The sequence below is a fragment of the Euleptes europaea genome, chromosome 6, assembly GCF_029931775.1.
Source record: "Euleptes europaea isolate rEulEur1 chromosome 6, rEulEur1.hap1, whole genome shotgun sequence".
In the NCBI taxonomy this organism is placed as follows: Eukaryota; Metazoa; Chordata; class Lepidosauria; order Squamata; family Sphaerodactylidae; genus Euleptes; species Euleptes europaea.
In genome coordinates, this window is record NC_079317.1 from 45,348,002 (window position 1) to 45,420,090 (window position 72,089).

A 72,089-nucleotide genomic window follows, 5' to 3' on the forward strand; every position below is an offset into this window, starting at 1 on the left:
AGTCTCTTTAAAGGGTCAGAAGGAAAGCGGACAAGCGATTAAACCACTTTTCCAGTCCCTTGACTTTCAGTCAGCTGCTGCAGCCAGCTGTAACTTAGACAGGCTGCTCAACAATCAAAAGTCTAGCCAAATGTGCAGAGTTCAGTTAAAAGCCTGTCCTTTCCCCACCCCGTCCCAATCCTTTAAATGACAACAGCAATCTGAGTCTTGTTGATTCAGAGTGCTGCAAAACTGCCATAAAGCAGCTACTAGCAAATGCAGTCACACACAAGCATCCTAGCCACTAAGAATCAAGTATGTTTCTCACAGCATAGCATCAATCCCTCCTTTTGTTTCTTGGACAGAATGTGACAGAACCTTTGGGACCCTGAGGCATATATATTTTCTTATAGTCTTCGTCTACCATATCAACATGGCAGCTCCAGTTAGGATATTTGTTCCTGTTATGTTAACAGGCCTTTCCACAAAGTAAAATTTCCCCTACCACTTGGGCAGTATTTGAAATAGTAAAAAGCAGCACCAGGGTATTCCACTCCTCTTCCTTTACAATAATTAATACAACACTCTGTGTCCCCAGATGATCATCCTAAAAATAGTTAGTGTAACAGACAGATGTCAAATTTAAGCGGCAGGATGCTGAAGCGCCTCACGATACATAACAGGACTACTCTAACACTTCGACCAAGCAATGCTGGAATTCAGTTGATAAACGTGCAGACTCTGCCACGTTTATCTCCTGTAAGCACTGAAGTGCCAAGACTTTTATTAGACGCCAGGATACTATACAGTTCCCCACAATCTAGTATTATGGCAACTGACAGAGCAAATCTAGTTATTCCAATCTAAGTCTGTTGAAGTAAATGGAGTTTAGAAAGGTCTGTTTCCTTAGCACTACACAGTGGAGGACTACAAATTTTCCCAATGTTCAGATTCATTTTTGGGTGCTGTCTATAGCACAAGATAAGCAATGTCTCAGGAGTTTCCAAGAGTAGCTGTCTCATATTCCCCACAATTTGTGCTGACTCTGCAACTTTGATGAATAGCAATAGCCAGGTATCCTTGGCTGCTCATGGCTACAACTCTCTCCCATCCTTCATTCTCAGGCAGGCTGCAAAACATACCCAACGAGAGGATGAGCCCTAACTAGACAAGTACTCCCAAGACCGTTTTGTAGCTTTCACCAGTTGCTTCTTGCATTCATTTTAGCAATGCATTCTTGTTACTGAGGCTCTTATTCTGGCTCCAAGTTAAAGTGTATGAGCAAAAATATCTCAAGCTACCAGCAGCTGTTCTTGCCAATGTTTGGCTTTATTGGAAAAAAAAGAAATAAGTTGTTAGATACCAGATTATTTTTAGAAAATAGGTTAGAAAGCAGACGATCCTTAGCCGAGCTGGTCACATGTTGCCTGAGGGCCTTGTACTATTCATCCCTGATTAAGCATATGCATGTTAGTTTATGAAGCTATATTACCCACTCTCTAATCTCTGCACCATTAGGCCTCTTTCAGTGACAGCTTAAATAGCTATTATTTATTTTCGTGCCTGCTGGAACTTAAAAAGCCCCACATTTCCAAAGCAATTTCTTTGTGCTTTGCCAAGATAATTCAAGAATGTAAACTCATAAATGATTTCCTTACCAAGTGCAGATACCATAAAACTGACAGTACAAGAATGACTGAGAACAATTATTTTTCCTCATTAACAAAGGAAGTCTGCATCTGATGTTATGGTGAATTATTTTGCTTCCCTCCACATCAAATAGCAAATGAAGTGCACTGGCAGAAGCAATACTAGCAAACTGTAACTAATAGTTTTAAGATTTAAGGATCTTCCAGTGGGCTATATTTGGTCAAGAAATCCTGGCAATGTTACAAGCAAATACCCATCCTCGATAGCAAAATAAAAAAAAGGGAAGCATAGTTGATGTCTAACTTTGGAACCTACTTCTTTATCCAGTGGATTTATAGCTGTTAATGTATCTGCTAGGTTGTCTTCTGTCAATCAAATCTAGAACTTTATAGAGGGATGTAAATTTAAAAGTTACTTTAGAACACCTGTCTGATTGTTAATCACTGTTCTAGTCAATAATATTTTCCAGGCTTTTACAATGATAGCTTGTGACTCATCTGCAAGATTAGAATGAGAGGCAATTTTTACCTTTATGTCACTTTTGTCCCTAAAAGCAACAGTGCAAAGTTTTGCAGAACCCTGAACTACTACACAGGCACGGGAGACGCTCTACTGAGGCAATGTTTTTTTCTTCAAATGAATATCTGATTGTGTGCATGTGTGTTTTGTTTTTAAAGAAAAGATTAATTGCATATGGCTTAACTATCACTTTCTCCCCTGGAAGGCCAGTAAAAACAGTGGTCATACATGAATTTGCAATTCTGACACAAAATATTGAAGCATCATCTCTTTCCTGCAACTCTAATTACTCCGATAATATGTGTGAAGAGATTAACTAACAAGAGATGATGTGTTAAAACTGTTTTTGGACTGTGCTACTTTGAATTGCAGGTGTTAGATAAATACTGCTTTCGCAAATTAAAAAACAAACAAACAATCTTTACCCATAGAAACAAGATGTGAGGAACAACTCACATCTAATTACCCCTGTATTTCCAGGTATGCTAGTTTTCAACGTGCAAGGAAAGTTTGTTTTGTTGTAATATGAAATAGATTTTAAACATGCAGCCCCCCCTCACTAGCAATCTTAAGTGATACAGTCCAGAAACAAGTTTACTACATAAGTTTAACATTGTTCCTTATTAATGAAGACTAGGGCTTGAACATGTATTTCAGTATCTGCTAAAACTGGGACCAAAAATATTAGTGAAAATTAAAGAGGATGAAGATTTTTTATTTGACTTTTCTCATACCATACGCAACCAAAGCAAACAGCCAACGGCACCTTCCTTTTGTGCAACAGAAGAGAAAAACTGGGGGAAAAAGATAATTCTTTTCAGTTGTGACAGCTATCAACATATTGAATCTGGACTAAAAAAACTCTGAGTGTTTATAGTGCAAAATAAGGAGTCACATTGTAAAAAAATGCTTTACTGAAACGCACAATACAAATTAAAATGTACACTGCAATTGTGTGTGTGATCCTTCAGTACAACTGCGTTAATGGTTCATTTGTTACTGTGTGGTAGAGAATGATACTGCAAGAATTCAGTTTCATTTACTTCTATTTAACATTGGTCTGGCCCACTAAAGTAGTTAGTGGATAAATGTAGCACTGGTCATTGTTTTATAGTCACCTAACTGATTTGTTTTTCAGCCTTTGCTTGACACAGTAAAGTTGACTTCTCAGTGTCCTCCTCTGGTTCACTGTCTTCACTATCACTATCTCTTCCAGGATGTTCAGGCATCTTCCGAGGCTCGTCCTCTTCCTCTGCTACCTTTTCTTTCTCATCCAACACTTTCTCTACCGCAGTCTCCACAGGTGTGGTTTTGGTTTCAGCTTCAGTTTCCATTTCATCTTCCTGACTTGGAACTATTATACTTTCCTGTGACTGGAGTATTTCACTTTCTTCAACAAGTGCTGGAGGTGGCAGTAAATGCGGCTACAGAGGGGAGGGGGAAACATTAAATAGATAAGCATTTGTTCTTCATCCTTAAACACAAGTTTTGAATTTTGGAAAAGTTAGGCAAACTACATCAGGACTTAATACAATTTAGGTGTGTTCGAATTCTACATATTTTCCAGCTACCAAATATACTTGCCTGCTAAATTAGATTTTGCTTCCTAGGAATTCTTTTAATTTCATTTCTGGCTAGATTGCTTAAACCTGACAGTTATTGGCTTGTAACCAACCATCCATGCATGGCAGGCGCATTTGATCTTGGGCTGTATCAACAGAAGTATAGTGTCCAGATCATGCGAAGTGATGGTATCACTTTATTCTGCACTGGTTAGATCTCACCTAGAGTACTGTGTTCAGTTTTGGGCACCACAATTTAAGAAGGATATAGACAAGCTGGAACGTGTCCAGAGGAGGGCAACAAAGATGGCGAGGGGTCTGGAGACCAAGTCCTATGAGGAAAGGTTGAAGGAGCTGGGGTATGTTTAGAACGAAGAGGAGAAAACTGAGAGGGGATATGATAACCATTTTCAAGTACTTGAAGGGCTGTCATATAGAGGATGGTGCTGAGTTGTTTTCTGTTGCTCCAGAAGGTCGGACCAAAGCCAGTGGGTTGAACTCAAATCAAAAGAATTTCTGTCTAGACATTAGGAAGAATTTTCTAACAGTTAGAGTGGTTCCTCAGTGGAACAGGCTTCCTTGGGAGGTGGTCAGCGCTCCTCCCCGGAGGTTTTTAAGCAGAGGCTAGATGGCCATCTGTCAGCAATGAGGAATCTATGACCTTAGGAAGATCATAAGAGGGAGGGCATCTTGGCCATCTTCTGGCCATGGAGTAGGGATCACTGTGTGTGTGTGTGTGTGTGTGTGTGTGTGTGTGTGTGTGTGTGTGTGTGTGGGGAGGTAGTTGTGAATTTCCTGCATTGTGCAGTGGGTTGGACTAGATGACCATGGTGGTCCCTTCCAACTCTATGATTGTAAGAGTCTATGATTTCCCCCCACGTTCCCCTTCATTCCTGCCGCCCCTTCTGATCCCTGGAAAGATCATTAATGAGATTGTAGGACCTGCATGGAAGAAAAGCACTGCAGGGTGGGAGGCTGGAGTGAGGAGAGACAAGGGGATTGTCCCTTCCCTTCAGCATAGCATGCAGAAGAGGGAGGAGGAACATTTTCACCTCCTTGGCCCTCTTCACTTCAATCACCAACCCACATTGGTTTTCCTACGTGACTTCTGAAATAATCTTTCCAGGTGTCAGAAGAGTCTTCAGGAATGATCAGAAATGCAGGAAAACTCTCCACTCCATGCATGGATGGTTGGGTATAGGCCATTACTGTATGTTTATATGGTAGCTTTAACACAGAATTCTTCAATGTGTAACTTATGCCCACATGAATGGTAGCAATCAAATAGGCTGGCTATGGACGAGCAGACACACAGTACTCCTGAAAAGGAAACGGATTTAATCAAGCAAGTATACTGGGTGGGATGAAATAGTATATGAACTGTGAAGAAAAAAATAATGGCAATTTTGAGAACAGAGTTTATGACCTTCCCTGATAAAATACAACTGTTTATGGCTTCTTTCCACACTCCTGGAGTCCCTCTTATGCTGGTGGTAAGTCATGAAGTCTCAGTACTGCAGATAAATCTTTACACTATTTCATTTGTTGCTTTAAGGGTGCTGTCTTTCATGGTAGAATCTTGGCACATAATATACTGAATTTGATTTACTATTAACTCATGTTTCTGAGAGCCATGGAGAAATCTGATGGTACACTAGCCAGCAGGGAGAATGACAAACTCTGAAATTACTACATTTGGATCTGCTAATATGTGGCCAAAACAGTCTTTTTGGAAGATTAATTATAGACATTCAGAAAAGCTGAATCTCTCAAATTAGGGATTTCTTTGTCCTTGGAAAAGAAGATATATTTCATGCTGCCGGATACAAACTGGGGCTCCTTCTGTGATGCAGCTGGTACAATTTTTATACATGCATGATTACTGTCATTCAACCTTTTTTGTAAGAATGGGCTAATAGGATGTTAAAAATAACATCTGAACAGTGCTCTGGAGAACACAGAGTGTTTTTTGGGGAATAAAGTAAGGATTATGTATGTACAAGGTTACCAGTAATTCATGTTAGCTAATGCTGACTACAGTACTACTCAGCCTGATTTTCAGAGTATTTCACTACAGCAGTCTCCATTCATATCAACAACCCTCTTCTAGTAAGTACTCCAAAGGATCAATTTTTAAAGCTAGTTCCAATAAAAAATTTGTTCTGTCAGATGATGATCTCAGGCATCGATATATTTTATTCTTTACGCAGGAAACTTCAGGGCTTGAAGCAGCTTCCAGTCGTTTAAAATATTACCCCCAGTCAAATTAATCCCTTGTATGGGTGGCTAATGAACTCTGATGATCAGGACATTTTCTCTATTGTCAACATCAGCATTATTAGTTCACAAATTTGTATCCCAACTCTCAGTCAAGGATTCCATGACAGTAAAATTAATTATAAAATACAACAATAAAAAACCCATAACCTTAAAATCACTAAAGCATATCGGTCGCAGAAGTTAACAGCAGACGCCTATGGAAACAGCAGGTTTTAACATAGGAGTCTCTCAACTTTCAGTATTACCTGTCTGTACTGGCGTGTACTTTGTATCATATGCATGTACATGTTGTACACAAAGTTGGCCATCTGAGGCATATTCTTTATCAGATGAACTTGGTGAGATGGATGTTCTCCATTCTGGAGGGAAGAAACAGTAATTATTAGGAGAGGTCTAAAGCCAAAATAAGAGTCCTTTTGCATTGAGACAGAAAGAATCAAAATGAAAGTTATACCCTTAAAGGCAAAAAAAAAGGGGGGGGAAGTTCATTTTCAGTTATTACATTACAGTCAGCACTATATATTTGGAACCCAAGAGAACTATCCGTACCTGCCGCATTGTTGGAAAATACTCTGTAGGAATTATATGCAGTTGAAGAGGTCGAGCAGTGAGCTGGCTGAAAGCTGGAGTCAGCTCAAAGCAGTTCTGGAATAGTGATACTCTTGCAAATATATAGAGTCCAAGTCTGGCTCTTGACATGGCAACCACCAAACGCCGAACGTCCCTTCAAGAAGTAAACGGGCAGTTAAAACCAAGCACAATGTCTTCTTTACCTGTACAACATCTTCAAACAGAAAGGCAATCTTCCAGTCAGACACATGCACACCAGAAAACGTCTTTAAGATAATCAAAGCTGCCACGCTTCTTGCCTTTAAACGCAAGTTACTGCGCTGCACAGTGAATATTTTTAAACGAAGATGAAAAACGGAGGGAGTGCCCAACTCACTGGGATAGATATTGGCACACCATTAAGAAGCCCTAAAATTAGAGATTGCTCTTATTTAGGTACACCTTTGAAGCACTTTGCTTTCAATTGCTAAAAATGTCTAAAACTCCACCCCCGTCTATTATACAATGAAAGCTGGGAGTAGATGATCCCGGCCTTGAAACTCTACTGAGTACCATGTTTTTTACAGTATTTGTAAAAACAGTGAGAAGGAAAAAAAGAATGTAATCTTGCACATGACCTCTACTTTTAGACAATTCCAATCACTCACCAAGTTCCCACATGCAAACACGAGGGGACTGATAAATCTTAGTTCTATGTATCCAGGTTATCTATTATTCATGTACTCAAAATGCTGGATGAACAGACATCTCTGCAAGAGTTAATACCAGATGCATGCAGCACCAGTGATAATTGTTCATAATATATAAGTCACTATTTATAGTTAAGTGGCAAGTATTTTAGAAATACTTGCCAAAGGGACTACAATGAGTGTAACTACTTTAGCGCCTCTCATCTATACACTTCCAAAAATAATCACTGATGATATATTGCCGTTGTAACTACTCACTCTGATCCAAAAACTTATGCTAATAGATACTGACTGCCTTTCCCAACAGATAATCAGAGAGGGGGAAAAATGTATGCTTGGTCATTATGTGAAGCAGACCTATGCATTTAAAGAGCAGTTGCACAGAAGCATTACATCTCATGTGCAGGAGGAAAAGCCCTTTTAGGTACAAACCTCTCTCACACAAATACTTCAATCCTTCCACAATTTCAACTTGGTATTCTATCCCACATGTTTCAGAATGATCAAATTAAATCTCTCTCACTACTAAACCTTAGCTGGAAATACAGGGGTAATTAATCAGAAACAAAGTGGCTTTTAGGTTATCTTAAATATCCATGGGTGGAATCAAGTTTCGATTTTTTTTAAAAGACATGCATTGGCCAGGAAGGGCAGAGTAATAATAATAATAATAATATAATAATAATAATAATTATTATTATTATTATTTTACCACAGCCAAGGGTGGGAACAGGATATACCTTGCCCACTGTCCTTGGTTGAGCAGAATGGAAGTGTACAACCTTATGCTATTTCACTATGATACCGAATTTACATAGTTAAGCCAAAAGCTTGAGTATTTATATGCTCATGAAAAAAGAAACCCTGCATAATTAAACTAAAGGTTGAGTATCCCTTATCCAGATATCCAATGTCTGGACTGATCCAAAAACTGGACCTTTTGAGCCAGCATGCAGGCATTACTCACAGGCCCTCAGCAGTGCCACTGATGGTTCAATGTACACACAATTATTAAAAATATTGTTTAAAATTACATTTAGACTATGTGGATAAAGTATATATAAAACATACATGAATTTTGTGTTTAGACTTGGGACCCATCCCCAAGATATATTGTGTGTGTGTGTTAAGTGCCGTCAAGTCGCTTCCGACTCATGGCGACCCTATGAATGAAAGTCCTCCAAAATGTCCTATCTTTGACAGCCTTGCTCAGATCTTGCACATTGAAGGCTGTGGCTTCTTTTATTGAGTCAATCCACCTCTTGTTGGGTCTTCCTCTTTTCCTGCTGCCCTCAACTTTTCCTAGAATGACTGTCTTTTCCAGTGACTCTTGTCGTCTCATAACGTGACCAAAATACGATAGCCTCAGTTTAATCATTTTAGCTTCTAGGGTCAGTTCAGGCTTGATTTGATCTATAACCCACTGATTTGTTTTTTTGGCAGTCCAAGATATATTATGTATATGCAAAAATTCCAAAATATTCCAAAATACACACCACTTCTGGTCCCAAGCTGTTCTGATAAGGGATATTCAACCTGTATACACTTTTAAAATCTGGAAACGGATCCACTGCAGATGCAGTGCAAGGGGAGGATTACTGCACACTTCAGCAGAGTCCCGTTTGCCCAGCACAGGGTAGATGTGGGGAGTTGAATACAAATATGGAAAGATGGCATCAAGTGGGTGAGGGGAAAACAGGGATCTACCAAACTCTAGGTAAATTCACCCCTATGAGTCCTATACCTGTAGTAGGACTGAATCATGCCTGGGGATATTTAACTGCATACCTCAAGTGTCCAACTGCTTTAGTTCGTACAAGCGAAAGGATGATGTAATCATTTTGCTGACCTTGAAACCTATCGACGGTTGTCACCTACCAGGAAGATGGAAGGCATTAATGTAATATTTTTATTTAGCTTTTACAACTAGCTATACTCTGACTCCCTCCCCAAAAAGGGAGCCCAGGGTAGCTCTCAATAAAATCAGAACTAACACAGATAATAACAAATCAGATTTAAATGTAAAGCCAAACGACTTGTAACATTCGTATATAAAACACCAGCCACCAATTAATAAGACTCAATCTCCCACCCACACCCAAAGGGCCTAATGGGCTTTCCTAACTGCGTTCAAAATGCCTGACCTCTACTGAAATGTGGGACCACTACTGAAAAGGCCTAGAGTGGATGGAGTCCATTCTGACAACTGAGTGGCAGCACAAGTAATTACTGATCAGAAGAATAATGCAAAGTTTATACAGTGAGAGAATGCATGCGTCTTCCAGGTTTTGAAGGGTATCTGAAGAAGTGAGCTGTGACTCACGAAAGATCATACCCTACCAGAAATTGTGTTAGTCTTTAAGGTGCTACTGGACTCTTGCTCTTTTCTACTGCTACAGACAAACATGGCTACCCACTGTGATCTACCTCAAGGGCTTTACGGGTAAGACTTGGGTTTGGTCAAAGTAAACTCGCCTTTCAGAGCTAAAGATTTACTCCCTTAGAAACAGGATTAGGCGATGATGAAAATGTCACTCGATGAAAATGAGAATCCTTAACCCATGAGAACCATAAACCATCAAGTGAGAAATCCTGGATGCTTGCTAGCAGCAGCTGGACACCCTCAGAGCTGAGTTAGTGTTTCCTCTTCTTGTAGGTACTCAGTCTGAATGTGGCCACAGGAGTGAGCCAAAAGGCAAGGGCCAAAGGAGTCTTGGCCTTTGGCCTGTATTAGCCAGCTCAGCAGACCAGGATATGTTTGTGTTTTCTTTATGTGTTTTGTTGATTTAAATTGTATTGTTTAAACTGGTGGTTTTAATTGTATTTTGGAATTTTCTGTATTTCTCTTTGGGGAAAAAAGTGCTACAGGAATGCCTAAATAAAAGCAAACACATTATATGCAATCCGAAGCACTCCATGTGAGTAAGGGAGTTTGTGTGTGTGCATCCCCAAATACCTCACTTGTACCTCACTTCACTGGGTGCTCTGGTGTAGCACAAAGGAGTTTCTTTCGGAAGAATAAGATTGCATGTCCCAGTGCACTCCTGGTAGCCTTTGAGGCTTGTACAAAAAGCAGGCTGGGTCATCGCCATCAGGCACAATTCAACTGCCATGTATGGAAAATTTAAGGACTTAAAGCCTCCATATATTCTCTTAATGGTGCTTTATGCACGTGTACTTTTATAACTTCCCTAAACTAAACTTGTATGCACCAGTTACCCACGTACAGTTAGGGCAGTAATATGATAGTTTGTAACAATATCAATGCCAAGGTTTTGAGCGTCTCACTCACTAACATTAGAATCCATATAAGCAAAGCCACAATCCACTCTTTGAAGACATCTCTGTATATTCTGACTGAGCATTAGACAGATGTGTCAAAAGCCCCCAAATAAATGCATGCCTATATATTATTAAAATGGTTAAACGTGCACTTAATATTGATTGTCTCAACATTCTGAAAGCTGTGTAGCTGATGTATCAATATTCTATTTCCTTTCTGCAAATATAACTTCACCCAAAAAAATCTGCACACAATTGAGGAAGTGCTGTATATCATTTTGCAGTTCTTGCTCACACAGTTAATTTGATTCCTGAAATGCAGCTATTAATGTTACTGTTTTCCAAGAGTTAATTCATACTGCTTGTAAAATATCCACTAGGGACCAAGGCATAGGAGAAGAAACCAACCGGAAAGCTTAAGCAACGCAATTAGCTGTTATTACTTCAGGGCTTTTTTCTTTTGAAAATGGCTTGGACAATTCTAGTATTCCCCTTCAAAATGTGACTATGTGTGATTTGAGAATTAGCCCCTCAATAGGTACTTGTATAGAAATCTGGTGTCTAAATATTATTAAAGGTAAAGGTCCCCTGTGCAAGCACCGGGTCATACCTGACCCATGGGGTGACATCACATCCCGACGTTTACTAGGCAGACTTTGTTTATGGGGTGGTTTGCCAGAGCCTTCCCCAGTCATCTTCCCTTTACCCCCAGCAAGCTGGGTACTCATTTTACCGACCTCAGAAGGATGGAAGGCTGAGTCAACCTTGAGCCGGCTACCTGAAACCGACTTCCGTCGGGATCGAACTCAGGTCATGAGCAGAGCTTGGACTGCAGTTCTGCAGCTTACTACTCTGCGCCACAGGGCTCCTAAATATAATTATATAAATCAAATTTCTAATTCTAATTAAGGATTCACTATTTAGAAACTTTTACTGATTTAGCCTCACCATGTGAAAAACAAAATAAGTGAACTTAACTATTCACAATGTTGCAGTTACATTCAATCCACAGGCCAAAGCTAATTCAAACTATATGCAAAGACATCAACTTTCCCCTAAATGCTGATCAGCACATGTATTTTATTCCTTTATCTACTTTATTCCAGCTTTTCTTCCCAATGGATACCTAAAGCAGTTTACAGCATTGTTCTCCCCTCCTCCATGTTATCCTTCCAACAACCATCTTGTGAGGTTGCTTAGCCTGACAGAGTGTTACTGGCCCAAGGTTACCAAGCAAACTGCCATGGCAGAGTGGAGATTCAAACTTGAGGCTCTCAAATCCTAGTATGACACTCTAATTACTACACCACGCTGGTGCAGTCCACTTTCCTCACTGGGATAAATTAAAAAAAAAACACCCCAAAATAAAAAGACCTCAATAAAACTGCCTAAAATAGTCAGATACATTAAAAAATACATGCATCTTATTATTGTCTGAGGTATTACCTTGTTTGGTCTTCCAATCATGGGGTTATTCCCACAACGTTGATTAATAATATCTCGAATCAGGTGTTTTTGTCCATTATATGTGGTCAAGATACTGATCTTCTCTGCTGGGTAACCCAACAGGCACATGTACATGAAGAGAGCAACAACATATTCGGCCTCGCCAAGATTCTGCAAAGTTTCAGAAACATGTCAATTTGATGATGATCAAGATATAGTCATATACTATCATTAGACCACAACACCATGGGAGAGCTTCCTGTGCGTGCATCTTCGAATTGGGTTTTCTGCTCCTGAAGAGCAAAATAACAATGACACCTGTGCAGACTTCAACAAAACCCACCTGTGTAAGTTGTCTGGAACTCTTGCCTTGATTCATTTGTTTAACATACACGCGCACCTCAGTAAGTCATTTGAACATTTCCTAAAGTGCAGGTTAAGAAACTGTCATTGGCTGGCTCACTGTACCAAAAATATTTCCTAAAGTGCAGGTTAAGAAACTGTCATTGGCTGTGCTGTCTCGATCCAGACAGTTATAAAAGCAATGATCTCCTTCTCTCAAGGGCAGAGAAAGCTGTTAGGTGTTTTAATGCCAAAAGAGGTCAGCAGAATTACAGCTGCCTGCTGGAGAATATTCTCAGAACACTCTCATTCCCACTCAAACAGCACTGAACTGGAACTAAGTCACCACCTCCAAAATTTTCTGTACACTGTAAATACGAACGTTTTATACCCAAATGAAGTTTGGCATTCTGTCCTTAAAAGTTAAGACTCTGAAACATGTACGCAGTAATTTGATTTAAAATATATATATTGTTTTTCTTACCTGATAGAAATAAGGGTTAGGCTCAGATTCTCCTACACCATGGAAATCTTCGACATTTATAAGCTGGAAATCATACAGGAAACCAGCATTTGCTGTTCTGAATTCCGGCAAGAGTTGTACATGTGGCAAATTACCCAAGTTCTTGTAACGCCAGTTGTAGAGATTGCACAAGCTTGATGGGAAATGCAATGGAAAATAAGTATCAATGAAAGGTTCTGAAGTAAGTTTGTTCCATTACTAGTTCTTTATATCTTCATTTAATTAAACTGATTTTGGTTTTTGATTTTCACCAATCTAGTATCTCAAACTGGCGAATAAAAAGCAAGCTCACATATTAACATTATAAAATATAACCCTACTGGTATCACAACAGCCGGGGGTGAGGAAATGAACCTTCCTCTTATCACTGGTCACTGTGAGTTCAAACAGAAGGGCACATCTGGTAGAAAAACTCAGTGGCGTACAAGAACTGTGATAGGAAATACGAGCAAGATTCAAGTCTAGTAACACTTTAAAGACCAACAAGATATCTGAGGAAGGAAGCTTTGACTTGTGAAAGCTCATACCCTGGAAATCTTGCTCTTCTACTGCATACCAACACAGCTACCCATCTGAAACTATCTTCATGGTAGGAGATATGATAATTTTCAAATATGTAGGGACCAACCTGTTTAAGACTTCACAAGTAATAACCAGGCCCTTGACTTCTACCAGTCACTGGTGTAAGCTTGTTAACAAGCCATCCCTCTTAAAAGACTAGTCCCACATTCTGTTCTTGCTGAATCGCCGAATAAATTTAATAGCTGCACACAGAAGTCTATTCTTGAGGGGACTGCAGCAACAAATGACAGCCGATTCAGAGATGGCCAAGCCAAGATTGGTAGGCATTTTGGGGGGGAATGTGACAGGAGGTTAACACAGCAGCCTCAAGCCCACACTGTGCTAGGTCACCTTGACAGTCACTTCAATTGACTCTTCCATGTAACAATTCAAAACCCACTTTCCACAACCACCAACTCCTAGGAATTTTTATATCATTGTCTTTTTACATACTTTGGGGCTCAGACTCCCAAAACAGAAATGGAGCAGGAAGATTAATAATTATCCCAGAAACAAGAGTTAGAAATGTGCAGAGCAAATCAGGATGGGTATGTAGAAAAGTTTGCAAGCAGAGGAAATGCGGAGGTACAAGCACTACACGATGTCAATCAAGAAAATGCTGCAAAAGCGGTATAAATCCCACGTCCAAGCCTTAGCTGGGCAAGGACATTTCCTTTTTTCTGTGATTCCTACATGCCATATTTGGCAGGAACAGTACTCGTTTGGTTTCAAAGAATGCACAGTTTTTCTGACCCTGATCCAAGAAAGAAATGGTTAAAGCTTAGCAAAAACAGAAAACCCCACATCATTAAAAAAAATTAGACTTGCCAGTTGCCACTAAAGTCAGTAAAGGATTCAGGTCACCCTTACGGTTTTCACCAGTAAGAACAGCAGGAGTCCCAACTCCTAAATTGTTGCCCGTACTTCCCAGGCCTTTCTCTAGACGAATTCACTTATGGATTTGCTTGGTCTTCAAACAAACATCTAAAGGTCACTCCAAAATCTTTTGCAGTAGAATTTAAGCAAAATACTTGAAGAATCCAAGCATACATCACAGCTATTTATAATACTGGCTTGGATCCCACAGAACATTTCTGCTTGCAGAAAGGAATTCTGTCAGCAGAGTGGACTTTCCTTGCCTTCTCTCCCAACTGCAGCCTAAAATTATCCCCAAATTGCTGCTCAAGGGGGTCAAGGGAGACCCCCCAGTAATCAACTGAGCAGGCCATTGCAGGGTGCTTGTGGGGGGGGGGCAAGTAAAAAACAGCCCTCTTCCATTCATGGAAATCCTCCATGGGATCTAATCCTATGGTTTCTCCCTACAACTACTTAATATGTACTTCATTTATATTCTTCCTTTCTCCCTAATGCAGCTTACATCATTTTCCTCTCCTCCATTTTATTCTAACAACAACCCTCAGGTAGGTTATGCTGACAGTGTGTGACTGGCCCAAAGTCATCCAGCAAGCTTCCATGGCAGAATGGGATTCGCACCTGAGTCTCTCAGACTAGATCCTAGTCTGACCACTACACCAACTTGCTCTCATAGATAGCCTTGATCTTATCTGATTACTGCTTTCTGGTTTATTGCAAGGAAACCTGGTCATTTTACTGTGCATGCTTTAATCATAATTGATGGCACTGGCCATGTATGTTGCTATTTGTACTCAGCTATTTTTCTGCCCAGGCAAAAAGTAAGTGTAAAGAAACTGCAATTTGACTTAGCCACTGAGTTTTCAGCTGCAGGGCCACACAGTGCTCTATTAAAAACATGTTTCTTTCCTGGGTTCAAGCTGTTCCAATTCTTCCCTTTCTCTACCTGAAAAGAGATTTCTACCATTAAGATATGGGTTGTCTGAGCATCTTGGCTTTTGTAAAAGGTCCTGGTTCTAGCCACATATTTAAATGCAACATATTGCATTGGAGAAATTTGTCACTGATTGTTGAAATTTGTCAAAGTTGAAATTTGTCAAAGTTGATTGTTGAAAAGGGGAAAATATAATTAGATTTGTAATTGTGACCCATCTCTTCCCTTGAGCAAGAAAATAGGGAAAAAAGTAGTTGGAAGCAAGGAAATAAGAGCACAGAAGAAGAATGCCCCTCATTCTCTATAACTAATACCTTTAACCTAATTTTGGAACCACTCCTTAAAATACCTTTCAGTGAAGGAATAAAGGTCAAGCAACAGGGCTTTTTAACATCTGGCAATAAGATGACCAGGTAGTCGCTTTTTTTACATTCTGTTTTGAGCAGCTGGCACCTTATTGGCCCAGATTCTTGCCCAAGGTGTCCTAAATGGCCACTGCCCCTCACAGCTGTATTTCAAACATGCCTCGATATACTGTAGTAATAATGCTCTAATGAGAAGGACGACCACAACATGCTCAAGGAATTTAAACTGAAGAGTCAAACAAGGTTAATGTTTTGGAGATACTCCCATCATCTATTTACATAGCTGGATATAAAAAAGCGATGAGACTGTGCAATTTGTATCTTTGATATTTTATATCTAGCCCACACCAACCAACTCTATGACTGTGAAATGGGGTACAAATACTGAAAGGCATTACAAACAACACAGAGCAGTAGCTAGGCAGAGTATCAACTGAGGAAGGTACCGGCTGCCTGCTTCACTAAGAGGATGCAGATTCTGGACACATCGATCCCTTGGATGCCCTCGAATACATAACAGAAGAAACACGTTAAGAAAAACAGAGGAGAAGTCAGCAGGGCAATGATGTGAATGTGCAATGTAGAATGTTGGAGGAACTGGGAGGCCACACGAGTCCCGCAAAGAGAAGGAAGCCGAGAGAAAACATTTTGAATGCAACAGCAGGGCACAGCAAGGACAGGAAAGCAGCCAAGATGGGGTTTACTGGCGAATTTCTTGAAACATAGCGGAGAATGTTAAGTGTGAACAATCTGGGGACCGAGTGGGCCATTACAGCATTCCTTTCCATTTTCTGAACGGCTTTAAAGACATGGATTCAAAAATATGGTATACACGGCACTGTCATAAAGTTCACTTTTGGGATTAGGTTCACATGCACTAATATGCTCAAGCTGCCCTTGCTGATTCCACAGAGTATCTCTTGTCAGTAAACGAATCCACAGCATGCCTCTCCTTCACCATGACAAGCTGATATAAGTAACACAGAACCTGAAAAAGTGTATTTTACCTCCTGAATTAGTTCCTCAACATTACAAGCATTCTTTGCAAAGCGCTATCACAATATTATTGGAATATGTAACAGTATGAGAAGGGTTTCATTATGAACAAAGTAATTCCTGACATAAGCATAAAAAAACATGTAAAACTATCAAGAACTTGACAACATACAGATCAAGTCCACTTCTGGTCTAGAAAAAAAATCGGTTCAAGGAATAGTTAATTCTCATAGAAAGAGAAGAGTTAGTTTTTATATGCCAACTTTCTCTATCACTTAAGGAAGAATCAAACCGGCTTACAATCACCTTCCCTTCTCCTCCCTACAACAAACACCCTGTGAGTTAGGTGGGACTGAGAGAATGTGACTAGCCCAACGTCACCCAGCTGGCTTTATGTGGAAGAGTGGGGAAACAAATCCAGTTCACCAGATTAGCCTCTGCTGCTTATGTGGAGGAATGGGGAATCAAACCTGGTTCTCCAGATCAGGGTCCACTGCTCCAAATCACGGCTCTTAACCACTACACCAAACTGGCTCACTTGATCAACCCACTATATGTAAATCTTTAAAACAGGATAAATCATTAGAAGGGAATTTTCCCCCTTCATTCAAGCATCACATCTAGAAATTCTGATTTTTCTTGACACGTTTCCTTTTGCCTTACCTTGCTCTTGCTCTTCCTTGAGCATCCAGGTCAACAGTCGGCACTCCCACACGGACAAACCGTGTAAAAAGAGACTGCTCCATGTTGGAATATTTTTGGAATGCCATGTTCTTAATGACTGGTGGCAACTGATGATGGTCCCCAATCATAATCCATCGTTTCAGTCGGCTGAACCCATCCTGTGGATTCTATTGAAAAAGATCATAGGATTAAATTACTGTAATGAGAAGCATCCACATTAACATGCCACTGCTGTAAGCATCACTGACCTATTTTATTACCTTGAGTTCACAACCTTGCATGGACACTGAGAAAGCATTCCTTTCACAGCTTAAAAAATGACTGCAGATTTATTCTATGTTTTTAATCTGAGCAAGGTTTAAAACCACATAATATTCTAAAGAGACTGCGCCTTACTACCCCATTCTAACAACCATCTTTTCCCCCCTTCCGCAACAACTGTGTATTAAGAAGCAAGGAATGTTCTCTCCTTCCTTGACCTATGACTCATGGACAGAGCAAGAGAGAAAGACTCTTACCACGAACTATAAATTAAACCCAGATGTGACAAATAAACGATTGCAAGATCCTTGCTGTAAGCAGAACTCTGCTCATAATCCTTAGGACCCACTTTAGTGCTTTACTATTCTGTCAATTTTTATTCACAAAACCAATGTGCAATAAATACAAGCAAATAAATCGAAAGAGTCACAAACTAAAGGTACTTTCACCTGTAAGAGGAGTGGGATAAAAGTTTCAATTTCCAGTATTTGAGCAGCCTCTTCCATTAAGATGTTATCATACTGGGAAATTAAAAACAAACAAGCAGATTAGATAATCAAACAGCAGAAGTTTTGTTTTTTAAAGGACTTATTAGTATTCAAATAACAACTGATTATTTATTAAATAAAACAAAACTGCTGTTTGTATAATTTGTTTTTGTTCTAATAATATGCAAAATTTGGCTCTTATTCTTAACCTTGACTTGTGTGAAAATAGACAGCAGTGATGTTGCTGTATCTGTGGTATTTCTCTTTGATGGTTGACATTTTGAGCCCATTCCTGAAGGGGAGGGCTGAAACTACTTAGAAGCTGGCGTGACCCTGCACCGGCGTAGGTGCCACCTTATCACGGGAGCAAACACACCTGTGTCTGGGCACTGCCAGCCCCCCCGCCAGCTCAGCCACGCTGGCAAGGCTTTCCCGGAAGGGAAAGACTGCACCAGCGTGGGTGTTCCCAGGGGTGCCGCTGCCTTTAGGCAACTGCCACAGCCCTTTTGCCCCAGGAACGCCCCCTTGAGCAGCGGCAGGGCTGCACCACCTTTTTTGGTGGCACAACCTCGCTGCTCGCTTTGGGGCATTTCCTCCCTTTTAAAATGTTAAACATTTCTAAAAGGTTTTTTCCCCCTCTGTGGCAGCCAGGAAGCCTTGGAGGAGGTGGCGCAGCTGTGCCACTCCCGGCTGCCGCAGATCTACCCCCCCCCTTCAGGAATGGGCTGCCCGTTGCCCAAGATGCTCTCAGACTACATGCCTGCGATTATACCTCACAATATGCACAGAGCTGAAACAGACACTGGAATGTATTTCATCTTAGTTTAAAAGAGAAATGTATTCCTTCAAATACTTAAAGGAAAACCTCTCCTTCTACAGACCAGCCCATCCATTTTGGGAGAACCAAGAGCAACTTTTTTGGGGGCGTATCTTCCTTTCAGGAGGGACACTGATTTTGAAAACCTTCAGCCTTTTCTGTGGCCGCACCCACCCTGGGGAATAGCCTTCCAGGGGAGTTATAAGGCACACCTTCGCTGGTAGGTTTTATAAAATGCTCAAGTCGAGTTTATTTCAAGAAACCTTTGGCTCAGTTGTGAGTGAGACTCCATGAGCTTTTGATTAAGCTCATGAACTTCTGCTCATTGCAGGTAATGATGCTGGCTTTATGTGGGCTGTAGTGCTCAGATACCCTCATTTTATTTTTATGATTGTTTTATGCCAATTGTCTATAAGCCACTTTAAGCAAAGATAAAAGTGGAAAACAAGTGTCAAATAAATAGCTTTCACGATCTGTTATTTTCAGAACCCTCAAATAAGAACCATTTTGCTACAATCACCACTGAAGGGCAAACATAAGCACAGAACCACTTTGGAAAAAATATCTGGCATCATTAAGCTCCGGTCAGCAGATGACGGACAGTTAAAGCAGGAAAATCTTTCAGATTAGCATTTTGCCCACTGTGGCATTACCTTGAAACCCAGCTCAACAAGGTCACGCCGTTTCAAAGCAGCATGTGTGCAAGTCATTGCAATGATCTTTGCTTCTTTCACCAGCAAGTATTTGGATCTATCCAGTCCACTACGAAGAAGTTCAAATGCTCTGAATTCCTACAGAAAACACAAAGGGGATATCTACAGATCTGAGAAACAGGGCAGGATTTACTTACAATGAAACTTTATAAATGTAGTATCAACTTACGACCAAAAACTCTAGCTGAGATCCAGGGGTGTGCATATAAAAATCTCACATGCAGTTCTGTTAAAAAATAGTACTGGAGTATGATACAAAGTAGACAATGGATATTATTCCACTGATGTGTCTCCTGGGGCTACAATGATGCCCAGATGCCTAAAAATATGTGGTATTTAGTCTCACATATACTTGTAGCTGCAAGAATGTTAACTGCAAAGAATTGGAAGTTATGAATGCTACTGAACTGTAGATATGGAGGCTCCTGAACTATAGATATGCAGAATCAGCAAAAAAGGAGACACTGGACTTGGTTTAATAACTATATATGTAAAATGGTAGTGTTAATTTGATATTTGATAGTATCATTGAGGCTTAATTTATAATAGAGGATGCAAATGAACTTTGTAACCATTGTGTAGAATTTCTGAATTTTTGCAGTTTTGTAGATTTATAATAAAGAAATTTTAAATCTCATGTGTTTTCTACTCCATTCATTTCTACATGAATTGCCAACTCTTTGAAAACCAACAGTAGCGTTCCAAGGATTTGCTGTACCTTGTTAGCTTTCTATAGGTTTTGGCTTTCAATGTCCTGCTCCTGATCAGAGAAACATGCTACAATTAATTTTGGAATTGGCACATACATGGTTTGCTATTGCTGCTGTTTTTTTTTTCCATTTCTTCCATTTGCTCTCACAATTCCCCTGTTAACTGTCAGAATGTGTACCCCCACAACACTCAACTGGGCTCATTTATGGTGAGTTTCTTTAAAATTTGTACATGAAGATGCACCTGAAGCTTTTCTACACCTATTTTTCTTCATATAAGTTTCCCATCTTGCTTTAAATATGTTCTCTGAATACTTTTTATTAGTAGCTTGACAAGATCCAATTGAAGAACCCCAAGCAAATTTGGTATGTATAGTTTGGTAGTACCTATTGCAGATGGCCTGGATGGGAAGCCCCACCTTCTAGAGACAGTTGCCACGGATGTGTTCAGCAGCATGCTTCCTGGAGCGTCTGCTTTCTTATGGGCTCAGTATAGCTCCCTTAAGGGCAGTGCAACAGCAGCAGGAATACCAAACAGCCGGGGAAAGGCTTCAACACCACATGCTTCCAGCATTTCTCTCAGACACTCCACCCTCAGCAACCATGTTCCATCTGGAATCACCTTTCTTGCATCGTTTTAATCTACTGAAGAGTGCCTGGAGATCAACTGATCAAATGGTAGGCATACAGCTTTAAAATAAATAAAACTGCTTCTCACATTTTAAAATCAAGTTACAAAATAAACATCAAGACAATTTCCAACGGCCTGGAGACCTTACCTCAAGCTGGGTGAATATTTTCTTGATATGTCTATAACACCCTTCAGCAATTTCCATGTCTTCATTGTAAGATCTGCCTTTAAAAATCGGCTGAGGGGCATTTGCAAAATACTGGTGAAAAGGAAAAAAGCTGGAGATATCACCAACATCAGGAGGCTTGCTACCTTTAACTTTCACTTTGCTTATATATTCTTCCCAACGGGACATTACCTGAAAAAAAGAACCACAACATCAGTATGTCATCGTCTTTTGGTCATTACTATGGGCATGATTCAGTGGACTATGAACGGAATATCACATGTGCATCTGAGATTTTCCACCTCTTCATCTGTATCTCCTCCAGCCCCCAATTCCTGAAGGTCAGGGGAATCTCTGGAATGGAATCCAGCTTGTTGTAACGGGATAAAGTGGGAAAGGGGTATTTTCCACTGTGCCTACATAGAAGCTCTATCCAATTGCACTTTGGGTTCTTTCAGTGCATTCCTGAAGGGGGAGGGCGAATTGTCTTAGGAGGCGGCGTGACCCCTACATCGGTGTCCACGCAACTTGCGCCATGCAAACTGACATGGACGCCGGCGTAAGGGCACGTATGCTGGCCCTCCTGGAATGTTCTCCCACATTGTTCTCCCAACGCAAGACCCCGTGTCGGCATCCTGGGAGGTGTTCTGGGGCGGAGCTGCCATTAGGCAGCTTCCTAACCCCTTTTAGCCTGGGAACACCCCCTTTTTTGGTGGCGCAGCATCGCTGTTTGCTACTGGGCCTTTCCCCCCATTTTTTAAAAAAAACATAAATAAGCCTTTTTGTCCTGCGCAGCGGCTGCAAAACCTCATTGGAGGCGCCATGGCAGTGCTGTGGCCACACCGTCCCCGGCTACTGCGGCTTTCAGGAATGGGCTGTTAGGATCTCAAACTATGGACAGAGATTTCTATTTCTTTTATAATTAATGCATTTCATAAAAGCATTTATGGAACAAATATTTTGCATAAGAGGTATAAAATATTACCCAGGAATCTCTGCCAACAGTTAAGTAGAATATTTTATTTCCTTTTAAAAGTATGTCTCAGAAATTAGGGTGGGTTACTGCTCTGAAATATATAATCAAGGCAGAGAACTCGAAAAGATAATCTAGTTCAGACCGCTTGCCAATAATCACACAAAAGCAAGAACACTGGTCTGTCTAATTATGACTCATCACACACAGAGTTAAAACAATAGCACCCCAAACAAACAACATAATTATAGCTTCAAGTTCCACGGCATTTTTAAACAAGCACATAACTGGGTCTTCAGCCCAAATTTTGAAAACTTTGTGCCGACTCCCAGAATGTTTCTGAAATATACTGTGGCCACATCTGTTCTTTTCAAAGTATTTGTTTTCTTACTTGATACAAGAAGAAGTGGCCAGCTGTTTCACAAGTATAGGAAACATCTCCTGGCACCCCCAAACTCTCTTGCAGTCGCCCAACTTCTCGCAGAAGTTCCAGCCTCCGGGCGAGAACATAGTTTACTCTTCCATACCTGCAGGAGAGGTTAATACAGTGAGAACAGAATCATCTTATTTTGTGGGAGAGGTGGAATGCAGCAGGTTTTAGATGTGGCCGTATTTCACATTAACAGCGCTTTTTAGATGTAGGTTAGCGTTTGTATGGGCTGGTTTTTAACTCTAGTTTTAATTTAACATGTTTTAAACTTATAATCTATTTTATGTGAGTTGCCCTGAGCCTGGTCTTGGCTGGGGAGGGTGGATTATAAATGTGATCAAACAAACAAACAGGGTGTATGGTTAAAGCCAGTTTTGCTGATGACTACTATTATTTAGTGCTACAAAAATGGCTATATGAAGAAAGGCAGCTGCCAGACTCCAAGAATCAGGATAAACCCATACCCATGAACCTAAGGAGAATTAGGACTTCTACTTGACCAAATATCTTCCATATGGAATGGCAAACCAACTCTGAAGCTCAAAGAGTTTCAGTAATGTCTGATATAGTTGGGGAGATGTCCTATAATGCAAAGAATTTAAATAAAATCTTCGCTGTCCAAATCCAAGCTCTAAAACAACTCTTTTATAGATACACTTGCACAAAAAGAGGTGTTTTTTTAAAAACACACCGAGACAAAAGTCTGTAACTTTCCAAAGCTCTAAACCTAAGCAAATCAAATGCTTAGAAAAATGTCCCCAGCAACACCAAAGAAAGTATTTAGTGCAGCTAAGAGGTGAGTTCAACTTTCCAAAGTCCCTGCTGCCCAAGATCTTTTTTTTTCTTTCTAGGTCATGTAAAAGTCACCCTCTTATTCCATTCTTATGATTCAAGACAGGCATTCTATTGGGCATCACTTTGATTCCATTACTAGTACAGCTCTGGAAAGGCTGCAGTGATCAATAATGAAGTGGCCTTCACTGCAGACAGAAACCAAACTTCCGTCTAATAGAAAACCACCACTACGGAAATTAAGATTAGAAATCTGCTCAACCTGCCTCTTTTCTGTAATTCATGCAGGACAGCTTCAAAATACTGGCTTGGATCCAAAGGTGTGCTTGTGTAAAGTGAAAGCCATCCTGCTTGTGTAAAGTGAGGGTGGAAAGAGAGAACCTTGAGTTTTCACTTATTCTTTCGGGCTGGAGCTCTCCTATGTCACATCCCACACCATTTCGGGGGCGGGGAGGGGGGGGCTCATATTCAGGAACTTGTATTCAAACATGTTTTAACATTTGTCCAGTGTATGCTTTACAATGGCTTAACTGTTCACCTGCTGAAGTCTTTCTCTGTCTCCAGTTCTTCCTCTCCATGACCAAGACGCAGGAGGTGGCGTTCATCAATGTCTAGAGCCATGATTTTCTCAAACAGCTGGTTCAAGGCCTAAAGATTGACAAGAGCAACAGAAAGGGGAGATTTTAGAATTTCTGATGCTATTACTGGGAAATCCAGCATGCTACAAATTTCATTCCTATTTTGGGAGGGAGGGCAAATACGGAGTGCTCAACTGCCATAAAGAAAGCACGCCTGCCAAAGCAGTCGCGATGCAGATTCCCTAGGCTTTGAGGTACCAAAGTGCCAATTTTTCTCCCTGAAGAATGTAATTTCTATCTAATTTGGACAAAAACTATGTCAAGCAACAAATTCAAACGAGGTGAGAATGACCCTGCTAAATGTAGCGTAGCATCCTGTTTCAAACAGTGGCCGACCAGGCACTTCCAGAAAGCAGGCCATCAAAGCAATAGCTTTCCCTTGTACTGGGCCTCCAGAAAGTGGTCTTCAGAAGCATCCTGCCTCTTACCCTGGAGTGTCAACTTTTCTGTTCTGGCTCTTATCAGGGGCTTCTCAACCCACCTGCCCAAATCAGAAAACAGGAACTGTGGTTCTATGATAGGGATGTGGAAACCTCAAGATTGGAAGTCCCAAGAGCTCCTCTTGGCAACCATGGTGTCAAATTAGTTTGAAGAGTGACCATGCCATAATAGGAAAGCAACTATTCAAGAGGGATGGACGAGCAAAAGTAATTATGCCTACTCGCTTGCATGATTATTATTTTTATTGAACAACGTAGGTGGTGACTGCCATAAACTCTGGCTTAATTCTAGAACGTTATTCCATAGTAACCCAAATGCTGGAGCACTTTTTTTTTTGGAATGAGTATGCATTTTTTTCCTTAAACCCCCCCCCCCCGAACATTGCTTGCATTAAAATCAGCTGGGGGAAGAGGCCCAAGCAAATGGTCCCACCCGACACCCTTGTGCAATTGCCATGTTCAAAAAAGCAGCATTCCTGATCATGGGGAGAAGACCTGTGAACCCAAGACTCTGTGCTAATGAGCCAACTATGGGACTCAAGGGATGGACAGCTCACTCACGCCTGTTCCTCCTCGACTTGTTTTGATTTCTATGTGTGTCATAATGTCCTGGGTAGAAAGCTTTAGGAATACAGCTTTCTACATTGTTGAGCCGTCTGAAGATGGTGCTGTGCACCCTCCACTTTAGGGATAGTTTCACAGAGGCCTGCCAATAAATGAACAGCACGGACTTCCTCATACTTTTTGTGATGCTTTGTGTAGTCTTTGTGTAGTCTCAGACCATGGCCCTTGCCCTCAGCTGTGACTGCCGGGAAGGTATGCAAGGCCTCCAAAAGGAGAGACAAGGGGGTTACTGCCACCCAGCTCCTCCTCCTGTTCATGACCTCTCTCATTCATGAGGAGAGGAGTATTCATGACTACTATTAAAAATGGCTACTAGTCATGATGCATATCTATTCTCTCCAGGATCAGATGAGCATGCCTATTATATTAGGTGCTGTGGAACACAGGCAGGATAATGCTGCTGCAGTTGTCTTGTTTGTGGGCTTCCTAGAGGCACCTGGTTGGCCACTGCGTGAACAGACTGCTGGACTTGGGTCTGATCCAGCATGGTGGCCTTTCTTCGGTTCTTATTCATGCCGAGCAAAGTCAGCTCCCTCCTCCTCAGCCTTCATACAGGTCCTCTTTTACTAGGCTTTGGGAGACCACACACCTGTGGCGACTTTGTGTCAGCTGCCCAGAAATCCCTTGGGGGAAAAGGAGAGGCCCCGACAGCCTCTGCCATGCCTTTCCCGCCTCCCCCCAGCTTGCTGCCACACTGGCAACCCCCAGCCTATTCCTTGCCAGGCTGCCAGCAAACCCCACTAAACTGGCTGCTGAGGAGTGACCTGGCCTCCCTTGGGGCTGCTCCCACTGCACCACCATCTGTGGGCTGCTTAATGGCTATTGGATGGGATGCCGGAATCCCTCCTGGGTCCCTCCGCTGGACACTTTCCCGTTTAAGGCAAAAATATACAATACGCTCCATATGGAGCTGTCACTGGAAAACTGCACATCCATTTTAAATTCGTACCCTCTACACTGTAATGATGTGCCTGTCATTATTCTGTGATGTTTCATGATGGGATAACTTGACAAGGATTCTCTTTGCGGCAGCCTCAGTGTGACACTAATAGGTAGTTCCCCTCAGCGTCTGCTGAGGTAATGCTCCGACACAAGAGGGCCAAACATTTCCCATTCCAAACAGCAAAGACAACAAAACAAAACCGGTTTCCTTCCTTGCCAGGCCACATGCAGGCCCTACCATTTGTTCCAAAAGCTGAGATAAGGAATAGAAACCATCATGTTCATTCACCTGATTGGAATGCGTAACAATAAGAGTCCTCTGTTCCGGGAAGTTGTGATAGAGATTGGATATTATCTGTACTGCCACATCAGTTTTGCCTGTACCAGGAGGCCCCACAACCTACACAGAAAAACAAATTATCTAGTATTTTTACTCATTTGGAAAAGCTACTGTGAAACGACAAGTCAATCAAGAAAGAAAAGAGAGAGTGAGAACTTTTAAATCAAGTCCTTTGTACATGTAGGACAATGGGTATGTTTGTTTGCACACACGTTTGAGGGTGCAGAACAGAAAGTGTGCACAGAGGTGTGGGCGGCAAGCAATTAGCAAGAAGAGAACTGAGAGGACCCGATGTGGGGCTTCATCCGATCATGGCCATCTGGGCACAGCTTGCTGTGCTTTGGCATAATGGCACTCTGTCTCACAAGGGCAGAGGGTTCATTTGAAGATGACTCTCCAACAATAGTAGTGGGGAGGGGAAGCAATAAAAATGCTGACATGTTTACCTAGACAGTTACCATGATTACTGTAAACTCATTCTGGTTCTTCTATCAAGAAAAAAACAAAACAAAAAACAGAAGTCTCCAGTCACTGAAGACTTGTGCTTTTGCTTTTTCTATCGATTGACACATACCTTTTATGGGAGAAAGGTTTTCCTGTTTGTTCTTTTTGTCTCTGGTTCATGAAATGCATAACAACATTGAGAGTTGGAACATTTACAGAACATAGCAAGTGCAGCAGAGTTGGTAGAACAGATATTTGGCTCCCTCACCCATCTTTTGGCAGCCCCAGCAAATTGCCCCCCCCCAAAGTGCTCCGGAGGTTGGGGGCACCTGAGTCATGATGTGAAATGTGGTGTATAGAGATGCAATGGGATGGTAGACACCCCCGCAGGTGCTGCACAAATTACTGCTTTATTTGCTCAGGGTCAATGGAGAGGGGGAAATTCCCAATTCTCCCTTTGTCTACGCACTTCACCACACACCATTACTAAGGATCTCACAACATTCAGGAGCAGCTTCTCACTGGGCGCACAGGGACGCAGAAAGGAGAAGATGGCAAGGCAGAGTGTCTTTTCTTGAGTGGAGCTCTGATTGCGGCATGTAAGATTTGACCTTCAGGGTCAAAAAGCACACCAAGCTCACAGGACTCTTTATTCTTTCATGGCAGACAGAAGAAATTGGTGGTGGTGGTGATGAGAATACTAGTGGAGGGAAAATTTGGCTCCCATTTGGCCCCTGCCCAGTTTTTCTGTCTGGCATGCTCCTTACCCCAACCAATTCTTCTTTCCCCCTCTTTTTTCCCCCCTTCCTGTTCTAGGTCCAATCCTCACCCCTTCTGTATCTCAATTTATCCAATTCCCACCTTTGTCAGCTCAGAATTCCTCCCACTGCTAATCTCTTGACTCCCCCTCCTTGGCTATGCTTCATTCTTCTCCCTTTCTCTCTTATCTTTTTTACAGCAGGGGGCTCAGCAACATTGTTTAAGTTGTCTAGGCAAACCCAAAATGGTGGCTGAGATCTCACAGTGTAGTCTAACGAGATATTGGCAACTGTACACGTCTTCGTTTTCATTTAACCTCTCCCTCACCCCTTTTCTTATCTTGAAGACTTTTTCTAAAAACTTGGGGATTCCCCAGGTTTGCAGAAATAGCTATTCTAACTGGCCCACTTTACAGATTATTTTGATCTTAATGAGGGAGAGAGGCTACCGGTTAAGTGATATACTTTGGAGATTGGCTACTAAAAATAAAATCGTAAGAGGCATGCAGCAATGTGCATTTTTACCATTGTCAATCCAGGCTGCATTCCAGCACGTATAGCTTCGATCTGTGTATGAGTAAACTGAATTGTATTGCTGCAGAATGAATCAGAGTAAATTGATTAATCCACAGCATGTCGCAATAAGCCAATGCTCTATGCATTTCTTCAAGATAACCTTTCTGGACTTCTTTTTCTGAGCGCTGTCCATCCTCTCAGTCAAGGAGACTTGACCTTGCCAATGCAAAATCTGCCTTTTACAGGATTTGGGCAGGCAAAAGGATTTGCAAATACCAAGAGAAATCAATTCCTTCCTCAAGGGCTGAAATGACACTACAGGACTCCAAGTCATTACACGACCCTTCTGAGATGATTAAGTTACGGTTCATCATATGTAATTAGGATACCCACTGACCAAAACAGCTAATTTGATCAGCGTCAGAAGTCACATTTTATCACCAAGTTTGAAAGGATTGGCTATTTCCTGCCAAATGTCATTTTAATATGCTTGAATACACACAAAACAAAATTACCGACAGTATACACAACACAACTAAAACAATGCAACCCTAGAATGCAGCTTATTTCTTACCATTACTTCTTAATCTAAATTGAAGAAAATGTTTTAGCTAGTTTGAGTACTTTAGTGAATATTTTAAAATTAAATAACTACATCTGAAACCATATAGATGTCTCAGACCCTGTAAGTGCAATCCCCCCCCCCCCAAAAAAATCTACACAAACATTACCGTTTGGGTTGATTATATGGGTAAGGTCCTCTGTTGGGAATGACATGAGGCTCAACAATCAATGTTTTCTGGTCTTCAGCCTTTTCACCATCCTCACACTCCTTCCGTTTCTTTCCTGCATCATTTCTGACTGGAAAAGTTATCCTATTGAAGGGAATCATTGTTTCTTAGCTCAGAAGTTTTGGGTGTAAGAGAAACTACTTTTCCATCAAACTGTTTTTAGACATTGCCTATCCCTGTACCCCAAACCCCTGTGAATTATGTAACAAAATGTTAATGACAGACAGTGCAAGGGCGACACAAACTGAGATCATTGACAACCATGAGAAGAGTTTCAGAGGATTGCTGTGTTGGTCTGCAGTATAACATCTGGATCTGAGTCCAGTAGGACCTTGGAGACCAACAAGATTTTCAGGGTATAAGCTTTTGAGACTCAAAGCTCCCTTTGTCAGCCAGCAAAGGGCGCTTTGACTCTTGAAAGCTTATGCCCCGAAAATCTTGTTGATCTCTAAAGAGTAGGTTTTTATATGCCGACTTTCTCTACCACTTAAGGAAGAATCAAACCGGCTTACAATCACCTTCCCTTTCCCTCCCCCAGACACCTTGTGAGGTAGGTGAGGCTGAGAGAACTCGAAGAGAACTGTGACTAGCCCAAGGTCACCCAGCTGGCTTCATGTATAGGAGCGGGGAAACCAATCTAGGTCACCAGATTAGCCTCCACCGCTCATGTGTAGGAGTGGGGAATCAAACCCGGTTCTCCAGATTAGCGTCCTCCGCTCTTAACCACTACACCATGCTGGCTCTACTGGATTTGAATCTAATCATGAGAATGGATTATTCTTTTCGAAGGGCTAGTTCTAAGAAAATAATCTGGGATTGGGAAACCGTTGTACGTATGGACAAACATTGCTGGCAGTAGTGGAATAGATCTATCCATTCTGCTCAGAAAGTTTGAAGCCCTCCTCCCACCTAAGGAATCTTTCTTCAACTGAAGACCACTTTTGTTGGAGGAAGTCTTCTTAGGCTGGAAGAAGACTTCAAACTGTGCTGAGCAGAGTGGCTGGATTGACCCAATGCCAACACAGATATCAACAATGAATTTCTGGAACAGGGATGCTCAGGAAAATACAGGAGCAGAGTCTGAATACAATTTAAACCGCTCCTTAGAGTTATAAGAGAAGAGGCAAAAGTTAATCTGTTCAGCACATGAGCCACATTCCTAGTTGAGCAGTGAGATTTTTCAATCACCTGAATGGAGGAATCTGTAGTGCAGGATCTTCAACAGCCACTTTAATGCTGTACCCAGGAAAGCTGGCTTTTAAATGATCAATAGAAAGGAAGGTATCATTGAAATCCAGGGAGGCAATTTGATTGGGCATTTTGGAATAATGAGCACTGCTTGGGTCTCCATAACCAAGGATGATGTCATGTAACCAGCCAGGGACCACACAGTCCGTGTTCATCAAATTCCGTATAGTCTCCAGCACAGCCTGTAATAAACGAGAACATGAACAAAGAGTAAATTTCTTCCCCACCTTTACGCACATTCAGCATGAAACTCCATGAACGATTCCAGCATTTGTCCTTTTTTTTTTTTTTTAAAGAGTTCTTCCACTGGCAGGTGTTCGGTTTGGTCAGTGACTATATTTCTGTTGACATCAGCCCCACAAACAGCTTGTTCAGCAAAACTGCAGTATTTACGAACAGCCTATAATTACCAAACAATCCCATTAGCAAAAGAAAATTCAGTTCAGATGATAAAATTTGATGATGATGCTCTTTATTTCATCTGCAGCGTTCTCTAAATTGCCGGGAAAGGAACATTAGTGAGGAAAAGGGCTTTGCTTGAAACATACCTTCACCGACAAGTCATTTACAGGCAACACAGCGAAGTGAATATTCTATAAACCAGATGGACAACATGGATTTTGGGACAAAGGCTCAGGAGCAGAGCACCTGCTTTGCATGCAGAAGGTCCCAGGTTCAATCCCTGGCATCTCCAGTTAAAAGAAGAAGAGTTGGTTTTCATATACCAGTTTTCTCTACCTTTTAAGGAGAATCAAACTGGCTTGCAATCTCCTTCCTCATGAAAATGAATTCAAAGTCCATCTAAATTTAAAAGAACAACATGGGTCTCTTTAAAGGATGCTTTCCTGCTAGAAAAAATAACCTCAAATCAATAGTACAGTATTAGCTTTTAAGCTCATGATGTTACTTCTGCAGCCTTAATTCAACTTCCAAGTCTTTTTTATGGACTTCATGAAACCTTCCCTAAGACAATCAAACATAACGGAAATGTATTTATAAGGCTTTCTCTCCCGCACAGGTATAAAATCTTGCCTCTCAATACAAACGTGATAGGTAACCTACAGTGCAACCCTATGCAGAGTTACTCCAGTCAAAGCCCATCGAAATGAATGGACTTAGACTGGAGTAACTCTACATAGGGTTGCACTGTTAGTCTAGGAGAAAATGACTGGCCTAAAATCAGCAGTGAGTTTCAAGGCAAGCGGGGGCTTGAACGTGTATCTCCCCAGGCTCAGTGCAAGACTCTAACCCAGGGGTGTTGAACATATGGCTCGTGGGCCAAATCCGGCCCCTTGAGAGCTCTTATCTGGTCCACGAGCCAGCCAAGGTAGCCACTACCACCCCGGCCCAGCAACATTTATGTTATATCCTGCACTCGTAACCAATGAGTTCAACACCCCTGCTCTAACCACTACATTATCTGGATTTTTTTTAGAGTAGGGAGCAGCACTTTCTGCTGTTTCTGGATCCACTAGGCTGTACAACATCTTTGAAGTTTTTATGTTCAGTAAAACAGATGCAACACGGTGAAGTCAAATACTACTTTCCTCCAACATACAAAATCTGGTTGAGAAACTTAAAAAAAAATCCATATGTAAATACACTAACTGGTTACTTTCACTGGGATGTCGTTTCAACAACTGTAGGCTGCTGTATGAAAAACAGTCTGAGCAGCACCAAAGGCATACCTCCATGGATCCAGTCATGTCAGAGAGGAATATCCATAAATACCAGTGCTGCTTTAGAGCAGCCATTTACATTGAGTGCAATGCTTGAGAAACGTCGTAGGTGCAATGATGAAACGTGGAAATCACACTGAACTACAGAGCAAGCAGAAGCAGTCTGGCCTGCTTTGGCCAGCTCCAAAGTTCAGCACAGTGAGAAACAACCCCCCCCCCAAAAAAAAACCTCTGTGGAAATTGATCAAGGACTGATAGTCATCTTCCCTTCCAGTTTTCTGGCTGATGGGAAAGTCTTGGGGAGGAGAAGGCAAGGGGGGGGAACCACAATACTGGCCACTGTGTGAACAGACTGCTGGACTTGATGGGCCTTGGTCTGATCCAGCAGGGCTTTTCTTATGTTCTTTTCTTAATACTATAGCTAGCTAGTAAGCCAACTCATAATGTGAATCCCGGCATGCTTCTATCCTAAAAAGCTGTATCTGAAGAACATAACCTCACGGCCAAGGAGGAAAAGAGGTAGATTTGCATTACCATGGCTCTCACCTGCACATGAATAAAGAGTTGTGGTTATTTATAACGCTATGTTATTTGAGGTGCTTTTCTAAAAATATGGAAACATTTTATACTTTTTTTTAAAATGTATTTATTCAACAGATGACTAGTATAGAACAAAAAAATCCAAGATACTAACAGCACTTTGATATACCGGCCGCAAGCATCGAAGGCAACAGGGCTGACCTACTGCTGCAAAGTGTAGACGGTCATATTTTCGCGATCGCATTATGTTTATGCTTCCATCGCTGTCATGTTTGCTTAATTTAAGAGGCGACATAAGATTTCCACATCTTTCTCCCTGCAGGCTCGGCAGAGAATCCAAGCTGTCTGCTATCTGCCTGACACACTACCAACATTTGTCATTAGGGAGACTAGCTTACCTTATTCTTCTGTTATCTGAGCAAGGAGACACAGAGCAGACAGGGAGAACCTGTCCACCAGCACACAATCATCCTAAAAAGCAGGCTGAACCTGATCGATTGCTTTAGCTTTACACGTGAGAAAAATGTGAAATTATACTCCCAAATCATTTCTGTATGATCAGGATGTCCAACTGCACTTTGCTACCCAACAATGCTGATTTGTAAAGGTGTCCTTGTATGCTTCTAAATTTACCCTATGCACAGGGGATTCCTAATACTGATTTTTTCCCCTGTGATCACAACACTGAATAGATTTACTTTAGGACTGCAGTTTTCATCCCTCCATGGTGTTACTGAATGTTATAAAGACAATTCAACACTCCAAGGACAGAATTTTGACCATTGATTTCCTAAGCATTTTGGTGCACATGTATACAAATTTCAAGACATTTCAAGCCTTTGTAATAACTACTGGAAAAAGTAAAACTGCACCATAACTTACTTTGAAGTTGTTTTCCTTCGGCTTTCTTCTCATGATTATATTAAACGTCTCATAGACGTCTTCGGTTTTATTCTGGATGGTGTTGGTCATATCCTGTTGATATTGGTTAGGATCCAAGAACACTCTGAATGTTCTGGAGTCTCCTTTAAGTCTTGGCTTTGGTTCTGGTCCTGCCCGCATTGAAAGACATATCAAATGTTAAAGGCTTTGAAGGAAAATAAAACAAAACATGAAGTGAAAGAGAGAGACCGCATCACGCTTCAAACTATGACCCAACATTCCACCTTATCCCTGCCCCTCTCTTCTCTCTCACTGTCTGACAGGATTCATCCCACGTATTCTGCCCAAAGTTTTTAGCTTAGCCTACTGGTATTAGAAAGTTTAGTTTTACTTGCTGGCACATGTAACTGGAAATATCCAGAGCAGAAGAGTACTTCTGTTCTAACATTCTGTGTCCTCAGGCGGTGTCACTGGGCAGGAGATAATGGGAGAATAATCCAGACAAGCCAATCCTCTTCTGGCCTGTCTTTCCCTCCCTTGCTTGCCAGACACTCCTCATTCTTATCTGTTCTCAACGGGTAGAAGTGATGGGCTGTAGCTTCAGTTCCAAGATAAAGGCCTGGTCTACGCATGAGATGCCAATAAGGCGGCAGAAACGTACAGCACCACTTCATACTGAGGGGATTGGCTTGTATCCTACGCACTCCGCTCAGCGACATTTGAAGCCTTCCTCTAGCCCAGCGTTTCTCAACCAGGGTTCCCCGGAACCCTAGGGTTCCGCGAGTAATCACCAGGGGTTCCACGAGAAATAGTGATGAATGGGCTAATCATAAGTAAATCATATGTAGGGGTTCCCTGAGACATGAATATTATTTCAAGGGTTCCACAAGGGTAAAAAGGTTGAGAAACGCTGCTCTAGCCTAAGAAGCCTTCCTCTGACAGAAGTAGCTCTTCCACCAGAGGATGGCTCCAAACTTTGGTCAGCAGAGTGCTAGAATTCAAGCCAGTGGACTCTGGGATTGAATGCTCCTTGGTGTAAAAAAATTCCTGGGGGGTGGGCAGGAGAATGTGCACGTCAATACCCAGAACTGAACCAATTGACACAGGCATCGAACTATATTTTAAAATGCAGGTATACGGAGATTTAAATTTTAAAAATCCATGGAACACATCCTTAGTTGTAATATATGCTCCCATTTTAAAAAAGAAAATAAAGAACATTCCATAAAGCTGGAGGACAGAAGTCAAAAGATTTGGTTAGAAAATTCAAATCAGTATGAGGCGTTCGGTCACCTCCCGCTGCAAGCCAGCTCTTTGGAGCTTCATCCTCCAGTCTGAACCATTTCCCTGGTGTATCCCCTCCACAGTATGACATCCAAAGAGATTTTCCCTCAGCCCTGCTTCCTCATTGGCCACATGTCACCAGATCAGAGGAGCTTGCCTATTATATTAGGTGCTGTGGAACACAGGCAGGATGGTGCTGCTGCAGTCGTCTTGTTTGTGGCTTCCTAGAGGCACCTGGTTGGCCACTGTGTGAACAGACTGCTGGACTTGATGGGCCTTGGTCTGATCCAGCAGGACCGTTCTTATATTCTTATCATCTATTTGGAATCCTCCTCAGCCTCAAAATCCTTTGTTTTGTTCAGGAGTCACACACCAGGGGAAGGCTAGGAGAAAACACCAACTTTAATCTGCTCCTGCATTTCTTTCTGCAGCACTACCCTCAACAGTTTCACCTCAGTGAAAAACCCAACAGTTTCACCTCAGTGAAAAACCCAAGAGTAATTTCCACTTTTTCATCTCACGCAGCAACAACCACAGCCATATCACCCTCCCCCCCCCCACACTACCCATACATAGCCTAGTTAAAAGAAGGGTAGGAGACAGGGTTCTGTCCTTCTCCTCACTCCACCCCCAATCTGGACTCTTTCAAAAAAGAAACTGCTGCCTTGTCAACTCCATTGTCAGAGAGCTTCATGTGAAAACAAGACCCACTGATTTTGGAGTAAAAACACAGGGGATCTGACTAAAATTGTGTGTGAGGGAACATCTGGCTCAGAGAGGACAGAAAGCCTCAGAATCCCTTCCGCCTATGCTCCTCTGCCCTCCCGCCACAGAAGTGCAGCTTACAAGATGAGCAAGTGTGAGTCACAAGCTGGGAAGTTGCCCAAGTTTCACCTTGCTGCCTCTGGAGCAAGAACTTCCATCTACGGGGAGGGGCTGTGGCTCAGTGGCAGAGCATCTGCTTGGCATGCAGAAGGTCCCCGGTTCAATCCCCGGCATCTCTAGTTAAAGGGATTAGGCAAGTAGGTGATGTGAAAGACCTCTGCCTGAGACCCTGGAGAGCCGCTGCCGGTCTGAGCAGACAATACTGACTTTGATGGACCATGGGTCTGATTCAGTATAAGGCAACTTCATGTGTCCACATATACTGCCTTGGACCAGCTCACCCAGGGGCCTCTGTGCTTACCTGTCCCAGCTGTGCTGCTAGGAAAAGGTATACATTTTCCCAACTTTACCATTCTCTAGCCACCATCACGCATATGAAAGTAAAGCAGCAACAGCACAAACACAACACTATGCAGATTATACTTCCACGCTTCAAGTAAAGATTTGAGCAGAGCCGTACCCTCTTCAATGACACGGCCTTTATCATCCAACATGCCCTGGATTTCACACCCTCGCACGTAGACCAGGCCGGTCTGCTCAACGAACAGTTGTCTTCTATCGAACTTCGTGCCATATGGCTGTGTGGGTCGGACGGTAATTAAAAAGCAAACATCATGTTTGCGGAGGCCTGAACAAAAAAGAAACGTCCGCATTTTTATGTATCTTCAACATAGCATTTTTATGTAGCTTCAAAATATAAGTAACTGAAGTCAGTGAAAGCAAAGTACAGAAATGGATTGCAAAAGGCATTTATAGTTAGAGTAAAAATCCAACTTTTATTTTAACTATAAGTACATTTCATTCCCATCAATATTGATTCCTAGCCAAAAAAGCAACTTCTGTTTAGGAGTACAGCTTCTAACTTTTAAACTAGCCCCTCTAGCCGTCCCATGAATACCCATTCGACGTGCAGCAATTATCAATATTTAGCTCCATGCCATGAAAAGGCAGAGACCAAGTTACCCAAGGATCAAGCATTCTTTGGAGGATCCTATGCTCACAAGCAGCCAAGAAAGAGATGAAAGTATTTTAAAACACCTAACAGAAGTAGCAAAGATCAGGCAGCAGCCCTACATATATCTTCTACTGGAATGTCCTGCTGTGCACAAGGACAGAACATGTTCTAAGTTATGTTTCTATTTTAATTTTGACAGATACTGTAAAGTTTAGTGAATGGTTATCTCCAGCACAAGGAATAGGCAGTGCAAATAGCTTAACAGCTCTGGCATCAGTATTGTGAAGGTGGATATTAGTGCTCTGATTCATGTGCAAGGATTCATGTGCAATTTTTCCCCCACCTTTAACTATTCTGTGATAGCCCAGGCTAGCCTGATCTCATCAGATCTTGGAAACAAAGCAGGTCAGCCCTGGCTAGTACTTGGATGGGAGACCACCAAGGAAGTCTAGGGTTGCTACACAGAGGCAGGCAATGGCAAACCACCTCTGGATGTCTCTTGCCTTGAAAACCCTACAGGGTCCCCACAAATTGGTTGCAATTTGATGGCCAAAAAAAAAAAATACTGCCAACTTGGAAAGCTATCAACAGATAAAAGGACACATACCTCCCTTTTTCAAAAGGATGTAAATAGGTACAGTCAGAATTCCAATCTGTATTCATGTAAGAATTAACATTCACTATTTAAACAGATGGAAGACCACCAAGGAATACCAGGGTTGCTATGCAGAGGAAGGCACTGGCAAACCACCTCTGTTAGTCTCTTGCCATGAAAACCCCAAAAGGGGTCGCCATAAGTCGGCTGCGACTTGACGGCACTTTACACACACACACATTTAAACAGAAGGATTTAATAGACACAAAGGACACCTGAAACTGATAAACATACAAACGCTTAATATTTAGCTCAAATAATCAGAGCAATGATACTTAAAGTCGTAATATCACCTCTCTCTTATACATACCTTCCCATTCATCTTTGATGTTGTCTCTAACATTCAAGTTCACTGTAACATCCGCTCGGACTCTCATAGGCCAGTTTTCCCCGATGTTGGGCTTCGCCACCTCTACCACTGTGAAAGAGACAATGGGCTGTGCCATCCGAGCCCAACCACCGAAGACAACGCTGCCGTATTCAGACTGCCTAAAGGCCAAGACCAGATAAAAGATTATCACTTTTGCATGGTTTCCCCCCCCCCCATTGCCCAGAAAATGTACTTCTTGTTAAAAACGTATCATCGAAATCATTAGAAAATAGTTATAGAGTCACAGTACTGGAATGTATGACATGTGGCCACATCTCATGCCTAAAGGCAGGAATAACCACCCCACACATCAGAGGATTGAAACTCCTTCCCACAGTTTTTCCAGCCAGTTTGAGCGAGTGGAAACTTCTTTGTGGAGTGCAAAGAATCAAAGAGTTAAGGACAGCTTCATCGCAGCCAATGTCTATCTAGCTGTGGCGGGTTTTGTTACATCAAGCAGAATGGAAGGAAGAAAGGGGGGAAACACAATCATGTGGGGAGGGAATTTTCTTGATCCTGCAATTTCCATTACCAAGGTTTCATCCTACTGACGCTGTCTTCAATGTCCTGCCTGATTTCATAGGTCGATTCTAGGCGAAAGAGGTTGAAATTTCTCAGGAGGTAGTCGTGAAGAGTCAGAAACTGTAAATTCAATTTGGGGAGGGCAAGGCAACCTAAAGGGGGGAAAAACAGGCATTAATCTCTCTCAAGTCCATCTTACAAAGATATTTTCCCGATGAACATTAAATCCCCATGCGTGCTCAGACACACACAACCAGCTCTGGTCCCCCATGTTGATTTTCTGTTGTGTGTTCTCACTAGCCGCCCTGTAAAACAAGCCCAAAACGACAGTTGGGGTCACTGCTGCATAATTCTGTAGAGCCCATTGCTACACAGATTCACCACCATATCACGGTTTTGTCAAGAGCTTTCAACATGGTTTCATATTTCATATAACAGTTTATTTGCTTACAGAAATACATGCAGTGCAATACAATGCTAAGGTTGCATTGGTATTTCAAACCAACCAACCACCGTTTGTCTGCGATCGGCACAAATCTGGTTTCTTGTCAGGATCGCACACTCTTCTTCTCCTTCTGCAGTACCATTAGGCCTTCAACTAACTCCATTTAGTCATGATGTCTGAGTGTAGGTAGTTGAAAAAAATAGGTTTTGTTTCTTTCCCTGTGCATGGGGTTGGAGAGCCCACACTTGGAGAGCCCACCCCAACACTTAACAATGTTGTGGGATGGGATGGCAAGCACCTGCTGCCCAGCTGGTCCAGCAATGCAGTGCCACCCTCGTCGCACCCTGAGGAAAGACTGGCTGATCCAGGCCGGCAGCAGTAATGAAACTGGTGGCAATACCAGTAAAGTCCCTTTAATGAGCCATGCCTAACTGGGCTGCCGCCAGCTGGCTGGTACCTGGAAAACAATCAGGGGAACTCCACAAACAGGAACTGGGCTCCAGCCCCACCTGATAGCACGTGGGACTACTCACCCGCATAAGAGTTTCTTGGCACTTCCTGGGGGGTGGGGCTCCAGTGACTCGCTTAAAAAAAGGTTCTCTAGAAGGCAAGGAGGACATGTTTGGGCTATCTCTAGCTGGCTGAGGAGAGACCTGAGGAGAATTGAGGACCCCAAGGTGAAGTTTAACCCCCTTCTCTCTGTTCTGAGGCTAAGGGAGCTTGTGGATAAGGACCCTGGAGTGCTCTTTGTGGTGAGAATTTTTATATTAAACATTAGTTTGGCTTAATAAGAACCATCTTTATACCTTAATATTATAACCTGTAGCTTAGAAGCCACATGAAGACCTGACTATGGCTTTTAAGGGGGGAGACCCCTAGCTGACCCCAAGCTTCAACTAGGCCCCTCACCTTAAAGGGTACAGGAGATTGCATTACTAGGAGTTAGTCAACCAAAACACATTAGGTGCCCCAAAATTATGTTTAGGGATAGCAAGGTCATTTAGACAGGCAGCAAATTGTCTGTTTACGCATGGAGGGAATTGTTTTTGTACACGGGCTGATGGCGAACAAACAGTTGTCAGGGACCCTGAATCTGGGAAACTTATTTTGGAACAGGATATTTTCCAAACAAGATTAGCCATGATTTGTGAAAACCCATCTCCTGAAGAATTTGAAAGGAGGTGTCCGGTTGGGATCCCCTTCTCACGGTTTAGCCTATAAAAGGCTAGTCCAGTTGCCCAGTCCTTTGTCCTTCTCAAGGAGAGACCAGGCTCCACAATTTGTGGTTGCCATCTCTGTCTCTTCTTTGGAATGACCCAGAGTACTCTGTTAGCTGTTTGTTGGTATGTCAACCTGTGTGTGGGTTCGTTAAATTCTGTCATATATATTTAGTCAAGTATTTGCTTCTTTCTTTGCCTTATATTCTCTTGTAAGTCCAAATAAAACTGCATGGTTTATTGTTATATGTTTGGTGTGCTGTTTGAGAGTATCTTGTGTGTGCAAGGTCGATCTTTCCTATCGAATTCTCTGGGAGCCGCTTTTGGTAAGTAAGCAGGCAGAGAAATCCAATCACAAAGAACCGGGAGGGGGAAGCAGAAATTCCCCCCACACTCTTCAGCCCAGGAGCCTGAGTCAGCAGGCCCAGAATGCTACACCCAGTACCTAGAATTCTTAGCCACAGTGTAATCCTGGTGAAGTATCCCAGTTACTTGGAAGGAAACTAACTGCAGTTTCCTCAGGCATTCACTTCACGAGTAAATGGAATTAATGGAAGATTTCTTATCTTCATGCTTGAAGTCCATGCAATGGGAGGTGGGATGGAGTGTACAGGCCTGACAATAAACCAGGTCTGTTTATGACTCCTAAATGGAGCCTGTAAGCATTTAGAAATCTCAGTTATCTATCATCAAATTTACCTTCTCCAGAATAGTACTCAGTTGGGACAATGTTTTCGTCCCAAATAATTTTTTCTGTAGGATACAGAGGCATCTGATTGAGCTGCTGTATCTGAGAAATTCGGCGTTCATGCCGGGACACCTAGGGGAAAAAAGTTTTTATAATGTGAACTAAAGAGAGCAACACATATTTACCGAAGGATAATCAAGAACACTGAAAGCACTTTAATTTTTTGCCAGCTGCTACTGAAGCCTCAAACTTTCTATCCTATGGACTTGCATGCTCCTCCACTGCTGATCACTTCCCCCTCCTGTTCAGTTTCAGAGTCAACTTACGGCTATCGATATGCATGCACTACCCTTCTCGTTCATCACTACACCAGCAGCAGTCTGCAAACCTAGCTATGATCCTAATCATAGGTACAAACTACAATTTGCCACTGATTATGGTAAGCAGAAGTGCCAAGGCACATGTAATTCTTAGCACAACCAATTCAGAAACTGAAAAGGGAAGATGCTTGTGATACAAGGGAGCTGTGTGCCTGTGGGGTGCTCCCAAATACCGAACTACAGCTAAATGGGCAGTGTGCAACAGGCCACCCTGCCATGCATACCATGGTGAATGTCATAAATGTGGTGAGTGCCCAACTAGTCAGACGTAATCAGTAAATGTTGTCAGACATCTGAATGTGAGCGTTAGCATTTGTTACTGTGTTCCAAAAAGTGGGAGGATCTGTTTTCTCAGGGGCATTGACAATATTCAGCACATTTTGGACACTTAACATAAAATGTATTTAGGAGTGCACATATATACACATCCTGAGCCGTGGTGTAGTGGTTAAGAGTGAATGACTCTTATCTGGAGAACTGGGTTTCTTTCCCTACTCCTCCACATGAAGCCTGCTGGGTGACCTTGGACTAGTCACAGTTCTCTCAGAACTCTCTCAGCCCCAGCTACCTCACAAGGTGCTTGTTGTGAGGGGCGAAGGGAAGGCAATTTTAAGCCACTTTGAGAGGGGGGAAGGAAATGTGATTGTAAGCCGCTTTGAGACTCCTTAAGGTAGAGAAAAGTGGGGTATAAAACCCAACTCTTCTTCCCCAACTTCAGACATGCACTGTGCTCAGTAGCATGCTGCAGGTGACAAGGTTCCTGGCCATAGCTTAGACAGCATAAACTACCCTTGAGGGAGGAGGACTGACTCAAAGCTAACTCTATTTTAACAGCTCACTGAAGTCATTTGAACAGGGGTTGAGAAGGAACTTGGGAGAACATGGCAGAAGTCCAGTGATGTAGTAGCAACATTGCAATGAGATTCAGCTGCCAATTCAACCAGCACTTCATGGTGACATTCTCACACAATAGTTAGCATGACCTCCTAGTAACACAACACATGAAGTTCAAATGTGGCATCCTGACAAGGCGCCTGTGCCAGATTGGGCATCTCTCATCCATAAAAGAGGAAGCTGACTCAACAGAGAGCCTTGTAAATTAAAGTTCTGTAGTGTCAGACGTGTGGCCAACCAAAAGAGAATCCAAGAGGTTAAAACTAGATTTTAAAAATAGATTAATAATTTGGGAGATAAAATGAGCACTATGGTACATGAATGTATCACGATAAATTTGATCGACACTCAGGGAGACTATTTCTAGCAATCTTCAGAGTCTTGGGATAAGAGGACATAAAATTGTGCATAGCGTGGAGAGAGTGGACAGGGAAAAGCTTTTGTCCCTCTCTCATAATACTAGAACCCAAGGTCATCCATTTAAGCTGAAGGGTGGGAAATCGCTGCCACAGGATGTGGTCATGACCGCTGACTTGGAAAGCTTTAAAAAGGGGAGTGGACAAATTCATGGAGGACTGGACTATCAATGGCTACTATTAATGCTGGATATCAACTCCCTCCAGTATCAGAGGTGGTATGCCTCCTGAAATCACCTCCTAGGGAGGACAGGCAGGATGATTCTGTTGCAGTCTTCTGCTTTGTGGGCTTCTTAGAGATAGTTGTTTGGCTACTGTGTGAAAAGAATGCTGGACTAGAGGGGCCTTGGGTCTGATCCAGCACAGCTTTTCTTATGTTCTTATGAAATCATTGCAATTTCAGTGACTCACTGGGAAATATGAGTAGGAGATCTCTATGTCTTTTTTGAAGCCTTCACTGAATTAAGATGCAAGGCAGCAAAATACAAAGAACATGGTCGCTGGAAAAAAATTACAATGCCCCTCTCGTCCTCAAAAGGCTATTCCACATTTAAGCATTAAGAGATTTCAATAAATGCACAAACATATGAGAATTATGCACACATTACAACACAGTGATAAAAAGCAGCCCAGAACTACAGATGTGTTCCCATACACAATCACATTACGGCTAATAAAATGGAACTCAAGAGGAGCAGCATTATGGGTTGCAATGGGAAGGTGGAGGAGAGAGAAAATTATGCTCCGTAGGGAATTATGCTCTCTGGTGTATTCAAGCTCATACGTTTAATCCAACAGGAACAACAACATGCATGCAATGTAATGTTTTCTTGCTTAATGTACCATGCTATTGCTTTCTTCCCTACAGATAATTTAGAGCAAGAGTCCCTTTAATATTAATCTTATAAATAATGTGTGTAACCTGTCCAGAGCTATAAGGTGGGATTTTACATTAAATACACACACATATATAGTCATTTCTGGCCTGATTTGTCAATTCAGTATTACTGTGGAAATTAAAAATAAATAAAGAACTTGCTGAAGCCAAAAGAGGTACCAGAATTTACCAATAGTTCTAGTAGAAATTCTTTTTCATAGCTTGTATCTTCCCCTTCAGGTAGGGCTGGCAGTAAACAGAGATATGATGCCACCTGGTGGAGTGTGACAGGACTGAACAATAAAGCAAAAGGGTTAAGAGTCAGAAAGAAAAAGATGACACTTATGACTGGACCTTTATCAGTAAAAGTTGAGTACCCCTTATCTGGACCACTTGGGACCAAAAGGGGTCCATATTTAAGATCTTTCTGTACATTGAAATATTTTGGAATTTTTGCATATTCCTAATGAGATATCTTGGGGATGAGATCCAAATTAATTTATGTTTTATTTTTAACAATTTTGTATACATTGAACCATCAGAAAGCAAAGGTGTAACTATCTCACCAGAATACCTGTATCAGCTGTTAAATAAGAGCCACAACAAAACACAAATTAACAACGGCAGGCTTACAGTCTCCACCTACATTGCAGTGTACACTGTACTTAATTTTTTTAGGTGAGAGGAAACACTGAAAGCAGACAGCACAGATCTGCCTGCATGCAGCTTGAAGGGTCCGGTTTTCCGGTCAGTCCGGATATGGGATACTCTACCTGTACTGCCTCAAAAAGGGAAAAGGCCAAGGAAAAACTCCTAGCCACAACTTTAATTTAGACACCAGCACTCTTGCTCCCTTCTAGAGGAACTTAACATCCCTACCATTTGTATCCAGATTATTCTTTAAAATTTATGACACAAAAGCATACTTCTTTCCCAAACAACTTATTTCAACCAATAAAACCCCTAAACATAGGAGTCATGGGTTGCAAGGAGTCACACAGCAGGGATTTTGTTTCTGGAAGCTGCTGACATGCCCCCCCCCCCAAAAAAAATGGCTTCTTTAAACTGCTAGGGAGCTGATATTTGCAAAAAGTAAACTAGTAATTCCTTCCTCCTAATTCTCATTAGTTGTTGCCATTAAAGATGAAAGACAGAAAATCTTCATTTCAATCAAAGTATTTCATATAATTTTCAAGCACTTTGATTTAAAAAAAAATACAAAAGAACACCCAATCCCAACTGTTGCTCAAAAAAAATCTTCAAAACTTACTCTACACATTGCAACATCCATAAGAAAGTACAAAGTGTTACCAAGAGGTGGAGAAACTCACCTTAAAGGACCAAAAAGTTTTACCAGTGAGTCACGCGTATCGACAGCTGACACATTTGAGAGGGCGAAATTGTACAGTTCAGGAAAATGAGCAAAAGCTGCTCTCTGTAAACCAAACAAGAAAAAGAATCAAATATTATACTTTCTCTAAGGAAGCATTCATTTAAAATATATATGCCCTGCCTTTAGCCCACAGCGTGCACACTCCAATTTAACATGCCAAGCCACATACAATACGTGGCAGTTTCTAATACTGAATGAAGACTTTTTTTGCTGTCACATCTGTCTTATGGCGACACCTGGTGGGGTTTTCAAGGCATGAGACACTTAGAGGTGGTTTGCCATTGCCTGCCTCTGTGTCACGACTCTAGCAGTCTATGGGGAAGGAGGCTGAATGTGTGGAGAAAGAGATCAAACAGAATTGGGAGTGATCACCCCATCTGAGACTGCCCCCATTGTTCTAGTTAAGAAACCAGATGGCACTGTGCGATTCTGTGTTGATTACAGAAAACTGAATGCAATTACTCAGGCAGATGGGTACCCTATGCTTCAGATGGATGAACTCTTAGACATGGCATGGGGGGGGATAAGTTTATCAGTACTTTTTACCTATCAAGGGGGTACTGGCAAACTGGGTTGGCACCTGAAGCACAGGCCAAAACAGCCTTTACTACGCACATGGGGGTGTTTGAGTGGTTAATAAAGCCTCCTGACCTCAGTTCCTTTGAGATGAAAATTACTTGCTCCCAAATAGGCAAGCTCTCCAATCTTCTCCAACACAAGCAGTCACCAAAAGCCAAGGGTGAACCAGAAAACCATAATGCTTGAGCAAGAGACATGCAAAAAGGGTTTGAGTGTGTACATGTGCGCATGCATGCAGAGCTTCCGAATTAACGAGACGCAATTCAAATTGTTATGCAAAAATATTCCATATTTTGTGGCGAACTTCAGAGTATCTGCTACTCCTTGGCGGAAGGGGGATGACATGAGCTTTCAACGGATATTCAAGCCACATTGTGTACCTGTGCAACATTTCTGCTTTGGATTTTAACTTTGCCTGAGTGCCCATAACCATTCAGTTTTATCTATGTGATTGGCACAGGCCAACGCTGTGGTGTGCAGACCAGGCAGACTGAGCCCGTGCGCAGTGGGCTTTGCGCTTGAAGCCCAATGTACAAATGCCAGGTGAGAGACGGGCACTAGAATAAGCCGTTCCCCATTCCATCATGGAACTGATCACCTGCACAGGATTATGGTGGTTTATCAGCCCGCGCAATACATTTGGTAACCAAGGTCATCCCTGAAACAGCCACAGTTTCTTGGATGACCATGGCCTGATGAACTGTGCTTGCTCATAAGAGGAGGCAGGATCAAATATAGAAGAGACACTATTTCTAGGCTTACAAATGAAGCGAAGCCATGGTCTTTTTCAAGCTAGTCATCACCTCTTATCTGAATACTCAATATAACGCTAACGTCGAGGGCTTCAGGACAGTGTGAAGAGTGATGCAGAATGAAATAAAAATAGAATCTGATCCCAGGACAGGGGAAATGTTTTGCAACTACAATTTAACAAAAAGGTACACGACGTTAAAGGATAATAAAAATTTAACTGCTGAAACAGAGGGCATTACAAACCTGGAGGGAAGTAATTCTGTCATAGTGAATTGTCGTCATCTCATTCTCTGTCAACGCATTTCCAGTCTGGTCATTAATTTCAAAACCAGTGTAGAATTTTAGCATATCTAAAAGCTGAAATAAATTCATGATAAATTGGGTTACAATTTTTTTTAAGAAAAAAAGGGCTGTTGAATTATCCTACGATAAATGATAAACATTGTGGGAGGGCTGAAATCAGCTAGGTTTTAATATTTTAATATCAGACATACTGTGTCTACACTTTTAAAGGTAGTAATTTGAGAAATAAATTCCCCGAGTTATTAATAAAGCATAACTAAGAAATTTGCCTGATTGCTTCCAGGCACAGTTGAAACTCCTTATCTTTAAGACCCTAAATAATGGGTCCCCAACCTTTTGAGCCTAGGGGCACACTTGGAATTCTGACACAGAATGGTGGATGCAGCAACAAAATGGCTCCCACAAAATGGTTGCTGCAGGTGGCAGAGCCAGCCACAAAACAAATGCCACAACTTACCTTCAGTAACAGTCTAGATCCTTGTGATGTGTCGGCAGCTGCTGCCAAAGTAACATTTAAAAACTCCGCACAGCCAATTGTCAATCAGAAGCCTTGCTGGGCAAAAGCCCTACCAGGCCAATTACACTGGCTTCCAATTCACCCTGAGCCCAATTCAAGGTGTTGGTTTTGTCCTTTAAAGCCCTATGTGGTTTGGGACTGGGGCATCTGAAGGACCGTCTTCTCCCATATGTTCCTGGCTAGGAATTAAGATTGTGGGGAGAGGCCTCCTGACTGACCCACAAATCAAAGGAGTTCATCCGGTGGAGACTACTGAAGACAATTTTATTTAAAGCTGCAGTGGAGCCACTTTGAGTTCCAGGAGGTAGAAGGGCCGCTAATAAATGTTTTACATAAAAATAACGACGATCCCCAGCCATCACTTTGCATTTGTTACAAGTACAAAATGTAGCATCCCATTGGCTAGCTGCTCAGAGAAGCCTTTGTGAAACAACAGCAAGTCTCACCTGGCAGAAAAGATGACCCTCCTTGTCTCTTTTGGCCAGACTGGATAAGTAGCAATGTACAACTAGGTGGGAATCATCTAAGATAGTATTAAACCATCGCCGTGTTGGAAGCAAGGCCTAGAATAAACAACAACATATTATGAACAACTCAATACATCAGGTTTTGTTCACAACCAGAAGACTGGTTCGATTCAGTGCTTCATAAAAAGTTGATGGGGATTCATTGCCATAAGGGTCAAGTGATATCACGCCTTCCAATAGCAAACTTGACAGTCCTGTGCCTATCAGTGGAGAAGCAAAGTGGTGGGGAAAGGAGATAGAAGGGAACATTGGCTTGCTCAAGGCCCTAAAGCTTATAATATGCTGCAAGGGATGATTAAAGTCAGGAGACATAAAGAGCCCTAACGCCCCTCCCCCACCCCAAATAGTTCCTACAATTCTAAACTATACATACCCAAGTCAATTTCTCCTATGAATGGGGCAGAGCTCCTAACAGCTGATAGCAGTAGAAATGAAGGGGTGAGATCAGTGATGAGAGATTGCAAACTCGTGAAGAATACATTCCCTGCCTACTCGTCACAAAACAGGGAGTGGTTAAAAAAGCTCTCCCTCCTGCATTTTATCACAAGGTTCAAGATCAGACAAGTTCGGCTGCTGTGGTTCAGGACTGTGTGAGCAGAAAACTACTTGCCTAGTCCCAGAGTTTAGGAGGTTTTATTGTACTGGGGCAGGGGGAGAATTTCCTGATCTTTTCTCCTTCCTGCAATTCCTTTGCAGAGTCACAACTTGTCTGCTGCATGTATTATTTCTGAAGTATCTAAAAACAAAGTATTGTAGAAAGCACACTTTAAAATAAATTAAGCTATTCCCAATAGGTTTATAATCGAAGGTAGTCTCTTGTGCAAGCATTGGGTCATTACTGGCCCATGGGGTGAACTTACAGCATGACATTTACTAGGCAGACTTTGTTTACAGGGTGGTTTGCCATTGCCTTCCCCAGTCATCTACACTTTACCCCCAGCAAGCGGAGTACTCATTTTACCGACCTCAAAAGGATGGAAGGCTGAGTCAACCTTGAGCCGGCTACCTGAAACCGACTTCCATTAGGATCAAACTCAGGTCGTGAGCAGAGCTTTGACTGCAGTACTGCAGCTTAGCACTCTAAACCACCAGGCTCCTCCACAATCCAATTTAGGTAGACAATAAAATACCAGCAACAAAACTAGCAACTAGAAGGCTAAGAATAAGCTTTTCAAAGTTCTTTTCAAACAAGAAAAAAGGAAGAGAAATATCAACTGGTGAAAGAACTCATAAACAAGACACAATAAAAACTTAGAAGTGAAATAAACCAAAATTTAGAGATGAAAGATAAGCAAGAGCTACAGAAATAATACATTTGAAATTAATCACTGAATCTGAAACTGAATGAGAAAAAGTAAAGTAGAAAAAAGTGCTCCCATTGGCATGAAGAAAAATAAGGCAGGCACAGAGCAAAGCAGAGACAATGGACTTAACGTGGGAATAGGGAAGGCCAATGGTAATCTCTTTGGAACACTGCAAGAGAATGAACTAAAGTATGAAATAACAGTAAACGACACAAACAAAAATTCAGCAACCTGGATGGCCCAGGCTAGCCCAATCTCATCAGATTTCGGAAGCTAAGCAGAGTCGCCCCTGGTCAATATTTGGATGGTAGGCCTCCAAGGAAGACCGGGGTCGCTACACAGAGGCAGGCAAAGGTAAACCACCTCTGAATAGCTCTTTGCCTTGAAAACCGTACAGCGTCCCCATAAGTCGGCTGCAACTTGACGGCACTTTCTACCTCCTCAGCAATAGCAACAGAACTGATCAAGAAAGTACACATTTCTTTTCCACACAAAATATAGCATTGCCGATAGACAAATGAACGACTCAGAGCACACGGATGACGTTCATCCTATTCACATCATTGCTAAGCGGTGAAATGCTCAAGTAGTTTAGACTCAATCATAACATAGATGTAACCTAATATGAAACACTGAAATGCCCCAAGGAGGACAAAAGGGACCAGAAGTATATGTAAAGACGGTCTGCTCAGATGGGACAAGCCGGAGGAGAAGAACAAACGTAATGGCTTTTTATAGCCGATTTCTGGTTTGCCAGTTCCAATCAGCCCAACGGGCTTCAGAAACTATCTGAACTCTTTTAGCTCTCCTGTAATGCCCTCAGCACAGAAAGAACCAACGTGAAATGTTTTGCTGCTTGGCGTTTTGGCAAAGATCCAGCAGCGTCCCAGCTGAATGCTTAGCATACCCTCTCTCCGGAGACAGACTCCCGCAGTTCAGATTGGCTGGGCTTAATGATACCAACTGCAACGTTCCGTAGGCGGAGTTTCAGCACAGCCAAAAATACCGAGACGTATCGTACCCGTATAAAAGATTAAAGCACCTATGCCTTGTGCCCAACTGCTTCTGTGCAATAGGTGCCACAGCCGTCTTTTTCACAGGCTTCCTGGAGCTGAAATAATTTCAAATAAAAAATGGCCATTCATGTGTGAAACAAGCCCTGCCAATTACTGATGCATGAACTGGTTCCTTTAGTATTCAAAATAGCAGCTTTGGTGCAATCCAGAAGAACACTGCTAGTATCAGTGCTCAACCACATCATGTTGTCAGAACGTCTTGAGGGCTGCCGCTCACAATACAGTTGCCACAGGAAGGCTGCATGCATCGGGCGCCTGTTTCCTGCGGCAGACCTAGTGGCAACACGGAGGCTGGCTACAATGTGGTGTGTGTGGTTAATCTGCAAGGCAAGCTAGCAGCGTGGGGTAACCTTTGCATGGAGGTCGTTTCAATGAGGGACATGCAACCTAAGACATGGCCCTCCTTGTATGCCAACTTCAAAAGACCAGAAGTTACTAACTATTCCACAGTACCACAGGACTGTCGCTTACATGAGGGCTGTGGGAAAAAGGACTTGTTCCAGTGGGCTCTTTTATAAAAAGAATAGGGCGGCAATTTATGGCACTGTTTATAGTGTGTGTTGTTTTGTTCTTCCTGCACTGTTTTCTCAATTCTGTAATTGTACCGTCTACATAATGTCACGTCTTACACTATTTTAGTACATTGTTCTCTAACTTTGTAATCCAACCATTGCGCTGTTTATTGCATCCCCTTACACTTTTTCCACTGTATGGTTTTAAAATTCTGTAATCCTCCTTGAGTCTCAGTGAGAAAGGCAGACTGCTTTTCTGATGCTTCGTTGCTCATGGCAGCGTGATATAAACACACCGGAAACAACAGAGAAGCATAAAGGCCATTACGAAGAACAGGCATCTCTTCAGTTCTGAACCTGAGGAGGCCATTCTCTACATAAACTTCCACATTTAAATGGGGCCCTTTGTATGCAATTCCTTCTGCCAGCACCAGCCACCCCTGGGGTGAAGCTGGCCTCCTGAACCCTCAACTGGGTTTCTCGTAGCCAGGCCTAGAGGCAAATTAGGAGTAAAGGTGGCATTTTGTAAATGGAACTTTCTGTTGTGAGATGAAGTGCGGACTACCCACCCTTCGCTTAGTTCTTAAAAGGGGTCACCAGGAAAACCAGACGCTGACAAAGTGCTCCAAATCCTGAACCTGAACAATCATCATCCATTTCAACACCATTTACCTGAGATTACTGTAAAAGCCTCACTGAAATGAACAGAGATGATGATTCAGGCTTGACACATCAGTCTCATGAAAGATAATTTCATTGGTTAACATTCTGGAGTCAGTCATATTTCTATCTGCAGCTTCAAGCACTGGCCCAAACACGGCACAACTTCTGTTAGATGGAAAGTACAGATGACTGTAGATTTGTCTTACCTCTAGATCTATCATGAGTTCAATGAATCTTTCACAGTAGTGCACTTTATCCATAGAGAGGGAGCCTAAAACAAACACAGATAACTTGAAAAGTAACCCTGAAATTGATTAATAACACAATATTCTCTCAAGGGAGATTTTTATAAGAGCGAAGTTAACAATACTAATTAGCCACTTATCCAGTAGGTGGGAAATTATTATTTTCTTTCTGCAATGACTACAATTCTTCTATTACTCTGTAACTAAGTTCGCCTTTTTGTTCTACTTCATGGGGGCAACAGAAAGAAAAGCCCGGTGTAGGGGAAAGCTTCAAATCTAACATGTATTGTTTTAAAGTCCCAAAACAATGCCGAACGAAGAAGCCACGGTGCCATAAGAATCAATCTGTGTAAAGACTGTTAAGATCCATCTTCTCCCATAAACCATTATGAGCGCGCAAAGTACACTATTTAAAGAATCCATCGCTCTTAACCACTACACCACGCTGGCTCATGTTGACCTGATGTTTCACTGATATGGCGCCCAGGTTTCTTGGGTTTAATGAGTTTAGAATAAATATATGTATTTTAGGCAGTAGGACCACATTTTCACATGTTGTACTGATTAGCAGACTTCACTTTCAGTACAGGATTTGAGTGGCGTCATCTTGAACTTCATAGACTGTTCCAAAGCAGACTTGCACCCAGAGAATCATGAGCAGAGGTCTGCTCATGGATTCATCTCCAACTACAACACTTCACTTTAATATCACCTGTCCCCATAGTTACATATTCTCTTAAGGCATAGGGCACAAAGGCTAATCTTACTTGACATAATTTAATTTAGTAGATTTTTTGGGGGGGGCACAGTACAGAAGAAGACTAATCTACATAAGAGTATGCAAGTGTTCAAATGTTTCAACTTTGTACAACCTTTCCTAGCAAAGAAAGTATGCAAAATATCTCCGTCCAAATACAATTTTAGAAATCCCAAATCAAAAGACTGGTAAGTAAGGTAATCAGAGAACCAACAGCCGGTGGTGCAAAATAATTTAATATCAGGTAAAGTGTGGCCATTCCACAAGTAAACTCTGTTGAGATCCCCTTGAGCTGTTGTATTTTTCTCTCACCTGGGAGAGATGTACTGTTGCAGATACTAAAGATATTAACTAACCCACAATATTTCAATTTGAAACTGAGTATGTATCCTACTTGTCTTTTTCCCAACCTTATAACAACCTGATGGTGAGCTCAGAAGGAGCTTTCTGAGAATGCAGAAGTAATCTAATCTAAAGAGCTGAAATTAGTTGGTTTTTTAACACACACACATCTTTAGATAGTCTATCAATGCTTAGTTTGCACTGATCAGTGTCTCAAAGTTATCTCAGGATGGCAAATTTCATACAGTAAAAAGCAGTCCATAAATGACTAACATACTCAAAATTCAAGAAGTCTAATGCATTTCAGAATAGAAATGGTCATTTGTTAGGGGAGCTAAGCATACTGAGAACATGCAGTCTTTGGGACAAAAGGATTAAACAAGTCATAATGCTGGCTCCGCACACAGCAGAACTCCTGTATTTATATCCTAGGTCTCTAACTGGTGGGTATGGAAGGAGGGACAGGACACGTCTCTGCTGTTAGTAGAGACCCTCTACTCTGGCAGAAAGGTAGCTGCGGGTTGCTCCCACTCCAATCTCAATGCACTGGGCAAAGGTTACACAAGCACGTTCTCTTTCACTTAGGCAACATGCCATGCCAAAGGACTCTGGGGTGACTCATCAGGCATCCCAAAAGCTCTGAGGCCAGGCAGGAGGACTCTGGGTACTTTAAAGAGATTTTGTGCTACTGTGCTAAACTCACCAGCTGCTGGGAAAAAAGGACTTTAGAGAAACCAGATCCACAACCCCAGGAGTTCTGAGGCCATTGTGCTGGGTGCCCCAAGTAGGCTGTCAGATCACAGAACTTTGGGAGGGCCAGAGAGGCATCCTGAGAGCTCTTTGGTCATGGTGCCATGCTCTCCATAATCCACTTGCCAAGCTTTACATCCATTTATATACTCTTCCTGAGCCCAGCTTCTTTACTCCCCATCACTCTGAGGAGCAAATGAGGCAGAGCTACCGCTTTTCACTGCTGAAGTTAATGTGTCAGTGGGGCGGGGGGGGGGGAGTTGATGGCCACTGGGCTTGAGGGAAGCTTTCTTTGACCCAGCTCAACCTTCACAACAGTCAATTCATTATGAAACAGAGTTCCATATTCCTTCCCCCAACAACATCTTGCAGATTTGCAGTTTTAAGCATATGTCACATCCTGGGCTACCCCAGCCCTGGGGGAGAAGGGGTGGAATTGGGGCACTGCCCTAAGCATGCCAGCAGCACAGCAATGGGGCAGAAAGAGATGCCCTGTGAGGTCTGCAAGCTCATGGTAGGAGCAGATGGGAGGAAGGACACCCAGTGTTAGGTCCTGATGGATTAAAGCCCTGCTAGGCAGCAAAGTTCTTCTTGGGAGAAAAGACCTACACCGGAACAGCCACGGGGAAGCAGGAACTGGGCATGTCCCAGCTGAAACAGGTAGGGGAGGAAGAAGTGAGGAAGAAGGATAGCCAAGCAGGTCTAAGGTCTTTGCAGTCAGTAGAGACTCCCTTGGACCAGGAAGGTGGCATTCCTGGCCAAGAGGCACCAACTAGGCCTCAGTGGCCTAGCAACCTCAGCTGTCAGTCCTGCAAGAAGGGCTGGTGGCCAGAGGAAGGCGTTATGAAGACCTGGCAGAGGACCTCAGCTGGGAAAGCTGACCTAGAATCAAGGTAAAAGGAGATGGGGGTGATAAAGAATGAACCAGCCAGGCTGCAGGGTGACTGTTAACCTTGGGAAATAGTGATTGGGACTAAGCAAACCAACAACATGGCAGTATTTTGTGTTTCTCTGGTGTTGCTGGTAGAAGATGGGATGTTCCTGGGGGGCATGTGGCCCATGGGCCGGGGGTGTGTGTTCAAAGCATGAAAACATATTTATACATAGACACAAACACATTACATACCTGAAAGGGGTATCGATTTTAATACAGAGATGAATTTCTGGATCAGCTGTGAAAGAAATAGTCTTTCTTTGTATGCTCTGGAAAAAAATTATACCAGGTTGAGTCTTTAATAGTCTGCGTCCCAAAGACTCTACAGAGGATGCAGATCCTACCCACACAGATTTTTTTTAACTGAACGTGATGCCAGTGATTACAATGCTGATATTACATACTTAACTTTTTGAAAAAAAGCCTGCATGGTTTTGTTAGCAATAATTTCCCCCACTGCATACTGAAGGAATTGTTCCATTAATGCAGCTAAGTTCTGTAAGATCTGTGAACTGACTGAAGAAGAACTATTTCCACATTATGCCGGAAAGGAGACTTCACAGACTGGTTTTGCAGATATGCCTGAGAAGGCCAGCATCACACAGGAGATAGCATAGTTACTCAAAAGGAAAATGACCCTCTTAAAAATGTTATGCCCTAAAAATGTTTATGAATGGACATAGCCGCAACTTATATTTGAATGTAAGATGCCCCCCTCTTCTGATTTTTTTTTATGGGATACCTGGGGAAAACTCAGCCTTGCATTTGTGTAAATACCATAAATAAATAGGGTTGCCAGGTGGGTAGTTTTGGCGGGCAATCGCCTAACCCAGTCACTCCGGAGGAGCTATCATGTGTGCGCACGGCAGCAGCCACACAATGACACCACTTCTGTTTTTACTTCTGTAAGTGCCACATCGCCGCGGCTGCTTCAGAGCGCAAACACAAAAAAATTGAGGGGGGGTGGTTGAGTGTTAAATTGGCAGTGGTGACCTGGCACTTATGGAAGTAAAACAGGAAGTGATATCATCACATGTGACCTCTCCAGTCCCGCCCCTAAAACCTTCCACCAGCCGGGGGGGAGGACCTGGCAACCCTATACATAAACATAGAACCAATTAAAGTGGCTAGAATGTCTTATAATATTGGGGGGGAGGGGAATCACTCACCATACCATATTTTAAAAAAAGAAAGTGTGGAGAACAATCCAAACTTCCCACATACCATTCTCATGCACTTCAACAGCCTACCACTGCAGAAAGCTGTAATGGGTTGCAATTAAAATGAACGTATGCTTTATAATTCACAGTGGATGGACACTCCAGATACACCAGCCTAGCTGTCAGGAATACTGTGCTGAGTGGCTGCATTGTGTAACATCCAAGAACAGGTAATTGCCAGTCACTAATTACAACCACTCTGAGCCGCGTGACTGAAAATGAGGACAGGGCTCAATCCCCACAAACAGGCTTGGGAAAGTCAAAAGTAAGAAGTCTTCTTCCATCTCTTCCTAGGATCTCACCCTCCCCTTCTCAGACCCATGCTACACTGGGCCACAATCCCATCCAAATTCTGTGTAATGAAGCACAGCTTCCCTGCCTCCACTCTCCCACTGCAGCTCCAAATGTCTCAAGAAACACCACTTCTGGGGGACCCCAAGAAGCATCATAAGGTGGGAGCTCAAGGGCTGCCATGGCAACCCCCCCCCCCCCCACACACACACACAATATGTGCAGCTCTTTTCTACGGCATCCAACAACATATGGCACAGGCTTGAGAAGCAGGGAAAAGCTGCTCAAGCTAAACTCTGACCAGTCTGGAAGGCAGACTGGAGATGGGACAATGCTGCCAGTTTCCATACACCCCACACACCCTGCTGAGGGAATAACAGGACATTAAGCAGGCCTTCTACACCAGGGGCCGCCATTTGTCTCAAAAAAGCCAGAGGACCAACTGTAAACATCAGATTTAAAGTACAGTGCAGTTACTGCTCACTCACTGCATTCGTGTATTCTCATCCATTTTCTCATCATTCTTCAGGATCAAATTCCAAAATTTCCGAAGCTTTGGTGTCTTCTTCAATTCGAGTTCCAGACGAGCCTGCAACAGCGAGAACAAAATAAGCTCTTTTGTGTTGTCATTCGCCTCACCAGTCGTCTCCTGTGCAGCCCCTTAAAAGCAAAACTTTCTGTTCGCCCATTGGGACAAGAAAATGGCATTTGCGAGAGAACCAAAAATCAGTGAATACCACTCTTTGCAAATAATCAACCCCTGATAGCAAAAATTCTCAATGAACCAACTCCTCGGACCCATGCTCTCGCTCATCAACCCTGCTTGCTCCTCTGTTCAGCAGCCCAGAGGCAAACAGAATGGCCTTTGTGACGGAGCACGCACTAGGAGCACACTTCCACACATAACCCTTCATTTGCAGAACATGTGCCAAAAGACTGGCAACCATGGTTCTAGAAGACCTCCATGTTTTCAGCCAGCAGTAGTCTCCATGAATGTGAACTTCCTTATCTAAAACCCCATATGGCTCCCCAGGGGTTTCCTGCATTCAGATTTTTGTAAGCTGACCCAAGTCCCCATTATGAGGGGGGAAGTACAGGATATATTTAAATAAATAAAACAAAACTTTAAATAAATGAACACATTTATTACGGAACACTTACAGGTTTCAGGCCCATCCACATTGGCAGGGAGATGAGCTGCTGGACTTGGGCTCTGATCAAATCCACTTCCTGTTCCAAGAAATTCAATAAGCAAGTAAAGATACTTTCACAGCCCATAGCAGGCCACTGCAACATGTGCTCCTGTCAGCCGATGAGCAGATGCTTGACAACCCCCCCTCCTTTTATGCAGTCCCAGGCCAGAAGCAAAACAGGACTTGCTGAACCACCAGATGTGGCTCGTGTTTGGGTGGACGGGTCCACAAGTTGTGCAAGGAATAATCCCCCAGGTCTATTTCTCAAATAGCATTTAAAGCATATTAAGATGCCACAAAACTTGGCTTTCTTATTCCTGGGCCCCTGAAGGCAGTTAAGGTTGTGAAATATTTCCATGACATGCTCAGACCCAGGCCTTAATTCCCCAGGTCTATTCCTCAGGAATAGTCTGTTTGTGCCCAGTGACTTGCACGCTGCAGCCGTGATCTATTTAAGTTTTAGATTTCTAAGCCAGAAAGGCCCAAGGCAAGCATCACCTTTATAAAAACAAAATGCTGACGGAAAGAAAACACAAAATAACATTTAAAACATATTAAGACACCACTAAACTTGTCATTCTTATTATTGGGGCCCTGAAGGCAATCAAGGTTGTGCAATACTTCCACGATATGCTCAGATCCAGGCCTTAATGTGTTTCAAGCAAAGGACAGTCATTTTCTGAGGGACAACCCTTGTGACCGCCTCCAGTTGCCCCTTTGTAGTCTAATGTAATGAATGGCAATCTTAAAAGCAGAGGGCTGCAACAAGCGAGGGTGAAGAACTGAACCACAGTAGGAAGATGGTACTCCAGGCAATATCGCACTATATCCGCAGGTAGCATAAGCTGCAACTCTTAATGCGATAAATGGCCAACGCCAACTTACCAAGCTGTTGAAACAGTGATCAAGGAACAGCAGGAGGATTGTTTGCTCTTGCAGTGAGAATTCACTGTCGTTCTCAGCCAAGGATGCTTCCAAAACGCGTTTGAAAAAGAACGGGAAGTGCTCCGGCTTTCTTTTGAATGTCTAGATGGGAAAACAGGACTGCCAATCAGCTCAAGTGGAGCATCTTTCAGAGGCAAGTTATTAACAGAATTCTGAGTCAGACCTTACCTTCTGAGTCATGTTAAAAAGCAGGTAGCTTTACAATAAGGAAGTTTTTTTAAAGCGTCCACCCTTGTGTCAAAGAGCCACACAGACTGCTCCTCCCTCCTCACCCCTACAGTTACCGCTCAGCTCCTTTCAAATATCTCAAGAGTTCTATGTTACTGCAGGAGCATGAGATGAAACTAGGAGGAGTTGTAACCACGCTACTCCCATAAGTGAAAACGGCCCCAAGATGACGTTGCTCTTCAGTTTTCACTGAAGTCTTCTTCCAGCAGTGACAGCTTCTCCTACCACTTTTGGCACTATGAAAACTGCGCTGCTAAGTGCTGCACTTTATCAAGACACCATACATGGGAAAAACCTCAAAACGACTGAAACAAATTGCTTCTTTTCATATTGAGCCTGCTTCCATTGTGAAATGGGCTGCTGTTTAAAAGGCTTATGGCAGATGACTTCAGACGAGGCACGTCGACAGCCAGTATTGTACATCCTGACTTCTTCTGACACTTTAAATGGGCAACAAGAAAGTTGAAAATTGGAGGATCAACGCTACTGCTGACTGTAATTGAAGTTTATTACCTCCCATGCAGGCACATTCTCCCTGAACTTTTCATTCACCATGCAGCAGATTGACATCAAATAAGCCTTGCTGGACACCTCAGGAGAATAATTCATCCACAAGTAATTTTCGAGGTACTGGCTGTGAACGGCAAAAAGACAAAGAGTCACTACCCATGTAATTTGCCATTTACCAGTCAAAAACGCATAATTATCTGCCACTTAAAAAAAAAACTATATGATTTTGCAAATAGCTTCCAACATTACCTCAAGAATAGGCTACCTTACTAAATCAGGAGCACTTAAGGCACTCTGAATGAGCACAGCAGAACATTTACTCGTTGGGAAGCCATTGTTCATTAAAGAGTTTTCTGTGTACTTGGCGCAAGGACTAATTATCCTAATAGTGGACACTAATTCATGTTGAGTTCTCATGGGGAAAGAGAACAAGCATCCCTCCTGGTCGTGATCCTCTGCCTGAGACCCTGCTTTCATACCTACAGGCCAATGCTTACGGTCTCTTGAGACAAAGCAAGATGGCGTCACAAAGAAAGTCCGTAGGAAACTAATGATTATGCCAAATAAAACAAGAACAAAATGTATCAACAACACTTTCACAAACGCACTTAGAAAGTCGGCATAAAATAAGATCTAAATACATTAGGAAGGTGATGATACTCAACCTAAACTTTTAGAAACTCTTCTAAGCTGCTAATAGTGAAATACACACAAAGTACAGGGATGGATGGTAATAACAAGCCACAGAAGAAATTAAGTTTAAAAGACTGCATTAGACAGGAGTGCTTTGCTGAGGATGTTCTCATCATGCCAAAATCTTCATCTGTATCGCACAGGATTCTCATCTTATGCAGCCCCCTTGTGAGCATTCATACTGAAAGCTATCTAAATATTTTGAATAATAATAGTATTTTCAGCATTCCGTATAGCAGATAAAGAATTTGGCTACCACCTGTGCACAGGAAGCGCACAGAACACTCCCATGTTCTTCTGCATTGCTACAGCTTTCTGGCCTCCAGGAAAAAAAATCATTCCTGGGGTTACAAGATGCACGCAGAGGAACAAGCATGAGGGTCAGCAGGCGGGGGGGGGGGGGAGAGGGTTAAGAGGATGCAACTGCCCTCTGCAATTTCAATTCCTTGCCCCTCCTCACTCCAGCCCTTAACCGGCAAGTGGGTTTTGCAGCCACAGGACTGATCGCTCCTCCAGGAGTCGAAAAGAACCAACACACTGCAGAGGAATGTGGGAAAACTACATCTTCTGCACAGACAGTAGCAGAATACTGCTGACTCTCTCTCTGTTATCCTTAACTGTTTCCTGCAAGGCTGGCCAGTATCATCACCACTCTTGCCAGGGAAAAAGGGCAGAACACTGCGGTTGAAGATAGTGACTTAGGGGTTGAGGCAAGTCATCACGTAGGAATCCTTGAGCTCATGTGCATACAGCTCAATAATGGTCCCACTTTTCTGGCAAATGGGGGGATTTGCTGATATCGTTTCTTCTCCTGCAGACTGCAAACTCTGATTTAATCCCGATTTGAGATCCTGGTTTGTGGGAAAGACAACAAACTGTAACTTGGTGTCTGGATGACACAATCAACTGAGGCGCTGCGACAGAAGTCTTTAATTGCTAAGCTTCAGGCAAAGCTCCAAGATGCCCATTCGCTCAATGAACACCATGGCTTGCATTTTGTCTGAAGCACTCCTCAGCCTCTGCTTAGTCACATTTCCTTTAGCAGGACATTTCTTGCTCCAAAAACGCATACCTGAATTCCAGAAGCATTATCTTTCTAATGGCAAATCTGAAACCAAAGAAAGAAGTTACTGACTGCATTATGAGTTTAATCCGCGTTGGCTGTCAAGTTCAAACACAGATGCCCTTCAATTTAATACTGCTAATGGAGACTGGAGCCACTACCCAATTTTTTTGCATGGACATCTCTCCACTGGCCCAACATCACCTTATGCATGGCACTGCCAAAGACGCTGGCCTATCCCCTTGCTATGAGAGCACAGAAGCTAGAGAAGTGAGCTTGAGTATCGGACTGCAAATCAGACCGGTGTGTCTCAAGTTTCCAGATTATCATACCACTGCATATTTGAACATCGCTCCTGTGAATGAGCTAAAGGAAGGGCAAGTAGTTTTATGTCCCTTCAAAAGTTTCAGTTCTTTTATATTCCTCTGGATACAGACAGATGTTCACCCTTACTAACTTTTAAGTTCTGAATGTGTGTACAGCCCAAAGCTGAATCATAGCAACTCAAGTCAGGATTATGCACATTTGTGTATATTTAAAAAAATGGCACCTAAATACACATCAAGTTGGACTGGATCACAGACTGGACTGTTTTAACAAATGGTGGACTGTTTTAACAAATGATCAAAATAACACACATTATAAAGGACAAGAGGAAGAAATTGAGGATGTGCTCAATACAGCCATTAAACTTGGTATACAACCATCACGTAATATAAGCAAACATATACTTAAAAAATGGAAGCTGACTGTTTCTTTCACACACATAACTTGACCAAAACTGGCATGAATCTGGTGGCAAACATACACATTCCATTTTTAAAAGTAAGTTATTTTTATCCCACCTCATAAACTGTAAGGTTCTCAGGGTAGTGTACAAGAATAAAAGCAACCAATATAACCTATCACAGCTAATGAAACCAACAGCACATAAGAGTGCTATCCTAAGCAGTTACACACTTCTGAGTGCGCTGCAGTCCATGGGCTTAGAAGGGTTTAACTATGCTTCGGACAGCACCGTAAGAACAGAAACAGCTAAATGTTTAAACTTCAATTCGGCGGCAAGTAAAAAATGGGAAAACACAAATTAAAATGTAATTTGGCAGGTATAAAACCCTAAGAAACAGATGAGCAAGAAATGAAATCCAGCGGAATGTGTATAAAATGAATAACTCAAAACCTGAAAGGTCAATAACTTTTTTAAAGAAAATTTAAAGGCTGTTTCCACTTTTCTGTGTGAAATACAACACAGCAATTTTTTAGGACGCCAATTACGTCACTGAAAACCTACATGTTACACTTACCAGGATGTACAATTGGACTCCCAAATAAAAGCCAATTTCATTAAAAGAAACTGCTGATCTTTTGCAATTGCAAATGGCCCCTTTGTACCAGTAGAGAAGGACAACAGCCCTGTAGTTTCTGATCGCAAAGACTCAAGTGACAATGAAGAGGTCTGAAAGCTTCTCTTGCACTGCCCTATAACATCTCAGCATCACTAGGGGCTCGTTCACAAGTGCACACTTCCCTTTCTTGCCCATCTTTGAATAACACAGCATAAGATGACATAGCTGCCCCAAAAGAAAAGCACCACAGTTCAGGATCAGTCGCTGCTATCCATCCTCCACGATACAATGATAATGATGCCATACAGTAGCTTGGGAGGGCTAGAAGCAAAAGGCCCACATGTTCCTTCTCTCCAAGAAGCAAAGTACAGGGAAAGCTTGGTTAACCGGTATCCACAGGGAACTGGGGCTGCTGGTGAACCAAATATGCCTGTTATCAAAGCTTTTACAAGCTGGCTGAATGGCTATTTGCCATGGCTGGACCTGGCTGGGACGTGCTGCTTGCTTTGCGCCGCTGCAGCAGCCCGGAGCCAGAACCAGACAGAGATGCACTGCCTGCTCCTCTTCCATTGGAAGGTACCATGGCTCAGTGGTAGAGAATCTGCTTGGCATGCAGAAGGTCCCAGGCTCAATCCCCAGCATCTCCAGTTAAAGGGACTAGGCGAGTAGGTGATGTGAAAGACCTCTGCCTGAGACCCTGGAGAGCCACTTCTGGTCTTAGTAGACAATACTTTGATGGACCAAGGGCCTGAATCAGTATAAGGCAGCTTATGTATGTATCGTGTACTTGCAGAAGAGACAGTGGGGGAGGAGTAGACAGGGAGCCCAGTCAGCTTCCAGCCATGGGCACTGCTCACTCAGCAGCACTGCAAGCTAGTGGCATCCAAGGCCAGAAAGTGTGCCCTGCTCCTCTGTCTGATCTTGGAGAGCGGACAGTGGGGAAGCAAGCAGGGCATCCCAGTTGACTTCCCCCTAGGCCCCGCTCACTTAGCAACAGCAAGAGTGTGCAGTGCCCACAGCCTAGAAGCACTCCCTGAGCCACCCCACCTTCTCTTGTGCAAGCGTGAGAGAAGCAGGGAGAGCTTCGGGGTCAACTCTTAGCCTTGGGTGCTGCTTGCTCATGCTGCTGCCAGGCAGGTAGTTCCCATAGCCAAGAAGTACTCCTTACCCCTTCCAGGCAGGCAGTTCCCATGGCCAGGAAGCACTCCTTGCCCCTTCCCTGCTGCCAAGCAGGTACTTCCCATGTCCAGGAAGCACTCCTTGCCCCTTCTCCTTTTCCAGGCAGGCAGTTCCCATGGCCAGGAAGCACTCCTTGCCCCTTCCTTGCTGCCAGGTAGGCAGTTCCCATGGTCAGGAAGCACTCCTTGCCCCTTCTCCGCTCCTCTCAAGCGAAAGTAAGCAGTACAGGAGGAGGGATACTTCTTGGTTGATTCCCAGTTATGGGCATCACTGGCTCAGTAGCAGTGCAAGGCAGCAGCACCCATGCTGAGAAGCACTCCCTGCCCCTCCTCAGGCTGCCCTCATACCAGAGAGCGCTTCTTGGCCAGCTCCCAGCCATCGACATTGTTCGGCAGCAGTACAAGCCAGTGAGGCCCACGGCCACTCCTCTACTGCTTGTCCTTGTTCAAGAGCAGGCAATGGTGGAGCAGGCTATGCCAGTTAACAGGGTGCTGGATAACACAGGTCTTACTTTTTTAAAGGACACACACACAAGAAACTGAGTGGTAACAGGATACCATTCAATGAACATCAAGGATGAATGTAAATCATAACTACCCAAGAAAAGCGTACCTAGCCCAGAATATGGCCTTATGAACCCCTTCAGAAATATCTAGAACATATCCATAAGAACAGCTCATACTAAGACAGCATATATCATATTTCTTAACAGTTTTAAGATATACAGTTTTTCCAAAATGAGTATGGATCAACAGAACTCCCAAAAAAAGGCGGTATACATACTTTGACCTGACGATTTCTTTTCCGTACACATCTTCAATAACCTACAAGAAAAACAAAGTTTTTTTTAGATACACACAAATATTCTTACTTACTTTGATAAGATTTCTCGCTAATATTATGGCTTTGCAAAAACAAATTCTAGTAACTCAAGTCAGCCATGTTACCATATTCCTAAGATATAGTAATGTTTCACATTAGCATTTTTGCACACATGAAACCAAAAACATTTACATTGCAATCCTAAACAGAGTGGGCACCTTCTAAGTCAGGGGTGTCGAACTCAATTGTTATGAGGGCCACATATGACATAAATGTCACTTGATCGGGCCTGGCCAGCCCAGATTGAGAGTGGAGGGGGCTGCCTTGGCTGGCTCGCGGGTTGGGTAAGAGCTCTTAAGGGGCTGGATCTGGCCCTCGTGCCTTATGTTTGACACCCCTGTTCTAAGCCTAGTGATGTTAATGGACTTCGAAGGGTGTAACTCAGAGGGTTTTGCCGAGAAGAAACAGGGACCTATATATTGAAAGTCACTGCAATTATGTTTATTTTGCTTTAAGAGGCCTGATAGTTTTACCAAGTATTTGCACATATCCATACAGAGGGACAGAAAGTAAACAAAAGGTGGTATCAAAACTGTATAAATAATCCATGGAACATTGGTTAGATCTCATAAAAACAATACAAAAATTATTTCCACTAATTTCCAGTAATTACTAGCAAATTAAGGTAGAATTACCAAATAATGTAACAATTTACCTTTGACTCAAAAGGTAGCTTTTTCTTGACATGGGGTGCCCAGAACTTATTTGCCAACTGTAAGATAAAAGCCATTTCAATAAAAAAATACACAGAAAGCTTGGTCTCCTGTAAGCCTTTTCATAAAGTTAATTAAAAAAAAATTGTGCACTGCGACTTTCCCAACTGTGTGTATACAATGAGATAGCTGATACCATTTTCTGAGTTTGAAAACACAAGTATCAAAGTTTAAATGGCAAAACACATGCGTGGCTCCATTCAACTATAAATACAATGTGTGCATCCAAACACCTGATTCCCCCCACCCCTTTGGCTGTCAAGTCATAGCTGACTTATGGCGGCCCTGTAGGGTTTTCAAGGCAAGAGACATTTGGAGGTGGTTTGCCATTGTCTGCCTCCACGTCATAACCCTGGTATTCCTTGGAGGTCTCCCATCCAAATACTTGATAGCTAGCATGGTGTAGTGGTTAAGAGCAGTGGTTTGGAGCAGTGGACTCTAAACTGGAGAACTGGGTTTGATTCCCCACTCCTCCACATGAGTGGTGGACGCTAATCTGGTGAACCAGGTTGGTTTCCCCACTCCTACACATGAAGCCAGCTGGGTGACCTTGGGCTAGTCACAGCTCTCTCAGAGCTCTCTCAGCCCCACCTACCTCACAAGGTGTCTGTTGTGGGGAGGGGAAGGTGATTGTAAACTGGTTTGATTCTTCCTTAAGTGGTAGAGAAAGTCAGCATATAAAAACCAACTCTTATTCTTCTTACCAGCTAAGCCCTGCTTAGCTGCTGGCGAAACGTCAGGAAAGAAAATACCAAGATCACGGTTACACAGCCCGGATAACCTATGAGAACCAATAAGCCCTGCTTAGCTTCTGAGATCTGACGAAATCAGGCTAAAGTGATATGTACTTTTGGAAGTATCTCTAGACAATGATTCAATGCACTAATTTTGTTTATGCACTTTACTTATACCTCAGATTTCTCCCCGACGGGTCCCCAAGGCAACACATGTTGTTCTCTTGCCCTCCCCTTGTTGGCGTATGTTAGAAAGCGTTGCAGCTCTACAGGCGAGTAAGCACAGAAGACTCAGCACGTAGTACAAAAGTGCTCTTTTATTCACAGTGACAGAATGCTCCGCTTGGTCATCAACTCTCCACAACCCACAACCCAATACATATATAACACACCTATATACATATCTGGCATAGTCTCTCAGCCAATCACCTGTTGGCTGCCTTGTCTCCAGGACTATCTAGCTCAGTCCAGTACAAGCCAGTTTTTCTGCTCAGTCATTGAGCTGTCATGTGACACCACCAATCACCTGGCTGTCACATAGATCTTTTACATCTGCTTGCCATCTGCTTGCCATGTGCAGTCTCATATTCCAACACTCCTCCTAGACTGACATTGCAAGCCCCAATTTGCTTCTAAATAGTTCAAACTTTTCAGTAGACAAACATTTGGTGAAAACGTCAGCAATATTTACATTTGAAGCACAATGTTTCAGAACCATTAAACCATTGTTTACCGCTTCCCTGACATTCTGGTATCTTATTGTGATGTGTTTACTTCTTGTTCTTATACCTTGATATCCAGCCAATTGCTGTGCTGCAGTATTATCACAGTAAACACTTACAGGCATTTCACATTCAAGATTTAGGTCTTTAGCCAGTTGACACAGCCATTCCAGCTGAATCTCACTGTCGCTTAATGCAGAATATTCTGCCTCACATGTGCTGGTAGCTACATGAGTCTGTTTTAAAGACTTCCACATAACCAGTGCCCCATGTAGAAATAACACGTACCCAGTGGTAGACTTTCCTTCTTCTCTTTCCCCCCAACTGGAGTCACTATACACTGTGATTGTTTCCTCTGCATCAGCCTTTAAACACAACCTGGCTGAAGCTGAGCCTTTTAAGTATCGCAGCACCCTTTTTGCTGCATTCCAGTCTTTCATGTATGGACATGCACATTTCTGGCAAAGCAAATGTACTGCCATACAAATGTCTGGTCTTGTCCAACATGACAGATATAACAATGAACCCACCAACGATTGGTATTGATTTTTATCATGGAATACCTTATCATCCACCTCTTTCACATACCCTGTTGTCATGGGAGTCTCAGTGCTTTTGGCCTCTGTCATTTTAAATTTTTCTAGGAGCTGTTCAATCTTTTTCTCCTGGCACAATTCAAAATATCCTTCTGGGTTCCTGGTAATTTCTACCCCCAGATAATTTTGAATGTCACCAAGATGCTTCATTTTAAACAGTTTTCCAGTTGCCTCCTTAAACCAGTTTAGTTGTTCTTTTGTATGACACAACAAACAAAGATCATCAACATATAAAAATACAACACAGTCAGAGCCCTTTACACATGTGGTAAACATACAAGGATCAGCAACACCTTGCTTAAACCCAAGATTTGCCAATGCTTCACTAATGCATTGGGACCATGCACGTGCACTCTGCTTTAATCCATACAGAGCCTTATGCAATTTTAATACTCCTTGTTTACCCTTGCATTCAAACCCAGGGATCTGCTCCATATATATTTCTTCACTTATTGTTGCATTCAGATATGCAGTGGTGAAATCAAAATGGTGCACTAACATGTTATCTCTGACAGCTTTACACAATGCAGCTCTTATAGTATCAGCCTTCACAGTGGGAGCAAATAATTCATCAAAGTCTTGCCCTTCAACTTGGGAATAACCCTTAGCCACAAGCCTGGCCTTACGGAGTATCTTCCCTTCTGGACACTGTTTGACTTTGTAAAGCCATCTGCACCCTATGGCTTTTCTTTGAGCTGGCAGTTTTGTTACAGAGAATACCTTATTCTCTTTCAGGGAATCAAACTCAGTTTGCATGGCTTCTAGCCAGGCCTCTTTTTCCCTGCTTTCCAAAGTCATTACCTCCTGAAAGCTCTTTGGTTCTTTGACTTGTACATGATTTACATCAGTGGTCTCAAAACCATACCTCTCCGGGGGAATTCCTTTAGTGCTCCTGCTTGACACCCTAGGAATCTGTCTCCCCTCTTCAGCCCTTGGCGATGAAGCCCTTTGAGGAGACCCCTCCTGCTTCACCCCATCTGCATCCTGTGAGAGATCTGTCAATGGTAGCCCAATTTCTTTTGGCTCCTCCTGTCCATGAATTCTGGCCCAGTTATTACTCTCACAAAAATTCGCAGCTCTGCTGTAGCTGAGAGAATTATGTTCATCAGCAAACCTGTATGATTTCATGCCAGACTGATACCCAAGGAAGGTTAGTTTTTTAGCTCTCGCTCCTCCTTTCCTTCTCTTGGATATTGGCACATCAACCCAGGCTTTTGTACCAAACACTCTGAGGTAACCTAAGCTAGGATCCCTCTGGTACAAAACCCTATAAGGTATGTCTTGTATGGACCTGGTCCAGACCCTGTTGGAAACATAGGAGGCGGCCTTTATTGCTTCTGCCCAGTATGTCATTGGCAACCCTGCATCCTGCAACATGGAATACATTTTTGTTTGTAGCATTCCCCCATGTCGCTCAGCAACACCATTTTCTGCTGGCACCGCCACGTTGGCAACTCTGTGCCTCACACCTTGCACCTGTAACCATTTCTTAAACTCATTTGACATGAATTCTCCCCCAAAATCTGTTTGGAGAGAATCCAAGGTACATTTAAGTTGTTTCTGCACTCTTTTGGCCCAATACTTAAATGTTTCAAACACCTGTGACTTCTTTTTCAAAGGATACACCCAGGAGAATCTGGTGCAATCATCCACCAGAATCAACGCGTAATGGTTACCTGAGTGACTCTCCCTGTAGGGGCCTATTACATCTGCATGCACTACCTTTAATGCAGTGTCTGAGAGTCTCTCACTATGCTTAGCCACTGGGTAAGCCTTAGATTTGGAACTTTTGCATACCTCACAATCCAGGTAGTTCCCACACTCTTTAACTTTTTCCTTCCCCAGTAAGGCTAGCGTTTTCTTTATGGTCTCATAATTTGCATGAGCCAACCTTCTATGTAGCAGATGTATGCAATTGTCATGGGGGCTCTTATTAGTTATCATCTTTGCCTCCACATGCCTATTTTCTACCACATACACATTATTACACATTTTCCCTGTAAGAAGCACTTTCCCACCTTTGGATATCTTACAAGCCTTGTCTGTAAATGTTACAGTATATCCAGCCCTGTCAAGGGCACTTACACTTAGCAAATTATTCTCTAGTTCAGGGACACATAGCACCTTTTTAAATGTATAGTTCAAAGCTGGGAACCACACACTCCCCTCACGTGTCACCTCAGAATTCCTTCCATCAGCGAGGCTTACGTGCGGCAAACTTGAGTCCCGTGTGTCTTTTAAAAGTTCCTGATGCCGGCAAATGGTCTGTGACGCACCAGAGTCTAAAATCCAGACACCGGCTGTGTCACTGTGCTCAGTCAGCACCAATGATGCCTTCTGACCGCTCACAAACTCACGTGACGACTGGTCCCTTCGGCTTTTCTTCCTTGCTTCTGGGCAGTCACGCTTTAAGTGATTTGTAGCCTTGCAGATGTAGCAACGTCTGACCCTCAGAGCCACGTGCTGCTGTAAATCACCCGGCTTTCTCTGCTCCGCATTCCTTTCTCCGCCGGCAAACCTCCGCGTCTCCTGGCTTGGCAGGTTTCCCTCCGGCTTGGCAGGCTTCTCAGGATTTCTTGCAAGCAATCTTTTTTCATGTTCCAAAATTCTTCCAATAACATACTGTAAAGTTAGTTTATCAATTTCAACCGACTCCAGAGCTGTAATTAGCATGTTATACTGCTCAGACAGAGAGCTCAGGAGTATATAAACTTTATCATCCTCCGGTAGAGTCTTCCCCCTCTGCTCCAGCATTTGGAAACATTCAGTCAGTTCATTTATATGGTTTCTCACAGGAACTGACGGCAAAAGAAAAGTTCTGTACAAACGCCTCGTTATGGCTATCAAAGAGCCAGCTGTTTTTTGGACGTAGACCTGAGATAATGAGTTCCAGGCTGCTTTCGCTTTCAATGCTCCCGTCACATGGACAAGCTGGTCGTCAGCCACGCTCAGCACTATGCTTGCCAGTGCCTTCTCATCTTTCACCACGTCCTGCGGCGTCTCAGGATCCGGTGGGTTGGAGACATAAATCCACAGTGCCTCTCTCTTAAGGTAGTGTTGCATTCGTAACGCCCACACATTGTAGTTGGTAGAAGTGAGCTTCTCCACAAGCAAGGACATTGCAGCTTGAGCCATAATTTCTCCCGCTCCCTGCTGCTCCTGCTCCGTGTCGCTCTCCTCCTCCGCCTCAGACGCACTGCTGCTGACAGACCTGCTGGGCACCTCCTCTGCTCCGTCTGACTCAACCTCAGACATCCACTCGCCTTCTGCTCACTACAGCCCTTGTTCCACAGATAGTACCTCTGCTCAGAACCTCCAGGATGTAGCGCAGTTGAGCTGTTCTGGGCCCATAACCCTGTTGGCGTATGTTAGAAAGCGTTGCAGCTCTACAGGCGAGTAAGCACAGAAGACTCAGCACGTAGTACAAAAGTGCTCTTTTATTCACAGTGACAGAATGCTCCGCTTGGTCATCAACTCTCCACAACCCACAACCCAATACATATATAACACACCTATATACATATCTGGCATAGTCTCTCAGCCAATCACCTGTTGGCTGCCTTGTCTCCAGGACTATCTAGCTCAGTCCAGTACAAGCCAGTTTTTCTGCTCAGTCATTGAGCTGTCATGTGACACCACCAATCACCTGGCTGTCACATAGATCTTTTACATCTGCTTGCCATCTGCTTGCCATGTGCAGTCTCATATTCCAACATTGTTCTTTTCACGACAATTACCCGGTCTGGTAGGTTAGACTGAGAAAGGTCACCCTGCGAGCTTCCTTGGCAGAGTAAGGATCTGAATTTGGATATCCACCTAGACCCTAGTCCAACAACTCTAACCACTATAATTGATAGAGTGGATGCAGGCAGTGGTTATTACGTGGAGGCTATAAGCACTCTGCACATGCACGGACACTTTTTCTTTTTTTCCAATATTTCCTGCATTGTAAGATTCAGTCATAGTGTTCCGCGGGCCTGATCCCTGTGTCAAACTAAGGGGAACTTCATTCATGGTCAATTTGGATTATCCAGCTAAAGACAAACCGGAATCCAAATCCAAAGTACATTGATATGCATTTTATAAGCAAAACTCCGACAGGAACAAAAAGAAAAGGGGAGGGGAGCAGTCGGGTCAATAGGATTCTCCAACACATGCCACGTATTAAGGGAAGCCCAGGTATTCACTTGCCATCAGCTGGCAACAAGCAGGCAGTCACTAAGGGGCTTACGGCAACCATGTACAAACAGGCCCGAAAGAACACAATCAGCATTTTAGACCGCCAGTCTTAAGCCCATGTAACATTTTTAGTTAGTGTTTTTACTTTAAAATTAACAAAGAGCTCAAAAACCGGTCACAAATACTTCCTTACAGCCATAAACACACATGGTTTTGAAACTGTTGTGACAAACCGGGGGTTCGGGGGGGGGAGAGAGACCCCAAGACCATTGTTTCAAGGAACAGTTATTTATTTGGAGCAGCTGCGACCCAGAGGCCCTAATGGGCAGAAATCTCTGAGTCCCAATCGTCCTGAGGGAGAGAGATTTATCCAAATTCAAGATATGACAACCCATCAACATTCAGGGTAAAGCTGATAGCACTCCAGACACAGGGGCGGCAGTAGAGTAACAGTTTCACCCAGTTCTTGTTATGGTTCACTGTAACCCTCCATGACTCTTGCCCCAATTCCTTAGCACACACACAGAGAGATATTCTGCCCAGCAACAAGCTATTCCCTGGCTGTCCTAATACATTTCAATACATTTTACAGAAAGGAAAAGAGATTGCAAATTGCTAAATCAGTGGATCTTCCACAGTCAGGGGAAGCCTACCTTGCTGTCTCAAAACCGAGAGCAGCAATCCCACCCCCAACGTCTATTTCCTCACGTCCTGGCCAGAGCTCCCAAACCAGGGCCGCGCGGGCCGCTTTCAGACGTTCCCTTGAGCACGTGGAGGGGCCGGGCCGGGCCGCGCTCCCCTCGCCCGCAACCCGCTCAGCCGCGCCCCTGACCGCCCAAGCCCGCCTGCTTCCCAGATCGTTACCCCGGCCTCCCCTTCACGTGTCCGCTGAACGTGTGGACAGGGAAAGCGAGCACACCCGAAAGGCCCGCGAGGAGAGGAAACTCGCCTGCGTCACGAACTCCGCGTTGATCTGAGACACGGTGGGAGCCACGATCTTCTTGGGCGGCAGCAGCGACGGTTGCTGCTGCTGCTGCTGCTGGGACCCCACTGCCGACCCCCCCGGCGCCGCCATGTTGGGTCCCGCGCAGGCGCCCTCGGCCGGCTCCGAGACGTCCTCCTTCGCCAGGGCTCCGCCTACGGCTCCCCCCCCTCGAAGACGCACTTGGTCTCGCCCGCACTCCCCCTCCCCGCCTTCGAATGGTTTCGCCTCTACGTTACACGTACGTTCCAAACAACAGCCGCGCTTTCGCATCAGGCTCGAAAGCTCTTGGTCCGCAGAGCCTCCAAAGGGTGGCGGTCTGGAGAGCTCGCGAGCACGAGCACCGGATCCCGACTGCAGCTGCGGGGCGTGCCAATACGCATGCACAGCAGAGGGAACCTGGGTAGAAGGTTGGCTGGTGGGAAGCAGATTCCTTTGAAAGGCGGTGTTGGAGGAGAGTGTTGCGGATCCCGTGGACTGCCGGCAAAACCAATCAGCGGCTTATAGAGCAAATCAAGCCTGGAGCTCAAATGACTAAACTGAGGCTGTCGTGCTTTGGTCGCGTTATGAGAAGGCAAGAGTCACTGGGAAAGACAGTCGTGCTAGGAAACGTTGAGGGCAGCAGGAAAAGAGGAAGACCCAACAAGAGGTGGATGGACTCAATAAAGGAAGCCACGGCCCTCAATTTGCAAGGCCTGAGCAAGGCTGTTAAAGATAGGATGTTTTGGAGGACACTGATTCAGAGGGTCTCCATGAGTCGGAAGCTACTTGGCGGCATTTAACACACACACACACACAACGTTTCTAGGCTAACTGGCAAGCAAGCTGCATTATGTAGAAATTAATTAGCCGAACTCCGCACAGAGTATCAATTTTAAGCCATTGCTGTTGCAGCGGACATCGTTTGGGCATGCCGTGAAAGACCATCTGGCTTCTTTCCGAATCTGAACGTGTTGTGCCTGCTGTCCTGGTTACTCCGTTGGCTCAGTTCTGCTCCTCAGTTCTGCGAGAGTGGAAATTCCAAGAAGTTCCTTGTTTTACTCCTAAATCTTGGCTAGTCCAGTTGAGTACTAAAGCAAAGCACTCTCCTTTGGATTGTAAAGTTTGGCCTTGGTGAGAAAGAATGGGATGGCCTCGGTATGGAAAGACAACACTGATAGGCTGCCATCCTTCCAAATATCTGGCTATTTCCCTGGGGAAAATAAACGTGCAATTCTAACACTACTTTCCTGGGAGTCAGCCCCATTGAGTAGAGCTGTTTAGAATGGCTTTGTTTGTCTGTGCCTGCTATT

The 72,089-nt window shown here is 43.1% G+C and overlaps 2 protein-coding genes across 2 annotated transcripts in view; both read right to left on the minus strand.

Moving 5' to 3' along the window:
* Positions 1 to 3,266: 3,266 nt before the first annotated feature.
* On the minus strand, positions 3,267 to 59,505 carry AQR (aquarius intron-binding spliceosomal factor). Its single transcript, XM_056851863.1, has 32 exons — positions 59,474 to 59,505; positions 57,712 to 57,832; positions 56,911 to 57,051; positions 55,994 to 56,062; positions 55,321 to 55,421; positions 53,514 to 53,590; positions 50,500 to 50,564; positions 46,658 to 46,774; positions 45,635 to 45,748; positions 43,998 to 44,101; positions 42,857 to 42,959; positions 40,111 to 40,231; positions 37,760 to 37,901; positions 37,168 to 37,346; positions 35,708 to 35,875; positions 33,079 to 33,248; positions 29,918 to 30,159; positions 28,670 to 28,813; positions 27,948 to 28,017; positions 26,170 to 26,280; positions 23,775 to 23,884; positions 22,406 to 22,541; positions 21,024 to 21,233; positions 19,475 to 19,612; positions 17,966 to 18,037; positions 17,235 to 17,422; positions 12,804 to 12,975; positions 11,978 to 12,148; positions 9,038 to 9,123; positions 6,540 to 6,714; positions 6,236 to 6,349; positions 3,267 to 3,572 (listed from the first exon to the last, which is right to left on the minus strand). The coding sequence occupies exons 1-32, from the start codon at positions 59,488 to 59,490 to the stop codon at positions 3,267 to 3,269; spliced, it is 4,254 nt and encodes a 1,417-aa protein (XP_056707841.1). The 5' UTR covers positions 59,491 to 59,505.
* Positions 59,506 to 70,692: 11,187 nt separating this feature from the next.
* Positions 70,693 to 72,089, minus strand: part of ZNF770 (zinc finger protein 770) — an 11,075-nt gene continuing 9,678 nt past the window's right edge. Inside the window, 1 exon segment of the mRNA XM_056851864.1 lies at positions 70,693 to 71,212. Within this exon segment, the coding sequence (XP_056707842.1) occupies positions 70,693 to 71,212 (520 nt within the window).

Excerpts from the sequence above, each read along its gene's own strand:
- AQR (XM_056851863.1), bottom strand. Across the intron at positions 44,102-45,634 it reads ACAGAATTACTTCCCTCCAG|AGAGCAGCTTTTGCTCATTT; the intron begins GTTTGTAATGCC and ends TTTGGTTTACAG. Across the intron at positions 12,976-17,234 it reads CAAGGAAGAGCAAGAGCAAG|CTTGTGCAATCTCTACAACT; the intron begins GTAAGGCAAAAG and ends TTTCCCATCAAG.